Genomic DNA, 60,948 nt, shown 5'->3' on the forward strand with positions numbered 1-60,948 from the left:
ATAAATATTTCAGCCAAGCTCAGCTACATCATAAAAAAGAAAGAAAGTCCTATTTAATGACTCCTGTTCTTGTATGTTCGTCAGGTTTTAGAAGTCATTTGTAGGAACATCTGTCACAGTGTTGCGTTTTGAAAATGCTCACAAACAAAACAAAAAAGGTCCTTTAACTGTAAATGCCAAAATCTGTTCCTGTGAGGCACAATGGGAACTAAAATGGGAATTATAATAGTAGGATGGGAATATATGCAATGATTTAATATTAGTTTCTTTAATTTGGCAGTCGATCTATTTGCCTGTCTGATTGTTAATATTGTCATAACTGTTTTGTGCTGGTATGTGTTACAAAATATGGCTCATTTTCTGTGATTTGAAAATATCACTTACAAGTATTTGTGTTTTTTATATTAACATATTTCATTTTAATTGTTTATTGTTTATAGTTGTGAAATTGTTAACATGGGTTAATATCGTTCTCTCCTGGTACACAGCCCTGATTTGTCCCTGAGTTATTTATCATGTTTCCACTATTTAGTGTTTATGATAGCTTGTGTGATGACTTTGTGGTTATGTTGTGTTGTGCACTCTGTATGAGTGAGTGTGTGTGTGTGTGTGTGCGTGTGAGCAATTTGTTTTGAGTGACACTCTGTTTTTCCTCGCAGGGAAACTTGCTGATTTACAATCTTTCAAACAGATGCCACATTTGGCATCCAACATTCACATACACACAAAAATACATCACTACCAAACCCGCTCACATCTGCCCATACGTGCCTAGTTGTCAGTGAATCTTTGTCACCAAGAGTCAACATCTCCAGCATAGTTTTCAACTCCACTGCTCACAGTAGAATCTTAGATCTTAATCTTGCGATGGGATCACATCATCCGACCCATGAGTATTCAGTAGTCATTATGACATTTTTGCATGAGTACTCAGTACTGTATTCACAATGCATACAATATATAAATCTCCATGCATTGGTACATATTTGTTGTACTACCCTGAGATATTGCTACGAATGTCGCAAAGTATTTGCATATTATATTTGAGATTTTTTCACATCTTTTTTCTTGAATCCAGCATGCTGCTTAACAAGTTTAGTTGAGTTCTTGTGTTTGATAGCAAGTCATCTCATCTTCCCTCACTAAACTAGCTTTCTTCTCAGCAATACTGATTTGCTCCTGTTTAAAATCCAAGATCCCATACCAGGTCTTACAGTCTCTGTTTTGTTCCTCTACTCTGTTGTCATACCACACACACACACACACACACACACACACACACACACACACACACACACACACACACACACACAAACAGACTCACATTTTGAAATGTCTTAGAGTGGACGGGAATGAGTGAAAGTGGGATGTGATCTGGGGGCGTAAAGTGTGTGTGTATGTGAGTGTTTGCCATGATGACACATACACAGACTCACAAGGTGAAAACAATGCAGCCACACGCTGTAGCGACTGGTAATTAAAGCATCTGACAAGCTTTAAGTTGTTTGTCAGCACATATAGGTCGCTGTTTTAAATAAATGTGCTAAACTGAGATCCTATTGTTAGGCTATTACAGTAGTAAGTTATTGAATAGATGTGCAATATAATTTACTTTGTAAGGCAGTGTAAGTATGTCAGTGTGGTCCTTGGTCTTCTGCACCCTAGTGGTCGCTGCTGTAATGCCTCAAAGGGCTCTGCTGCAGAGGTACATGTATGTACAAGTATGGACAAACACACATTTATATTTATGTTGTACATTTTCTGCCACCAGAGAACAGGAAGAAATTATTGGAAGTAACAGGTCATTATTTCAATCACAAAATGGATTTTTCACGTTGAGCAACCAAGCATGTCACAGACGCTAACATATATTGTCAGAAACGATCTTATGTTTATGGTGCACTACTGACTTGAAGTGAGTATGTGTGTGTGTGTGAGTGCGTGTCATGAAGAGTTGGTTTGGCCGAGTGCCATGCAGCTGGAAGCCATCATAGAACCAATTACTTTCTGTCTTTTGCTCTCCTTCGCTTTCCTTCTTTCTTCCCTTCTCTCTCTCTCTCTCTGTCGTTCTCTTCATCTCTCTCTTCTGCTCCTTTTTTCTCTGTCTGTCTGATTTTAATTCTGCAGGCCTGTCTCTTTGTGAGCCAAGAGTTACCTTCACAGTTAACCCCTTAATTTTGCCCTCACTCACATCTTCCTTGCACCAATTGATATAACTCATCATCACCGAAAACACTTCCTCCATCTTTTCCCGATCATCTCCAATCCCTTCTTTCATCCAAACTGCTTCACCCACCTCATTATCCTCTTAAATATGTCATTTTCTTTTTTGGTCCTCTCCTCATCTTGCTTAGCAATTCGGGTTCTTGATTCAAATGTGAAATGTTTGTAAGCCTGCATGTCCTGCCAACACAGCGAACAGACCAATTTACAGTAACATGTTTGAGCTGAAACTCATGTCATGAGTGAAGGACGGCAAGAGTGTAAACACTGATTACAGATTGTGTACTGACTGAATGTGTCACCAGAGGGAGAGAGAGAGAGAGAGAGAGAGAGAGAGAGAGAGAGGGGGGCAGTGAAGGATGTAGGAAGTGGGAGAATTAACAGTGTAAACAAATGAGGAGTGTAATGAGGATAAAGCACTGCTGTGAACAAGTCAGCCTTTGTCTTCACACATACCTGCTCTCTCTTGCCTCTTTTGCTGTCACACACACACACACACACACACACACACACACACACACATACATATATATATATAAACAGCTGTATCGTGTTTGGGTTTCTGGGAAGTGCAGTTTATTGAATGTTAAGGAAGGGAAACAGAATCCAGCACTTCATTCAGAGTGAGTGAGTGAGACACTTAATGATGTTTTTCAAGTGGCAATGCCAAAGGGGGAGTGCTCTCCCAATATTCCCTACCTGTCCATCACTTCTGCAAAACGAATAGGAGAAAAAAACATACAAACACAGACTCTTTTTTAAGTTTTATCCCACCAGCTCCTCTTACTTCATGTCTAAAAAAGATTTACAAAACTGCTTAATTTGTTATCAGTACAGAAGTACACCGTATATAAAAACCCTGCTTAGTGAAACCATCAACTACAGGTAAATCTTTGTAATTTGACCAACATAAGCTTAGTTTCTTTAACAGATGTTGGCTTAAAGGACCGTACCACTGGCTTTGTATGCTTTAGCCCATTTACTACAAATCACATGTTCACAGTTATCACAGTTAACCATTTTGCAAATCATGCTGGGTTTTATATTGTTAGATGTACCTTTTCTACCATTCTAGGTAGCCTATTGGTTTCCATTCATTTCCATACTCACACTTTTGAAACTTGCTTGACTTGTGTTTGCATTATTATTTATGATAATGCTAATGCTGTAACTTTGACAAAAACGAATGCAGACTTGATGTTCACTGTGTTGGACTGAGACAACTCAGTTCAAGTTTTTTTTCAAGATTTTTAAATTTCAAGAGTCTGCACACACAAATGAATGGAAATCAATGGCTGCATCTAAGGGCAGGAGAAATATTTTCAGATTTCAAAAATTACATAGGATACATTTTGGAAATGGTCAGCAATGTAAAGCACACGTGAATTGTAGTTAAGGAGCTAAAACTTGCAGAAACACTGGTATGGTCCTTTAAATTCACACAGGTGAGAACAGGGAACAGTTGAATTCCTTGAACGAGTATCAGGCTCTACAAATGCTCAGTTATCTGTATTAGTGCATACACATCACATATCAACCTCCCTGAGACTAGCCTTTAAGTAGTGTGTCCAGGACAAATAACTATTGTTTGAATCTGTTTGAAAGAAGATATAAGACAAATGTGTCAGATGGGGCAATATTGTATAGTTTAGGATGAAAACAGGGCTGCAGATACAGACATTCTGTGACATTTATTTCGATATTTAACATTCTGTATATGTGAGTTTATTGAAAGTCCATTGTTCACTTAAACAGTTTGATGGCTAAATGTTTATTTTTTTTATTTTTTTCTGTAATTTAAAAGTGACACATAAAGCAGCTCTATAGATGGAGTCACTAACTAGTGGCATTATTTGGATGACATCTGACATACTAGATTATAATACAGAAGGATAAATAATGGTTTATATCTTCAGATGATTAGGGTTTACTTTAGACATGTTAGAACTGTCCCTGGCACATGTGTGTTGAGTTTACTTCTGAACTTAAAATATTTAACTACAGTTTTACAGAATAAAAGACTGTTTGTTATATTGTAAAAGATTTTGAATTACAAAGACAACAAGAATAAGATGTAACTGTAAGTGTGTTCATCTCCAGTGTGTTTTAAGAAATTGGCTACATGACAGATTTTATGATGAAGCTCCTGAGGAGGAAAAGAAGTCCAAATATTTGACCATGTTTGGCCATTTATGTCTACTTTTACAAAGTGCAAAAATGCAGAGAATTTGTAGAGTACTGAGAAAACGTTGATCGTGAGCACACACACACACACACATATTTCCTGGGAGATGACACCATGTTTTTTTTCTTAACCATCCTGAATTTTCAGGTTTCCACTAAAGAGGAAAAACATGGAAATCACATTAACTGCCTGTCACAGACACGCCAGGCTCCACTACACCCCACACACACCGCACTCCCTCACGCGAGTACTAATCATAGTCACCTGTCACCTATCACACACCTGCACTAAATCATCACTCCACTCCCCTATAAAGCACCATCCCTCACCTCAGTCAGTGTCCGGTCTCGTTTGGAATAAGGACAGAACTCCATATCCTACCTCCACAACGCCACGGGCTCACCCACGTGTCTACAAAACGTCTACTCGTCTCCAGATCCCGGTCCCGAACATCTCCAGTTTGTGTCGCTCCAGATCCCGGTCCCGTGCATCTCCTCTCTCCAGCGTGTGTCTACTCAACCCCAGAACTCATCTCTGACCAGTCAAAGGACGGTAGCATTATCCTCTTCACATTTCCAGTTACCTTTGTGTACAATAAACTATATCCGTCTCATCTTGGTGTCTCCGGTCTGCTCTGTCCGTAACAGAAGACCGGACCCAACAACAGGATTGCAGCATGAGTGCCACGGATCCGTTCCAGGAGTTGGTGGACATCTTGCGCCGTGGCCTCATCGCTCCACCATCAACCACATCCACCACCGCCACTTCCACTTCCGCTCCAGTCACACCAGCAGTTCCGCCTTGTACCAGTCCCATGGCCAAACCAGCGCCCTTCTCTGGCTCGGCTGAGGACTGCAATGGTTTCATCTTGCAATGTTCCCTGGTCCTGGAGATGCAATCTTCCCTGTACCCCACTGAATGCTCCAAGGTAGCCTTGGTGATCTCCCAGCTACAGGGGTGAGCCTTACAGTGGGCTGAATCCATCTGGTGACAAAACGGACCCGTCACCCAATCCCTGACTAGCTTCCTAGACCACTTCCGCGAGGTGTTCGGAAGGCCAGCCGGAGACTCCTCTGCCGGCGAGAAGCTGTACCAGCTCAAGCAGGGTCAGCGCTCCGTCCAGGACTACGCCTTGGAGGGCTGAACCCTCGCGGTGGCTAGTGGTTGGAATGAACAATCCCTAATCACCACCTTCCATCAGGGATTGGAGCCCAGGGTAAGATCGCATCTCGCTGCATACGAGGATACCATCGGCCTCGAGCGGTTTATACAACTAGCCATTCGAGTGGCCACCCGTATGCAGACGTGTTTATTGGAACACCAGGACCAGTATCCCCCTACTCCTACCATCCGTCAGCCAGAGAGGCGCCGCTCTCCAGAACCAGAACACGAACCCATGCAGCTAGACTCCAACCGACTACCCCCGGCTGAGCGGCAGAGACGGCTGACCCAGGGGTTGTGCTTGTACTGTGGAACCTCCGGACATAATAGAGCTACCTGCCCAGTAAGACCACCACGTCCAATGGTGAGTGCTATCCTTCCCAGGATTCCTTGTAGTAAACCGCTTGCAACTGAAATAATCTTGGTCACCTCCAACCTGTTCCTCCCAGTACAAGCCCTTATCGACTCCGGGTCAGCTGGCAACTTCATCTCCGGCTCTCTCTGCCGCCAGCTCCGTATCAAGACCTCATTTACACCAACCAGCTACCAAATTCACGCCGTAACAGGAAAATCTATCAACCGCAGCGGCGTCCAGAGAGCTGCTGGCCCTGTTACCATCCGAGTTGGGCTGCTGCATGAGGAGCAACAGTACTTGCTGGTTCTGGAGGGCTCGACTGCAGAGGTGATCTTGGGGCATCCCTGGTTAGAGCAACATAACCCCATCATATCCTGGTCTACCGGTGAGGTGTTGAAATGGGGTAATTCTTGTTTTCCCGGTTGTTTCCCTCGTCGGCCAAAACCATCTTCGTCTGGTCTCAAGAGACTCCCTGTTTGCACAACGTCCATAGAAAGCCGAGAGAGAAGCAGTCCGTGGAGATTCCGCCTTGCTATGCCGCCTGCCAGGATGTATTCTGCCCTAAGAGAGCCTCCCAGTTACCACCGCACCGGCCATGGGACTGCACAATAGACCTCATATCGGGTGAACCTGTGCCCCGTGGAAAGATATACCCGCTATCCATTCCCAAACAGAAAGCCATGGGGGAGTACATTGAGGAGGCCCTAGCCCAGGGGTACATCAGACCTTCCACTTCACCAGCAGCCTCCAGCTTCTTTTTCGTGGCCAAAAAGGACGGAGGCTTGCGGCCCTGTGTGGACTACAGAGGACTCAACCGTATCACATTCAAGTTCCGGTATCCACTTCCCCTCGTCCCTGCTGTGCTGCAACAACTTCGCGGTGCTACTGTCTACTCACACAAGTTGGACCTCCGCAGCTCGTACAATCTCATCGTGAGGGGGGATGAATGGAAGACAGCCTTCGTTACACCCACCGGTCACTATGAATATCTTGTGATGCCCTATGGTCTGGCCAACGCCCCCTCCGTCTTCCAGGACTTCATTCATGAGGTGCTCCGGGAGTTCCTTCACAAGTTATCGTGTACATAGATGACATCCTAATTTACTCCCGGAACATGGCAGACCATCGCCAACACGTTGCGGAGGTTCTGGAACGCCTGAGAGACTATCAACTCTTTCTCAAAGCCGAAAAATGTGAATTCCATCAGTTGTCAGTGCAGTTCCTTGGCTACATCATCAGTGGCAGGGGCATCCAGATGGATGAGGGGAAAGTGGCAGCCATCCAGAGCTGGCCAACACCCACAACAATCAAGGAACTGCAACGATTCCTGGAGTTTGCTAATTTCTACCGTCACTTCATTCAGAACTATAGCATGATAGTCCATCCCCTGACCAGCCTACTCCACAATAAGCCCAAGTCTCTGTCCTGGCCACCCTCCGCGCGAAGCTTTCGACCTCCTCAAAAGGACCTTCACCAGTGCACCGCTCCTAACCCATCCAGACCCAGAGAGACCGTTCACTGTAGCAGTAGACGCCTCTACTACTGGGGTAGGAGCGGTGCCATCACAACTGCAGGGAACCCCGGCCAAACTCCACCCATGTGCTTTCTTTTCCCGGAAGCTTAGCCCAGCGGAGAGAAACTACGACATTGGCGACCGAGAATTGCTGGCTGTTAAGTTGGCATTGGAGGAATGGAGGCATTGGCTGGAGGGCGCCCAGCACCCCTTCACTGTATTGACAGATCATAAAAACTTAGAATATCTCAAAGGCCAAACGACTCAATCCTCACCAGGCGCGCTGGGCCCTGTTTTTCACAAGATTCCAATTCAATATCTCATATCGCCCCGGCACCAAGAACTCCAAGGCAGATGCATTATCCTGTTTAGACGCTCCCGAACACTCCACTGACAAGCCAGAACCCATTCTTCCCCAACATATCTTCGTAAATCCTATCCAATGGTCGGAGACATTTGTTCCCTCCTCCAATGCCTCCACCGACGCTCCACTGGGCTGTCCCCCTGATCATCAGTATGTTCCAAGAACCCAGCGCAACCAACTCATCCACACTTCCCACACATCTCTGGGCACTGGTCACCCCGGGGCCATTGAAACCCTCGCGCTGCTACGAGAACGCTTCTGGTGGCCCAATATGGCTAGGGATGTGAGGAGGTACGTACAAGCTTGTCAAGAATGTGCCATGTCTAAATCTCCACGTCATCTTCCCACAGGCAAACTGTGTCCCCTTCCGATGCCCAACAGACCCTATTCACACCTAGGAGTAGACTTCATCACGGATCTCCCTCCATCCGACAACAACACATGCATCTTCGTGATAGTGGACAGATTCTCAAAATCATGCCGTCTTATTCCACTCCGAGGACTACCCACGGCTATGGAGACCCCTGAATGCCTCTTTAACCACGTCTTCAGGTATTATGGGATCCCGGAGGACATTGTTTCCGACAGAGGACCACGATTCATTTCCCGGGTATGGAAAGCTTTCTTTCAGAAGACCCTTATGGATTATTTAAAATCAAGGCCAGTTACGTCGCCCGGATTGGCGCTACCGGGGCCCCACCCTGGAGCCAGGCCTGGGGTGGGTGCCCGACGGCGAGCGCCTGGTGGCCGGGCCTTTCCCCACGGGGCCCGGCCGGGCACAGCCCGAAGGAGCGACGTGGGGCTGTCCTCCCGTGGACCCACCACCCGCAGGAGGATCCGTAAGGGGCCGGTGCAGAGAGATCTGGGCGGCAGTCGAAGGCAGGGGCTTCGGCGACCAGATCTCCGGACACAGAAACTGGCTCTAGGGACATGGAATGTCACTTCGCTGGGGGAAGGAGCCTGAGCTTGTGCGGGAGGTTGAGCGTTACCGGCTAGATATAGTCGGCCTCGCCTCCACGCACAGCCTGGGCTCTGGAACCCGTCTCCTCGAGAGGGGCTGGACGCTCCATTTCTCTGGCGTTGCCGGGCGGGGAGAGGCGGCGGGCTGGTGTGGGCCTGCTCATAGCCCCACAGCTCAGCCGCCACGTGTTGGAGTTTACCCCAGTGAACGAGAGGGTCGCGTCCCTCCGCCTCCGGGTGGGGACAGGTCTCTCACTGTTGTGGCGGCCTACGGGCCGAACAGCAGTGCAGAGTACCAGACCTTCTTGGAGTCCCTGGGAGGGGTACTAGACAGTGCACCACCCGGGACTCCGTTGTTCTACTGGGGACTTCAACGCCCACGTGGGCAACGACAGTGACACCTGGAGAGGGGTAATCGGAAGGAACGGCCCCTGATCTGAACCCGAGCGGTGTTCAGTTGTTGGACTTCTGTGCTAGTTACAGTTTGTCCATAACTAACACCATGTTCAAGCACAAGGGTGTCCATCAGTGCACGTGGCACCAGGACACCCTAGGCCGGAGGTCGATGATCGACTTTGTTGTCGTATCATCTGACCTCGGCCGCGTGTCTTGGACACTCGGGTGAAGAGAGGGGCGGAGCTGTCAACCGATCACCACCTGGTGGTGAGTTGGATCCGCTGGCGGGGGAGGAAGCCGGACAGACTTGGCAGGCCCAAGCGTATCGTGAGGGTCTGCTGGGAACGTCTGGCGGAGCCCTCTGTCAGCAGGGTCTACAACTCACACCTCCGGAGAGCTTCTCCCAGATCCCGGGAGGTTGGGGACATTGAGTCCGAGTGGACCATGTTTTCCACCTCCATTGTCGATGCGGCGGCTCGTAGCTGTGGTCGCAAGGTTTCTGGTGCCTGTCGCGCGGCAATCCCCGAACACGGTGGTGGACGCCGGAAGTAAGGGATGCCGTCAGGCTGAAGAAGGAGTCCTATCGGGCCTTGTTGGCTCGTGGGACTCCCGAGGCAGCTGACAGGTACCGGCAGGCTAAGCGTGCTGCAGCCCGTGCGGTCACAGAGGCAAAAACTCAGGACTGGGAGAGGTTCGAGAGGCCATGGAGGAGGACTATCGGTCGGCCTCAAAGAAATTCTGGCAAACCGTCCGACGGCTCAGGAGGGGGAAGCAGTGCTTCACCAACACCTTGTACGGTGCGGGTGGAGAGCTGTTGACCTCGACTGGGGATGTTGTCGGACGGTGGAAGGAATACTTTGAGGATCTCCTCAATCCCGCTGTCACGTCTTCCGAAGAGGAAGCGGAGGCTGGGGACCCGGAGGCGGACTCATCCATCACCCTGGCGAAGTCACTGAGGTTGTTGGCAAGCTCCTTGGTGGCAAGGCTTCGGGGGTGGATGAGATCCGTCCTGAGTATCTTAAGTCTCTGGATGTTGTGGGACTGTCTTGGCTGACACGTCTCTGCAACATCGCGTGGCGGTCTGGGACAGTGCCTCTGGACTGGCAGACCGGGGTGGTGGTCCCTCTGTATAAGAAAGGGGACCGGAGGGTGTGTTCCAATCACAGAGGGATCACACTTCTCAGCCTCCCGGTAAGGTCTATTCCAGGGTACTGGAGAGGAGAATTCGTCCGATAGTCGAACCTCGGATTCAGGAGGAGCAGAGTGGTTTTCGCCCCGGTCGTGGAACACTGGACCAGCTCTATACTCTCCATTGGGTGCTCGAGGGTTCATGGGAGTTTGCCCAACCAGTCCACATGTGCTTTGTGGATCTGGAGAAGGCATTCGACCGTGTGCCCCGGGCGCTTTGTGGGGAGTGCTCTGGGAGTATGGGGTCCGGGGCCCTTTGCTAAGGGCTGTCCGGTCCCTGTATAACCGGAGCAGGAGCTGTGTTCGCATTGCCGGCAGTAAGTCAGACCTGTTCCCGGTGCATGTTGGACTCCGCCAGGGCTGCCCTTTGTCACCGGTTCTGTTCATAATTTATATGGACAGAATTTCTAGGCGCAGTCAGGGGCCGGAGGGTGTCCGGTTTGGGAACCACAGGATCTCATCTCTGCTGTTTGCAGATGATGTCGTTCTGATGGCTTCTTCAAACCAGGACCTGCAGCATGCACTGGGACGGTTTGCAGCCGAGTGTGAAGCAGCTGGGATGAGAATCAGCTCTTCCAAATCTGAGGCCATGGTTCTTGACCGGAAAAAGGTGGTTTGCTCTCTTCGCGTGGGTGGGGAGTCCTTGCCCCAAGTGGAGGAGTTTAAGTATCTCGGGTCTTGTTCACGAGTGAGGGACGGATGGAGCGTGAGATTGACAGGCGGATCGGTGCAGCGTCTGCAGTGATGCGGGCGCTGTATCGGACCGTTGTGGTGAAGAAGGAGCTGAGTCGAAAGACAAAGCTCTCGATTTATCGGTCAATCTACGCTCCTGCCCTCACCTATGGTCATGAGCTTTGGGTAGTGACCGAAAGGACAAGATCGCGGATACAAGCGGCCGAAATGGGCTTCCTCCGCCGAGTGGCTGGGCGCTCCCTTAGAGATAGGGTGAGGAGCTCAGTCACACGGGGAGCTCGAGTAGAGCCGCTGCTCCTCCACGCCGAGAGAGGAGCCAGCTGAGGTGGCTAGGGCATCTGATCCGGATGCCTCCTGGACGCCTCCCTCGGGAGGTGTTCTGGGCATGTCCCACCGAGGCGGCCCCGGGAAGACCCAGGACACGCTGGAGGGACTATGTCTCTCGGCTGGCCTGGGAACGCCTCGGGATCCCCCCGGAGGAGCTGGAGGAAGTGTCTGGGGCGAAGGAAGTCTGGGAGTCCCTGCTTAGACTGCTGCCCCCGCGACCCGGCCCCGGATAAGCGGAAGAAGATGGATGGATGGATGGATGGATGGATGGATGGATGGATGGATGGATGGAAAGCTTTCTTCTCACTCCTAAGTGTGACCGTTAGCCTCTCCTCTGGTTACCATCTCCAAACTAACGGCCAGACGGAGAGGAAGATTCAGGAGATTGGGCGCTTTCTACGTACCTTCTGCCATGGCCACCAGGACTCTTGGAACCAGTTCCTGGGTTGGGCCGAGTACGCCCAGAACTCTCTACGTCAATCTATTACTGGACTCACTCCCTTCCAGTGCGTACTCGGTTACCAACCCCCTCTCTTCCCATGGTCTGGAGAGCCCTTGGAGGTTCCCGCCATAGACTACTGGTTCCGAGAGAGTGAGGGTCTGGGACGTAGCTCACCGTCAACTCCGAAGAGCACTCTGCAGGCGCAGGTTGACAGCCGACCGTAGGAGATCCACCACTCCAGAATACCTACCCGGCCAAAAGGTCTGGCTGTCCACCTGCGACATCAGGATGCACCTGCCCTGCAGAAAGCTAAGTCCCAGATTCATTGGTCCCTTTACCATACTAGAACAAATAAATCCAGTCACTTACAAGCTTCAATTGCTTGCACAGTATAGGATACATCTTACCTTTCATGTCTCCCTACTCAAACCATTTCATCCTTCTGTTCCCATCTCCACAGAGCCTGGCGACACGACAGATGCCCCCTTACCATTGATCCTGGAGGACGGAGCCGCCTATCAGGTCCGTGAGATCTTGGACTCCCGACGCCGTGGTGGCAACCTGGAATACCTGGTGGACTGGGAGGGGTACGGTCCTGAGGAGAGGTCGTGGGTCCCCCGACATGACATCCGCGATCCCTCTCTTCAAACAGAATTCTACGCTGCCCATCCAGATTGACCTGCCCCCCGAGGAAGAGGACGGCCACCACGACGTCGGGGTCCTCGGTCCTCATGAGCGGACTGTGAGGGGGGGGGGGGTACTGTCAGACACGCCAGGCTCCACTACACCACACACACCGCACTCCCTCACGCGAGTACTAATCATAGTCACCTATCACACACCTGCACTAAATCATCACTCCACTCCCCTATAAAGCACCATCCCTCACCTCAGTCAGTGTCCAGTCTCGTTTGGAATAAGGACAGAACTCCGTATCCTACCTCCACAACGCCACGGGCTCACCCACGTGTCTACAAAACGTCTACTCGTCTCCAGATCCCGGTCCCGAACATCTCCAGTTTGTGTCGCTCCAGATCCCGGTCCCGTGCATCTCCTCTCTCCAGCGTGTGTCTACTCAACCCCACAACTCATCTCTGACCAGTCAAAGGAAGGTAGCATTATCCTCTTCACATTTCCAGTTACCTTTGTGTACAATAAACTATATCCGTCTCATATTGGTGTCTCCGGTCTGCTCTGTCCGTTACACTGCCCCTGTGTTACCTAATTATTTCAAGCAAATTGTGTTTTTAAACTGAACAATTCTTAATGGCATTGATTTTAGACTGGAAAAAATGCAATATCAGCTACTTTATTTAGAGCAAAAGCAAATATATACAATTATGGATTGCACACAGTTTGTTTATTAAAAAACTGTACCTTCAGCTAAAGTATTTTCCTTTCACACAAGCATTTTAATCTTGATTTAACAACCAGGAAGCATAACCAGTAGTTAGCAGTGTCCCTGCAGTATTGTGGTGTAATCCTGTGTCTGTGTAGGTTTCCTCACACGCTCCCAGGACATGAAGTTAAAGAGTAACCTAACAGGTTGAAAAGCAGTGCTTCACTTCCCTCTCTGGTCAAAGTTTCAAGCCTGTTGCATCTCTGACTTGACCACACCCAGCAGTTGTTAGGTGTGGTCAGAAGTGTGCTCTATTTCACATGCAACCACACCTCACAGTGATGTCACAGTGTACTGAGACATCCTGAAGCACAATTCCACGTCACTGGAGCAAGGTTAAAACCACTGGAGGTCAGCAGAAACAGTATTTTCTTGTTTGTTTGCTTCTATCCCCTGTATTTAAACCCTTGTAGCTCAGAGCCTGGAAGTGCTGCTTTTTCACACACAAAGTTGCAATGAAAGTGACAGCACATTAGCAGAAGACTAAGAAAACAAATCAGACAACTATCATACAAAGAATGTCTCATTGTGCTGAAAGAGGCCGCTCATTCTCAAAAAGGGGCAAACAGTAACAAGTAACACATACACATACACACACACAGATGGAGATGTGGCCGGGCGTCAGGCCAGATGCTCCAAGAGAAGGAAACTCACATTCTTGTGATGGGGAGTCATCAAGTATCAGGTTCCACAGACTCTGGCAGAGGCTGGAGAACCCCCTCACCACCCACCACCCCATCACACACACACACACACACACACACACACACACAGAAACAAACACATGCATAGGGAAATGCTTTGTAGCCCCATCCTTTTTGTGTGTGCATGAGAGTGGGTTGGTTACATGAAAACACTGCATTGCTGCCTTTTCTAATCTTGTCAGATCTGGTTCTGTGGAAGTAAGGTCAGAAGTGTCTGACTCTGCATCCAGCTTGGTCTGATTAGTTTTATCTTGTGAGAGTTTGTGTATCATCTATGAGAAAACCTCCTCAGTCTGTAGTGAAGAAGCTGCTTAAAGACGAATGGATCCAAGTGGAATTTGTTGGTTTGATCCAGTGTGAGGTCTACAGGTCAATTGATCATGGAGGAGAGGAGTGAAATAAAGACACAGTTGACGTGTAATTTCTTATGTTTTCACTAGAGGTCCCTGTCAACCTACTCTTCTCGAGCCCTTTGACGCTCAAGTGGCTGTTACCCAGATCAATGCTCTGATTTTCCAAAATATCTTTGTATCTTTTGAATTTCGCATTAATTAAAACACACAGATTTTGAAAGAAAATAATAACAGGTTTAATTTGTAATAAAGTATCTGTTATCACAACGTTTTTCACATGACTCCCATGTAAAGCGACTTGAACAATACCACTTCATCATAGTAGCTTGACACGCTGTAAATCAGTGAATATTATCTAATCTGTTAGGCAAAGCAGGTACAGGAAGACAGGTGCAATGAAGCAGTAAAACTTTAAGGTTTAATGTTCTTTGAAAACCAGGTCCATTCAATGACTTGCATCAGGACAGCTTGTACCTGCAGGCTAACTGGACTGACAGGTTGATCTCTGCTGGTGGAAAACATGATGAACATTCACTCAACTTGCCATAGATGACCTAAGCTGTTACATGAACACTTATTTAACTTCACATGACATTGACATTTTTAAGATGCTAAAATATCACTTTGTTTAGTCTCCATCCAAGAGATGTCCTACGTATATCCAAGTGGACCAATATGTGAAACCACAATATCTGATAAGTGAAAAATAGCCTTCTGTTTTACTCTGACACATTTACAGTAGTGTTTATTTAGTGCACTGCCTGTATTAAATAAACCAATACATAAATAAAAATCAATAATCAATAATGCTACTACTTAAACAAAACTCCATTATTTGAACAAAACAATTACCTAACCCAAAGAGGGCAGAAAGGGTGTAATGACGCAGTAAATCAGAGCTTTACTTTCTTTTCTAGTCTGACCATATCAACCATGTGAAGTCTAACCATCATCTGACAACATAACTAGCTGCTTACCAGGAACAACTCTGGAAATATCTGGTGTGACCTGTTTGGACACACATACTTCACCATACCTGTTTGTTCATCATTCCACTGAGTCTAAAATAATTGTTGGAAATCTCTTTCTGGCCCTCGCCCTCATTTTCAGGCTCCTGCAGCTATCAGATGTCTGCAGCAGCTATCAATGCTGCTCATCAGTTCTGTAACTACACTGTTATTGTGTTTAACAACTAAATAAGTTATAAAGGAACAACAACACCCCCCTGCGCTCGAATTATCCATCTGTAAGTGTACGTCTGCGCATGTGTGTGTCTGCTGTTTATGATAATGTGACTTGGATATCATGTGATGATGATAATTTAGTGCAACAGAATAACAATATATATAAACAATATTCACAAATCCACCCAGAGAAACTGAAATACAGTGGAGAAAATAACTAACTACATTGATACAAGTAGCAACTGTACTTAAGTACAATTTTGAGGTACTTTATTTGAGTATTTCCATTTTTTTGTTACTTTATATTTCAAGTCCTGTACATTTTAGAAAGGAATTATTATGCTTTTTACTCCATTTTACATGAAAAACCATATGATAAGCTTATAAAATACAATGCATTGTTAAAGATTAAATCAGTGATTCCCAACATATGTAGCTTATGACCCCTTACAAAAAACTGTGTCTAGTTGTGTCTCCTTGGCATGTTTCAGATGTCTGAGTTGTTGGCAGTCCCACCAAAGACACATTTCCCCTCTAAACTTCTCACATGGTTTCATTTAAATAAATGTACGAGGCCAAAAGAGGTACAATTATCTATTATTTCACAAAAAAGTTTTTTCTTCTTCTCTTTGTTTCTCTCCCATTAAGCATCTCATGACCCTTCTGATTTATCTTGCGACCCATTGGAGGGGCCCGAACCCTAGGTTGGGAATCACTGGACTGAACTACCAAACTGTACATAAAGTAGTCAAAACTAGTAAAATGCTGCTTACACACTGATGAATTAAAATGGAATGGGGTAGAACTGTATATTGCGCAAGGGACAACCCTGGCACATACCATGTGACAAGGGAAAAGAGATGAGATATTAGTAGTTGTTCAAATCATAGCTGATGGATTGAGATAGAGTAGGCCTATCTGTATCATCGTATCAAATTTGGACCAAAATAAATTTTTTGTAAAACTGCAAAAAGAAGAGGAACATTCTAAACGATCAAATGCCTTTTCTAAATCTAAGGAAACAGCAACTACAGGGGCATTGATTTTTTTGGCACAATGAATTATGTTGAGGAACCTTCAAATACTATCAGAGGAAAAGTGATTTTGAATGAAGTTTTATTTATAAGGCTAGGTTCTGCAGTCTAGTAGCTATAACCTTGGTGAACACCTTATATTCTGATGAGAGGAGAGAAATGGGCCTATAGCATCCACAGTGTTTCGAGTCTTTGCCTGACTTTAGCAGAACTGTAATCGGAGCTTGTTCTTGGTGAGAGGCTGTGGCTTAGAGGTAGCGCAGGTCGTCCACTAATGTGTGTGAATGAGATGGTTTCTTTGGACTGATGAAAAAATATTTCAAATGATAGAAATGAAGAAGTCCAAACAGGCATTTTTCTTTATAAATATAGGGAAACAGGCCTCTTTCACAGTAGACATTTTGACTTTGTTACGGCTGTGACAGTTTGTCTGCATTCCTTAAGTGTTTCCAGTCATTATTCCCCTGCCCTGTGTCTGCTATCTTTCGTCGCTTTGTCTGTTTGCTTGCATCTGCTAACATGTGTTTCTTTGTGCCTCAGGATCACTGCTCACCTGCCTGCTCTCCGTTTGCTTCTGCCTACCAGCCACGCTTCCTTCACCCACGCCCTCTCCACTGCCATTACCTCCACTGCTATTCTACCTGGTCCGGATCCCAAACCCCAGCTAACTCCCTCACCCTTCTTCCCTTTATTCAATAAATCATTTTATTACATTCAACCTCCTTGTGTGAGTCCAGCCCTGTTTGTAATTTATCAGACTTGTCATGGGAAATGCACTGGTGTCTATTGAGCCAGTGTGCACGATGCCCTAAATCAAAATTATTCTTTACTTCTTTAAGTATTTACAAATACTTTACTGTATTTGTAAAGTTGAGGACAATTTCCCAGGGTGCATCTGAACTTCTTGAGGGTCAGGTTTCCTGGACTTGATTTTGAGATTCAGGTGTTTATAGCAGCTAATGTAGCCTTGGCTGCTAGCCTCAAGCACAGTGACATCACTTTAAGCCATTTATCAGACTTCACGCAGCTCCCTCTAAAGCCACAAAAGGCTTTATACAACTTTTTTGACATATATTAGTACTCCCCAAGACATGTAAATAGAATTTGATGTGTAAAATTGGTGGAGTTACCCCTTAAGTACTAATTCCAGTGAAGTCCAAGGCCAGACATTGGCCTGGGGTCTGTTAGTAACACAAATAAAGAGCATGGCCTCAGAGTTTGACAAGGATGCTTTAGGAGCTGCAGCGTTTCACATTGCACAACAAACATCTGCAACTGTAGAGAAAATCCAGACCTAACGTGACCTCAACTTCACATAATTTGTGGTTATCAATTTAGGAGAAAGAGAGCAATTGAGTGTGTCTAGAGAGAATTGGGTGTGGCAAAGATTATCAATGCAAAGTACCGGTGCTTCCTGTAGAGATTGAGCAGAGAAACAGAAGAGGTGGGGTTTTCTTTGTGGTCTGTTGCTATATAAGCCTTCAGTGGAAATCTGTATTGTAAAGCTTGAGAGAAGCTGGTAACTCATGCAGCCTATTCTGGGACATATGCCTGGATCACATTGCACAAAGGTAGGAGCACTTGTACCTGTTTGTTAAAGACCCTGAAGTCCAGCAGGACAGTAAAATGCGACTAAACTTGAAATGAACAAATATTTAAAGATTAGATAGGTATAAGGTTAGGCTAGGTATATTATTCCTTTATGTGAGAGCATTGGTTTTGATGGATGATTAATTAAAATTCAATTCACTCAAATCACTGACCACAGTGGTGCAATATACTGTAGTGAAGTTTTGTATGTATAATGACTAATATAATTAGTAAGTTTTGGTTTAATCTTCTCTGCTCTGTAATAGAGCCACAATTAAATAATCTTTTTTATTATTAAAAATACATTTTTCTTAAGACATAAGACTTTATCAAGGGTTCAAGCCCCTGAAACCCTATTGTGTTTGTGCTGTCTTATTATTACGGGTTCAACCCCCTGTTTGTGCTGGTTTACTATTATTATTTGTTGTCTGCCATTTTGAATACTTTGAAAAACACATTTTCCTCCTAAACTGTAGGCTATTGCTATCGGTGGATCATAATTGATTAATTTATAACGGACAGTTAACATTTCTTTAATTTTGAAATATTTAATTCAAAGCATTTTTTATTAATTATAATAAGTGTTGAAGACTTGTGCTGCTGAGTGACCTTTTCTTCTCTCCCCTCAGGACAGTCAGAAGAATATCGACTATTCCACTTCTGCTGCACTGTCCACCACCTCTCCTGCCACCACCTTCATTGTAAGTCAGTCTTCACAGTTTGACATACAGTATAAGTTAGATGCTGTGTGTTAAAGTCTCTAATTCATACTGTAATGGTGGTTGCAGGAGCTCCAGCCCCTGATGGCGCACCCGCAGTCTGAGCATAATAACTCCCAGGAGGACAGGAAGGAGAAGGATCCCATGCAGCAGCCTGGACCCACAACCCTGCACAGGGCCAGAGCCTGCTTCTTTAAAGGAGTCTCATACTTCTCTGGTGACATGGAAGTGTTTGGAAAATGGATGGAAAGTAGGTCAACACTAATTGTTTACATTGAAATAATACTATCATGACCCCTACAAAGGCAGCACAGTATATACTAGAAATTACATAACTATAAAATTGCAGGATATTATAAATAACTTGATGATGATACTCCTCACTGTACCCTTGTGTTAAAAAAGGTGCTATATAAATAAAGTTTTGCATACTTGGGCAACATATACAGAATGCCTACACCACTCTGTGGAAAACACTTTTTTTAAAAACACAGATTTTAGTATGTATAACAGTGCCAAGTGGGTCGCATGTCGACATTCTGTACTCTACCCTGAGTTCAATAACACAATTATTATTTGGAGAAAGACACGAGAAGGAATGTAAATAACAGGCAAGTACTGCATGTATTGTATGGTATCTATAAACAATTATGTGCCACTGACAAACTCATGACAGGAACTTGAAACTACGCCCTTAAGGCAACCCAGGCTATAATGAGCACGTTCCCTGTGAAGATACATACTTTACTTTGTTTCAGTAGAAGAACGTACTGTATGATACCTTGTTGTCTATATGAGATATGGCTTCTGTGACCTTGGACAATAACATTGTGACACAGATGTCATCATTCATTTCTTTTAGTCCCAGGCTTTTGACAGTCTTTAAAGAACATAAAGAAAGTTTTGCACAGCATCAAATAAATTTGACTTTGCTTGAGCAACTGTTCAGGATTGTTTCATCTTGCCCATTGCTGCACAACTGTGAGCCTGAGAAGACTACAACTTACACAACATTCACTGTGGGAAGCCTATTAAGCACCTCTGGGAAAATGTCAACGCTCTCTGTCTGTTCTCTCTTTCCAACTTTCAGAACAGTTTTTCTTGCTGCAGTTACTGGACTGGGTTTTGCGTGGAGCTGCTCAAGTGATGTTTGTCAACAACCCTCTAAGTGGCCTCATCATTTTTGCTGGCCTCATCCTGCAGAACTACTGGTGGGCTCTCAACGGCTTTGTGGGCACTCTCTTTGCCACCATTTCTGCCCTTATTCTGCAACAGAACAGGTTTGAACAAAAACTAAATGTAATTGAAAATAAAAAATGTAACCCTAATTAGATGTTACTGTATATAGAGAAAGTTGGAGTTTGGAGTTTACAGTCCAGATACCATACCTCATTGACACTGCACCTTCATTCACACTTACACAAAATCCCCAAGATTCCCAACGCATTTTAGGACTCGCTATCAATCACCGCAACAGTAGGCTAGCATCATTGCTGAGTGCGCTGACATGAAACATGATGCAACAATATAAACATAACTGGGCAATAATTTCCTTTTGGCAGTAGAAGGTGAAATGGTTATGTAGGACGATTTTACACTATAAACATTCATTAATTTAAATAACTTTTCTTCAGAGGTGCAATAGCTGCAGGGCTGTATGGTTACAATGGCATCCTGGTGGGACTGCTGATGGCTGTGTTCTCCAAAGCAGGAGACTGGTACTGGTGGCTCCTGCTACCCAACATCTTCATGTCCATGATGTGGTAAGCAGCTAGATTGGCTAATGGTTAAATGATACAGTGGATTCTTATTATAAGAAATGAGAGGTAAGATGTAAGAATGCTAATTAACCAAACCATAACATGTAAAATGTACAAAACTGATCAACTTACTGTAGTATGACCATATAAATATCATGACTTTAAAGGCTAACAGGTTTCAGCTCTGCATTTCTATTTAAAGACCCTTTGTGCTTTATTCCTTTATGCTAATTTAATTATTTTGGTTAAGTGGAGAGAACTGGCTAGTATAATAATGTTATATTGATAATAAGAGTAGGAAATGTGCAGAAGCAGCTATGAAGGTGATTGAGATATAGGCACACATTTGAATACATATACTTAAATAACTGTGTGAGTTAAATGTAGATTAAATCTAATATCAGTGATGTATCCTTGTCATTCAGCCCGATTGTGTCCAGTGCCCTGGCATCTATTAACAGTCGCTGGGATCTGCCAGTGTTCACTCTGCCGTTCAACATCCTGGTGTGTCTCCACATGGTCGCCACCGGCCACTACAACCACCACTTCCCCCAAGTCCTCATTCAGCCTCGCTCAGAGCTGCCCAACATCACCTGGGCTGAAATAGATGTAGCCAAGGTCAGTGTCTGGTGACATTTCAACTTTATGTAATTTAAATCTGACAGATTCCTCAGCTTTTTTTTTATTTCAGAAAATGTATTGACTTCTGACCCAGCAGTAACAGTCACATCCATCAACAGTAAATAAATTGTTCTCTGCAAGGTAATTTATCAAAATGTTCCTGTAGGAGCAATGTGTAATTACAATCTACATCAGATTAAAGGTCCTGCTCACTCACCTAGGTGTTCTCAGTTACTCTGGTTAATAGACCTCTGCTCACATTAGCTACGTTGTGACCTACGTACGTAAGTGTAAGTTGTTTTGTACAGCTGCATCAAAGCCTGTGGGGTATAAGTCATGCTTTGTTGTGCATCTACAATTAACCTTTCTGTCTATACCTCTTTAGCTGTTCATGTCAGTGCCTGTGGGGATAGGCCAGGTCTACGGCTGTGACAACCCTTGGACAGGAGGAATCTTCATCATCTCACTCTTCATCTCCTCCCCTATCACCTGCGCTCATGCCATCCTGGGATCTGCCGTGGGCATGGTTTCTGGTGAGAGGACCAGACAATACCTCGGCAGGCAGCTGATATAGGAAGGGTGCATCTAATGTAAAAGTCATTCTGTCTCACCTCAATAAACAGCACAATTTATGTTTGCTTCCTTACATGCTTACAGAATTCAAGCCACAATCAATATGTTCCAACTCCAAGATGACCCCAAAAATATCCCTTTAAGGTGCAAAATAACCAGGATTAAGATAATCCAAACTTAACTGAACTTGGCACTTCCTTAATCGCTTTGTTTTGACATTTTGCAGGCCTAGCTCTGGCAGCTCCTTTTGGAGACATTTACTTTGGCCTCTGGGGATACAACTGTGTGTTAGCCTGCATTGCCATCGGAGGAATGTTTTATGCTCTCACCTGGCAGGTGCACCTGCTTGCCATCACATGTGGTGAGTAGACACAACTGAAAGTTAAAAACACTATCTGGAAATGCATCTAGTCCACATAGGATGATCGCATGATCACATGTGTGTGACACTGATTGAGCAACCAGATATTTTTTCTCTATGATCACAGCATGAACATGAATCACGGTAGTCACGGTATTTTTCTTCTGCTCCTTTGCAGCTTTTTTTTGTGCATACCTCGGCTCAGCCATTGCCAATATCATGTCCAGGGTAAGTACACATTTTCTCTCACTCCTATTTATATTATTATTTATAAGTTACTGACTGCAATATGATGTATTTTTCATCATTCTACAGTTTGGTCTGCCAGCCTGCACCTGGCCTTTCTGTCTCTCTGCCCTGACTTTCCTCCTCTTAACAACGGGGACCAATAAGATTTTCAAGCTGCCACTGGCCAAAGTCACCTACCCCGAGAAAAACCTGGGCTTCTTCTGGAAGCTGAAGAAGCAGGAAAAAATGGAGAAGGCTGAGAAAGAGATGAAAGAGAGGGAGGAGCAGCAGAAAGCCATTGAAGAAGAAGTAATACTAAACGAGAAAGAGCAACTAAGGCTAGAGCTTGAAACAATGGAAGAAGGGAGAGTAGTAAATGAGGCATCAGAGGGTAAAACTGACAACACAAATGTCGAAGACCATGCACCTGGGGTTGATCAACAGGTTACTGAAGAAGAAATCAGACACAATGATCTAACCGAGGTCGCTGTTACTGATTATGTTTAATACTATATTTCTCCAGAGACAGAGAGTGAGATGATATGTTAATGGCACCTAAATGCATGAAGAATGTAAATAAGTGTATCTGTAAATATTCTTTCAGAGTATTTGTATATTTTACTATACGTTGAAAACATATGCTGGCAGTTCTTTGAGTCCAGTTGATGTTTTACTGGATGATTTGATGACATGTAGCCTTTATTTGTTTATATATTAAATGTATATATTTTTTAAATACATTATTTTGTAATAATCAGCCTTGTCCATGTTGGTTTTTTCAATATTGTCTGAAACTAAATTGAAGTCGAATATGAAATAATGACAATCTGTGAAATAATCAGCTATTCTTCTTGTCTGAGAAACACATAATATATCATTTAGTTATGAGGTACGGTCATTTGTCCAACATACAGAGGAATAAACACTAGATAAATTCTGCAGAAAATATAGATAAAACTTTTATTATATAATGCTTTTATTATAGTGCTGTGTGTGGACTTCAGGAAGAATAGCTGTTTTGCTAGTTAAGCTAATGGGGATCCTTAGAAATGAAATTAAATTGCATTGAATTTAATAGGCAGAATAATTTCTAGAGAAATATTTTTTCTTGGACATAAACCACACAAGCTTCATCACAGGAAGAAAAGAATGGTCTATTTGGAGTCCACTGCAATGAAATTTTATGTCAGGTATCTTTAAGCTCAAAAAGACTAGTATGGACTAAATCCAGTTTGGGCTCTAATATAATGATGTAGAAATGAGATTGGCACCAGGTACATATGTCTTGTGTGCCTTCACGTAAAAATGTCACACTCCAAATTTTAATTAACCCATTAACCAAGCTACTGAAAATATGATTTCATTATTGGCTTTCTTACATGAAATGACACTGCTTCTCAGAATTTTCTTGGCTGCACCTTTCCGATCGTGGCCATTTAAGATGATACAGAATGTCAATGATAATACACCAACAACCTGCATGATTGCTGGTTACGCTAACCATCGTATATCAGCTTAGGTTTGTTAATGATTATATAACTGAAGTATAATTATATTAGACAAGAACACAAAAGAATTGGAGCTGTGAGATGCCTTTTGCAGTAGTGGACTGTTACCGTTCATACTAACATTTGGATGATGGAGGCTAGGCTGTGGTGTGCACTTAGGGCGTACAGTCGAGGCTGGCTCCTGACATCTACTTTTTGTATGAAACAATTAACTGGGTGTGCTTTGATTTATGGCATAGACCATTTTAATCAAAGAGGGAACGAGCAGAGCCTGTTTTTGGCATGTACCGTACATTTTTGAAAAGAAGAAAAGAAATCAAAGCCAATATTCTAAAATCAAACCCAGTTAAAATGCAAATGTGAAAATAATTTTTAAAAATAACTTTCTAAAATACAATTATCTTAGTAGGAGCAGCGCAGTTCTCCTTTGGCTTCATTTAACTTGGTTTAAAGGAATTGTAGGACAATTTGGGAAATACACTTATTTGCTTTCTCGTCGAGAGTTAGATGATACGATACCACTCTGTAAGTCTGTAAGGTAAATATGAAACTGGAGCTAGCTGCCGGTTAGCTTAACTTAGCATAAAGACTGGAAACAGGATGAAACAGCTGGGCTGGTTCTACCCAAAGATAATGAAATCCACCTACCCGGACCTTCAAAGCTCACTAATGCATTAAAACTCATTAGTTCAATCTGTACATAAACCGAACTGTAAAACAATTTGCTGTTGTTCAGGGGGTTACGGGCCATACTATTTCTCGGCCAGGAGAAGTAACTAAAGGTAACGTAAAGGTCCAGTGTGTAACATTTAGGAGGAGCTATTGGCAGAAATGGAATACAATATTTATAAATATTTTTTCATTAGTGTATAATCACCTGAAAATAAGAATTGTTGTATTTTCATTACCTTAGAATAAGCCATTTTTATCTACATAGGGAGCAGATTCCCTTCCACGGAGGTCACCATGTTTCTACAGTAGCCCAGAACAGACAAACCAAACACTGGCTCCAAGAACACCAAGAACACCCAAGCTGTTTACAGGAAGGGCCAGAGCTGCCTCTATTTTCTGAGGAGGCTGAGGTCCTTCAACATCTGCCGGACAATGCTGAAGATGTTTTATGAGTCTGTGGTGGCCAATGCTATTCTGTATGCTGTTGCATGCTGGGGCAGCAGGCTGAGGGTAGCGGACACTAACAGGCTCAACAAACTGATCCGTAAGGCCAGTGACATTGTGGGGGTGGAGCTGGACTCTCTGGCGGTGGTGTCAGAGAGGAGGATGCTGGCCAAACTACATGAAAGTGTCTCCCACCCACTCCATGACGTGCTGGTCAAGCAAAGGAGCACCTTCAGCAGAAGACTCATCCCACCAAAAAGCACCACAGAGCGCCACAGGAAGTCATTCCTGCCTGTGGCGCTCCCTCTAAGTGTCAGTCTATATGACCCTAAGTCATTAAACTGGACATTGATCCTTACATCTCTGCCATACTTAAATAATAATGCAATTTTCTGTGTATTACTCCCGTGCAATATTTAGTTTTCCTGTTAGTTTTTCCTATTTATTGATATTGATATTATATACCTCCATTACTGCTGTGCAATATCTTAATGATCTCAATAAGCTACACTTAGCTCGACAGTACATGCACCACTACTTATTACTTATATTATTACATTGTATTATACTGTATTATCATCATCAACCGGTAAACCCACTTGGTACTTCACACTTATTTTATCTTATACTTATACCCACCTGGTACTTAATTTATTTTCTGACCTGTTTTTATAGTGTTTTTATAGTGTATTGTATTATATTTTTTGCTAGTACTTTCTCCTGTGTGCACTGACGTAAAGGCGAGCTGCTGTAACAAAGAGTTTCCCTTCGGGGATCAATAAAGTATTTCTGATTCTGATTCTGATTCTGAGATAGGGCCACTCTTGATTTTCGCAAGTTTCGTGGCCACCGTAGTTTTTCCTACATGCTTGGAAGGGGAGGGTGAGGCGAACGTTATTCAAATGGTTGCAAACTGCAATTTCACCATTAGATGCCACTAAATCCTACACACTGGACCTTTAATGTAACTTGCACCTATGGAGACTCCAGGAGCCAGGCTAGCTACCTCATTACCAGTTTTTATGCTAAGCTAAGCTATATGGCCCCTAGCTCTAACTACATATTTAACAGACAGACATGAAAATGGTACAGTATCGACCTTCTTATCTAACCCTCAAAAAATAAGCGTATTTTCCAAAATGTCAAAGTATTCCTAAGTCTTTTTGCCTTGTCTTTCACATGCTGGTAATACATCTGCTACAGTAAGTATTGACTGGATTGCAACAACTTGTTTGATGTTAAAGAACCATTTATCACCAGCTGGACTTAGATTGCTTTTAATACGGGAATAGGGGTCAAGTGACTTTGAGGCTGCAAATGTAGGGATAGCAATCATCTGAGGAGCACATCTAGGTTCCTGTTTGCATACGGGGTCCCTGTTGTTCCAGTTACTTTTCTGTCACCGTGGTTTTTAGTGCATAAAAGAACTCCCACAGGTGATGCCACAAAGACTGGGTTTGAGTTGAGTAAGATAGTTTGTTCTGTAGACTGTATTAGAGGGTACTGTAGCAAGAGAAGTTAAATTTTGGGTTAGCTGTGCCCTGCCTTATTGTTGTGAGTCCATAGTTCTTTAACCTTGTTGGAGCAGCACGGTGAGGATTAGTTATTGTATGGTGCGATAAAAGCAGTTCAATTTAGAGGTACAATATACGTATGTTGGACAATACCATCACTCAACCTTGCAGTTTGAGCTGTTCTTCACCTTGTCTAGTGGTAAGAAAACCAAACACCACTTATACTGTAGACCTTCCATTTGGTTCAGCAAAATAGCTCAGTAAATGTGAACTTCCAAAAACACACTGGCATGTTCCACTGATCCCCAGAGCGCACAGGTGATCTGCACATTGCTGGTTTGGATGCTTGTGCGGTTTACTTGCACAATGTGATCCGAGGCCCCAGCAAGTTCAGCAGATTCAAGATTGAATTGACAGATGGCATGGGTGCCACTGACAATAATAATCCGTCAGTCAAAATGTGAGTTTGCTGAAGTCATCGCTACATACCGAGGTTTGGTGGTGACAAAGCAAAAGTTAAAGGGTAAACGTCCCTATTAAGCCCACCAAATCTGCTTTTCAGATATTTTTAATATATACTGCCCCAATTTAAGTGAGAACATTTTAGTTAAAATGAAAGTCTAATCTCTCATTTGAAGTGTCAATAATTCATTTACACCAATTTATAATGTTTTACTGTTTAATTTGTCAAAATATGTTAAAAATATAGCATGGGCTTAACGGGTACCTAACAAGCCAATGGGTGTTCCAAATAAGCCCACTTTATGATTTGTTGATATATATACTGTATATATATACACGCATAAAAAATCTAAACACAAACTCTTGTATTACATCTGTAATCTCTTAGCTGTCAATAGCAATTTTCATTTTGTCTCCACTCCTATCCTATGGACTGTAAATGGCACTTGAAAAAGGCGTGACAGCCTTTTTCTGTGTTGCCAACACAGAAAAGGCTAAACTTACAACATGTCTTCTTTGGAATGTAGCCAAAAGACTATTTTTGAACAAAATCAAATCTGTAGTGGAAATCACTCTTCAATACTTGTACTAATGTCATTTCGTCTGTATCGCTATCTTATGGTGTGCTGTTGGCTTTTGAAACTGGCCAAAATTTCTGGTCCAGCCAGCTGGTTGAAAGTGCAGATGTTTTTAATGGAGATTTCTGAAGACGACTGACTGAAAGAAAAACAGTTTGCAGGGTCAATACTAATGTTCTAAGGATAGTAAATGAGTCAATTTCAAGATTTACAATAAAAAAATTAATTTAACTGATTTTCAAATGTTAATTTTTAACATTTAGGCTAGTAGTTTGAAAACATTGTAAAAACACATTTTACAGCCATTCAGTTCAGTGTGGAGTAACATTAAAGCAGTTTATTGTGAGGAGACAATCACTCACAACATCTTGAAGCTCACGTATCATTGGCCTATACCTTAAACTAAAAAATAAACAAAGACGTCAGCATTTCTGCAATTTCTACTTTCTCCTAGGCTTAACGTAGTCCTATGCTGTATATAATATATACAATCATAATATATGAATAAATACGGGTATTAATTATCTGAATTATGGAGCTGATTCATCAGGTGAGATCAAAATTAGGGAAAATGGTTCAAAGGTCAAAAGGGAGAAAATCCCCACTGAAACACAGTCAAGTGGGCTTAAAGGGAACATCAGTGAAGTTATGGTGAAAAGACAGAATATTATATTCTACGCACATGACATTAAAAAAATGAAATCTATATATGTGCATTAACATCACATGAAAAGTATAAATTGATCATGCAGAGAAGTAATTATCTATACTCATTTACATCCACCACAGATTTTTTTTGCTAGCATCCCCTTTAAGCCCACCAGGTAAAAATGTTAATTAAAAATAAATAAAAATAAACATACACATTTATTGTTTATTTAACAGTATAATAATATAAACTATACATGCTTATTATGCTGTATGTCATTACAATGAACCATACTATGCAGTTACTGTATTGATGCAGCATGTGGTCTGTTTGCTGGCATGCTAAAAGTCATATTTTCATTTCAAAAGTAACAATATTTCTAATCCAAGTAATATTCTAACATGTCTTATTCAAAACACTAATCACTTAAATTTTGATTACAAATAAGTACTTAATATCAAAATACTAATAATATCAAAAACAGGAGTAGAAATATGCACAAAAAAAGTGATCTCCTGAGGGTAGTTTTTTTTTGCAACTTCTTCTGGGATCAACAGGCACAAGTCACACATGTAACTCAATATTGATAAATGTGATTGGCTTACAATATACAAAGTGTCATATACTCCCTGAGTTTGCATTTCATATAAAGCTGCACTGACTCTGGCAACGTGCTATCAAAATTTAATAATTACATCTTTGGTCATTTTATCTTTTAACTCTACTTGAAGGGTTAAGAAATGTGAGTGGAATTTATCAAATCCTTTGCAAAGAAAAAAAAGCACATGGTCAAGCTACAAACTAGCCTGCTTTCCATAGTTCCTGAAAATATAACAGCTTGGACATACAAGGTTTTCTGCAGTGAAATTATGTAACCCTCTGCAGTGAAATTATGTAACCCTAATCTTTCTAGAAGCTTGCAGGCCCTTCTTCCTCAATCCAACGGTGAGATACAGTTAGAAGATAAGCGTTAAAGATCAGATAACCAGGTACAGCAGAACATTCCAGCAACTTGTCCTGAACTGAATTACAAAACTGCAAAAACTTCCATCTGTGACTGAGAGGAACAGAATAAAGTATCATTAATTTAATGAAAAGGCCTCATGCAGACTTACTTGATCAAGGTATTGCCTTTTGTGAACAGCATAACTAAGGGTGAGACATATTAAGCAGGAGTCAATTTTAGAATGCAATTTTCAATAGTTTTTAAATTTTTTGCCTGAAGAAGATGTGCAAATTTGATTCCCAGATACTGACAGAGAGAATTAATTTGTGATAGCAAGGCCTGTGAGTCTATAAACCAAAATTATTTTAAAACTGGATGGAGATAACAGCTCGTCCTCTGGGTGCATGTTTGGAGCTAAGACAGTCACTCACACTCGGTCATTGACATAGCTTTATCGTCATGTGGCACCTTTTCAACAAATCAAGCAAGCTTCACAAGAAAGTCCTCATCCCTGTTTTATTACCTGTACAGTATGACCTGAAGTGACTGCTGTTTAAATGGCTGTTCTGATCTATTAAATGCTTCCACAGTATTTCTGGACCTCTGCCAGTTCAAATAATGTCTGTCAGTATAATTAGAGGGCATGTCTTGAACATTGAAATCTAAATGTATGACAGTGCTAGCTGGACATATTCCCTGAAAATTACCCTGGACATTCCCATTTTCTTCTCTAAAGCTAAACATCTTTGCGGTATCACAGCTACAATAACTCATAAAAGTCCTGGAGCTATGATCATAGTGCAATGCAAACATATTTGCATACTCAGATATATAAAATAGGATTAATCTTGTTAGGTCCTAGAACCAATTTGATTTACTCAGCTTCTCTTTAGAGACAGCTCAGTTTAGCCTATGCTGAACTGCAACAATATCATTCTTATGAGTCCAGGACTCACAGCAGACGTACTGTATGTGGACCAGGGAGAGGAGCGTTAAGGGGACCTCTAATGGTGCAGCACAGCAGAGTCTTGTCAGAGGAGTGGTAATGTAATGTAGGACGCATTCCTATATCTCTGTAGCATGCAGATTATCACAAAATCTGAGACTTAGAAATGGCTGCTTTTGTAAAAGATTAAAACTTTGCCAACTCATCTCATGATGAAATGTCACACTGTCCAAGTGTAGTGACCCAAAAAGCAACTTTAAAATGGCACAAGCAATTAAATTCCATACCAATAAAAATAACTTAATCCCATCATAAAGCTTCACATCTAATGTCATTTATCAAGATCCAGTGCACTTTAAACAACACAACATCATTACTGAGCAGAATTCTCGACCATGACACTTAAAATTTTATTTTAGACAGACTGTATCACTGTGGTTTATATCACAAGTGTCAAGGCTGCACCTCCAGTCACCGGTGGTCATAAAAAAATATTCCAACATCAACAGCTGACTCTGCTGGCTTAGGTTCCCCTAAGTAGGCGCCACTGCTTCAAACATTCCTTTGCCCCCTGTCCATTAAAGCCCTCAACACTACCTAGGCTGCAATATGTATGCCATAGCTGTCCTTTTTGTTGGTGATCAAATTCCAGTATTCCTAATCAGCTAATCACACTGCTCACCTGCCGCTCACATTTCCTCATTCAAAGACTTTCCCCACAATTCTTTGCGTATCAGTGATCAAACGTTATGTAATGTTTCATCTCACTGATGCGCAAATGTCAGATATGATGTCGAAAGAGCTGCTGAGACAGGTGACTGTGACCTGCTCTGCTGATTGTGTCAACCTGACCTCTCCATTTAGCAGGGCTGCATAGTTCAAATGGTTGTTTTCAAACGGTTGGCTTCTGTGCACATCCAGACCTTGTGTCACACATAACCTGAGATCCTGCGATGTGGCCTGATGCAGTGATCTTACCTGCTTTCTTACCATTTCTGCTCTTTAATCTCCTGTCATTCAAGGATGAATTTATACTGACTTCTCAAAACCCCCTACATAGGGGCTGACTACATTCTACACATGAAGATTGTAGGAGTTTGCAGATCACCTGTTGTGAGATCGTTCTGATTTGCATTTTGCATACTGACGGCTGCATTCTCTAACAAAGAAAACCTGCTGCCGCACTTCAGCACTTCAGCACTGCAAATATGTAAAAACGCTGAGCATAAGATAGAGTTGTAAAGTAACTAAGTGCATTTACTCAAGTAATGCACTCAACTTCAGTTTCAAAGTATCGGTACAACTCTAAAGTATTATATTCTAAAGTAAGAAGCATTTATTTTTAGTGAGACTCAAAACTTATACTTTTACTTGGCAGATGGGACATTTTATGTTTTATGTGTCTAGAGGTTTGGTTTTATTAATGTGTTTTTAAAGAAATATCACAGAAATTATTATCTCAAGTGTCTCATCATGGCTCTGTACTCTGTTTAAATACTGTACCTCGGCTACAATGTGCTATGAAACCTAACAAATGAAATGAAAAATGTTGGGAACAATGACAAAAGACCACAAAAAATCCAGTTTGTAACCATCATGTTCATGCCACCTTTTTTATTACCAGCAAACAAAGACAATGTATTGGGCCCTTTGGTGTCTGTCAGGTCTCATACTGCATACAACTTTTTCACTAATCATGAGTTTGGATTACTTCTTTTATGTCAATACAAAGCCCTCAATTGTCTTTATACATTGTGCACTTTGGTTAATTGGCCAAGAAAGAAAGTATGAGGGTGAAAATACTGGCGCTATGATGTCTTCCAGCAAACAAGTCTTCAAGGCAGAAAACACACACAAAATATACAGTTTGCCACAGTGAACAGGATTAAAATGCACAAATACCTTTTATAACTAAAGGATTTATTTATTTATTTATTTATTTTCCTTTACAGACTTGACATAAAGTAATGCTTTCTTACTACGGCTTCAAGTGCTTTTAAATGATCATTCCCCACAACATCTCCAGTCTGTAAGTGAATCATTTAAAGTCATTTACATCCACATCTCAAGTAGTACAATATATCCAAACAGTCTCAAACAATCTCCCATTGAAAACATGAATGAGAGCCAGTATGCAAGTTACCAGAAGCGCTAGAAAGACCTCTGCTGGTACAACTGAGAAGCATCATGTGAAAGGCATTTCACTGTAAAACAACATTAACCATCAACACTGTATTTAGGTACTATCCTGCCAGTAGTTGTGATTTAGGATTTGAGGTTTTGCAGCTTGATTGATATTCACAATAGATTTTTTCACGATAGATTGTGTGAAACAATCAAAAGCTCCAGAACAGCTACTTAATGGCCCTTGTTTTGTCAACTACTGTTACCAAAGTCAAGAATAAACTTTGAGGCTGCTCTGGTGTTTCTTTGGGACTGGGTTCCTTGCACCCTGATCAATGTTCTTCTCATATATTTAGTCATTTTGTTAGGAGGCCAAGCTTTAATTAAGAATAGTCTGAGCAGCAACATGTATTTTCCACTTCTTAATAAGTGAGCCTACCTGCTTTACTGAACTTCCAGAAGTCTGTGAAGAGTACCCGCTCCCTCTGTAGATATAAAGGGCCTATTCTAAGTTAATGAAAACACGATTCTTATTTTACAGGTGATTATACACTAATGAAAACATACTTATAAATATTATAATCCATTTCTGCCAATAGCTCCTCTTAAATGTTACATACTGGACCTTTAAGTTTCCTTCATCTGTGAGACCTTGAGTAGAGTGTGCACTTCAGACTAAATGATCTCACTTTAATTAAAGCTAGGGCAGGTAATGTATTTCAAAGCATTTTTTGTTATATTTGTTGAAATTCTCTTTACATCCCAACAGCAATCAATAAATCAAGTGCTCTGGAAAAAAAATCCAGGCCTGTAATAAGCCCAGCCAATGAAATGACTGGATGGCCAACCTGCCTGTCTTTCTACCTGCGTGCACTGGCCGTGCACTCATTGTGCATGAAAATGTGTTTTAGAGGAGTAGCTTAGGAGGGAGGTAAAGTCTGGGAGTTGAAAACACAAAATATACTAGTGCCCTTTATATTTTAATGAAGAAGAAAAGCCAACATCTTCAGAAAACAACTTTTATTTATATTTTGTTCACATGAAGAGCAACACAGTTTCAAAAGCATCTGCAGCATTTCATCCCAGTGCAAAACTAAGACAATCTGATTGGGTTTACTGCACATGTAGTACTCTACTACAATCCTCTCATCAGACCGGCCACATCATGGATTCAACAACTTTGACTGAACCCTGTACCTGTATAACATCAGCAACTCTTGTCTCTGAAAGCTTATTGCAACTGAGTTCACATGAATCAGTTTTCCAACCAAAACATGGTAGAAAAACAAAGCCCTAGAGCCTCAATAAAGCTGATTAATTAATCTGATTGCTGGAAGCTGGAGAAAAGAGTCCTCAACTGATGACACTTTTTCACAATAAAACAATGTGATCCACAATTAGCCAGGACATAAAAGTATAAGATGTGTAATACATTATGACAATATCTGTGAAACTATGATGGACTGGATGGAATAAGTAAATGGCAATACTGTTGATAAGCTCCAGACAGATCTAAACTGCAATGAGGTCCTTAAAAGTAAAGTCTGACACACTCATTACTACTTTCTTTTCTCCCCAGTTTGGAATGCACAATCCTCTGTACTGTGCTCCATTATATTGCTAACCCTCATTGTTAACCTGGGGAGGGTGTAGACAGCCATGCCTTTGATACACATGGTGTCTCTTGGTGTTTTTTCACGCGCCGGGCTTCGCTTTGTCTGGTCCCCTCCTGGATCCAACCCCTCCTTACAGCCACTTTGACCAAACAGGAATCACTAGAGCAGCAACAAACACAGGACTCCTTAAAAAAGGTTTCCCACCCAGTGCAGGGCCAATTATGTTGGAACTGGAACGCACGACCGAGCCGGGGGTAACCCAGATCTCGCGTGTCGCCTTTGTGACACACTTTGGTATTCTTTTGAACAGAAAATCCTGTGACGAAGAGGCTTCAGAAGAACATAATATGACAACCAAAAACAGAGATGCAAGTCTCATGACGATGTTAGGGATGTCCAAAGAAAATGGCTAAATCTGCAGTATATTTACTCAGTTATCCTGAATATCATGACAGCGATGGAGTGGATAAGTAAGCAGTACTGCTTTAAATAAAGCTCAAGATGAGTGTACAACTGTATTTAAATAAAATCTTGGAACAAAAGTTGGGGAAACATGTTTAGAAATTCTCTCAATAAATAGCTAGGCTACTCTTCATTCTCAGCAAAACGGCCAGTTAACATTTGAGTAACTTTCAACCTTCTGTATTTTTATTTGGCTGATGAGCAACAGCTTACTGGACAGATCAGTCATGCCCAATATAGATGTTCTTCTATACACTTTGTATCTTCAATATGCATATTAGCCCTTAAAACACAACAACATTCATCAGCAAATGACCTCCCTGGGGTGGCCTAAATCAAGACATACAGTAAAAGTATTTGACCAAGACTCTTGATCAATTCTATGTATACACATTTCCTCTTTACACTCTATATACATAACACAAAGCCAATCTTAAAATGTTAAAAGTCAAGATGTTTAAAACAGTAAATCTAAAATTTACAAACACACAAGAGTTAAAGAATGAGATTGTACAGTGACTGCACTGCAGGCTGAAAGCTATCAAAATAAAGCTTGATCCGAGCTAAACCGGGTTTATGACTGGTAGAGAGAGAAAGAAAGAAAAAATTACATTTGGCTCCAGTGTGCACTGCCTGCTCTCACCTAAGACACATTGGTTGTTGATTTAAACCTGCACTGTTGTGCAGTACGCCATCTACTATACACAGTGGGAAGGTTTTTCAGTACATTCAATTGATGCCAACACAAGTTTGGTATTTCAAGCTATCAATCAATCAACCAATTTTCGAGCCAAACCATGACTAATATAGTAAATGTTTTAGGTTGCATGAGTAACTGGAGCTCAGAATGGCAGACAGCTATTGTTCCTACACAGAAATAGGTTAGTTTTAACCTGGGAACCAGACGAATCTGCCAAGCTCACGTTTCATCTGCTCTGGCAGATATAATACGCATTTGCGAATTAGTCTGGGTTAGTTTAATGCTAAGAATAAATCCATCTCTCTAGTACCTGTAATTTCAACGTCTCTTCGCTGAGGAATCCCTGACAGCTGCATCTACATAATTATATCCGATTGTTTAGAGAAAGTCTAGGAATGACTGACAGTACATAAATAGAATGTTATGTTGACATTCTTCATACCTGCTCTTTCGAAGTGGCCATTACACAGGTCATACAGTTAAGCGCCTGAGAGCAGGCTGAGCGAAAGGAGTGTGGGAGAAGCATGATTGTCTGCTCAGGCATGAGGTTTAGATGAGAGCTGCAGAGGAGAGGTTTGGTCGACAGCATTAAGTGTGAGGAGTGTGTGTTTGCATCTGACAACTCCCTGTCAGACACACAATCAGAGCCACCCTGAGCTAGCAAATACAACTCACAGGACCGATCTCAGAAAATCAAACACCTTGTCCACCCAGGTAGAGCACAACCTCTGGCTTTGATTATTGCTCTGGCCTGGATAAAGGGAGTTGGAGAGACACAGTCCTACAATAGTGCAAACACTGCTGTTGTCTTGACGACACGCCCCGGTTGCCTGTTAGTGGGGCGGAGACTGGATGGAGCGCCTGTATTAGAGCCATTTTCGGAGTGTAGACAGGTTCTTGTCCATCCAGCGCTGGTTCAACCTGATGGTTTCCAAAGCTTCCTGCACGCTTCTCATCTGGGAGCCGCGCTCCTTCAGACCGGAGAAGAAACCCTGCACCTGCACAACACACACAAACACACATTGTGGTGTTGGCCAGATCAGACAACACACTAAAAGCATTGTGTAAACAGTTAACATATCCACACAAACAAGTGCACAGACCCTCAAATACGCTGCAGCATAAATGTATTCTGTTAGAAATAAAAGCATTAACAACATACTTGATCAAGGTGTGCCTGTGTGGAGAACTGGGAGGTGGCAGACTTGATGATTGTCTGGATGGCAAAGGAGCCCACAGGGAACCTACAGCCAAAAACACAAAAGCACAGATATTGTTTCATCTTTTCATTTTTATGTGAAATAATCTTAATATGTATTCTCAGTGATAACATGTTTGAAGCTGACAGGTACCACTTACTTATCTATGAGGCGGTCCCAGTTCTCTTGTATAAAATCCCAGACAAACAGGTAGCCAGCGAAGCCTTTACATACAGTGCTGATGACCAAAGGCAACTCCTGTGTCTGGATGATGTCCCCCTTCAGACCTGCCTTCAGAATCCTAGACAGACCGTGATAAGTGTTCTGTTTAAATGCTGTTTAGTGCATAAACAACATAACACTCACTTTGTCACTTCCATACAGCATGAGAGTTATGGCAAGAAAACAGTGCCGATTTAGTAACTGAAGCTCTCGACTGTAATCACAGTAACCAAGATGAATAAAACAATATTAACTGAATACTAAACATGGTAATGGTAACACATTTTTTTCTATGTACAATACAGTAATATGATGAGGATGGCACCAAAGCATATGAAATCATGACGTATTGGAGTAGGAGAAAATTTCTCAATTATGGGGGAAAATGTGTCTTTGTGATCTCTATGAGTTAACATGGGCCAGTTCGGGAGCCATACATCAAAAATGTATTATTTCTTTTACATAATGACACATTTTGGTGGTCACTGAAAAACAGACAAAAACAGGTGCAACACTGTTGATTCTGCAAATTGTATCTGTTGCACAAAATGATCTGCGACTTGACTCAAACCGACGGGATCAGACCGGAGAAGAAACCCTGCACCTGCACAACACACACAAACACACATTGTGGTGTTGGCCAGATCAGACAACACACTAAAAGCATTGTGTAAACAGTTAACATATCCACACAAACAAGTGCACAGACCCTCAAATACGCTGCAGCATAAATGTATTCTGTTAGAAATAAAAGCATTAACAACATACTTGATCAAGGTGTGCCTGTGTGGAGAACTGGGAGGTGGCAGACTTGATGATTGTCTGGATGGCAAAGGAGCCATCTTTGTCACCTCAAGATGAGTCCATGTTTGGTTATTTTCAAGTGTAATGTATTAATTAATTATTAATGTATTGGTTGGATTTTGCCTCTCAGTGGACTTCACCTGAGAGCAAAATGCTTTGAACGCTTAAAACATCGCTGCTGTGTTCCGCATTGGTTTCAAGTCATGTTTCAATAAAAGTTATTTTACTTAGCACAAGTGCATTGGATTCTCCTCTCTTTCAGCTTTTAAAATGAAATTGACGTGATCAGTTGAATATATGCTTAACAAATCATCAGTGGGGAAGGAAAGACAGTGATGCTTGATCCTAGCCAGAAGCAAACACAAACACTTACCATACTATACGCCGTGCGTCCTGAGTGGATGCTAGGCCCTGTAGCATTTTTCGTTTGTCTGCATCATAGGTGGCATTTCTGTACATGTTGAGCAAAGTCAACCAGTCTTCGGTTGACTGAGCAGCCACAGTGAATACAACTTTCTGCAGATCGCCTGAGATCCTACAGAAATATATAAAGACACAAAGTCTTTATATATGCACCAAATTTCAGTTTACTTTCTACAACTCAAATGTCAGATACCAGTTCAATCAAGTCACATTCCCCCATCCCTAAATTTGCTATCTCTAAAAAGCCAAAAAAATATACGCTATACGTACCCTAAGGTCCCATTGGCATACTGTTTGAACAGGGCTTTTGCTTGCTGAGTGCAGTTTTCTTCATTCAGGCTACAGGCCGTCCCCAGCAGGGCTGAGCGCAGCTCCTGTTTCGACACACTCTCTTCCTCTTCCCATGTTTGTTTGTCCATCAGAGAACCAAATTGATGCAGAATATAATTCTGTCATATGCAAGAAAAATAATCATGATTATATTAGTACACAGAAACACTACACTCAGTTAAACAGGTCACAAGAATACTTAATCTTACAAAATGACTTGAATTTTTCACAGACTTAGGATGTTAGCTTGTATCTTAGATACCCTGATGCAACAATAACTTGTAACTAAAACGCACCAACATTTTAACTTCTTGATAAAAAATTGTAATTTCATGTGTTTTTGTTGAACATATGAAGTATTAGTGTGCATTTTGTGATTTTGTGAAATTGATGTATTTTTAATAGTGTAGTTGATTTAAAGATAGATTATACATGTAGGTAAGGTGTGAGTCTGTGATCAGTAATGGGAAAAGAATCGCTTTAGCTTTAAATTTAAGGACTTCTGAGTCAAGGTTGTGTCTGGTAAAATTCAAGAACTCAAAATTGGCATATTTGAAATGTAATTATTACTTACTGACTTTATGTTACTGTTAAATGTACCACCTTATCATAATTCCCGCATCTAAAGCATGCTGACAAATTTCAGCAATATAAATTAAGCACTTTATAGTGCACATTGATTTTTAAAAACTTATTTTTTACTTTTGCTGATTTTCAAGACTATAGATATTATGGATGTGTTTCTGTGTATGTGTATCTTTATTCACAAAATTTATCGTGACCTAAATTTCTTAACCGAAGTGAGTGAGTGTGTGTATGTTTATGTACCTTCATGCGGGCCACAAGACTGTGCTCCTGTCTTTTGTCGAGCAGTCGGTAGATATCATTGAGCTGTAACAAGGCCTCTGTCACAGGAGAAGTCTCAGTTTCACTGGACATGTACTTCAACAGGTTGAAGACTTGAAGGAAGGACACACGTCCCAGTCTGTTGACAATAGAGGACAGTGAGGGAAAGGACAGAAAGGCAGAGAATGAAAGCATTTTAAAAGTTAAATACAGGAATTGGAAAATACTCCTCTACTTCTGTTTCTCCTGTCACTGAATTAAAAAAACAACTATTTATGTTGCGCGCTATACCTGGAGAGTGCAAAGATGTTGTGTATGAGCGAGGCACGGTCCTCATGTGTAAGAACACTGACATTGCTGGACAAAGCATTTATAAGAGCAGCCCAGCCCTTGTCTCCGTAGTGGACGATGTAGAAGCCTGTGTTTCTGTAGTTCAACTTCAGCCACTTTACACTTTCTGGCAGCTTAAGAGTCTCTGAAAACACACACAAACACATGCAGACACACACAAACATTTACCGTTTGACACAGTACCAGAGACTCTTGAGACTTGATGTTTGCAGGTTAATACTTTGTATTTTACCTGACTTGGTCTTCAGAGTGAACACCTGTTTGCACTCAGGGGCCAAACTACAGCTGTCGTTCACGTACGTCACTGGAATATTCCACAAGCTAAAGAGAGCACAAAATACAGTTAGGGTTGTGGTGTATTTCTATGGTCTCTGTGTGTAGTAATGTAACCCACCTGGAAGTACGCGTGGCATTGTCAGTCGTAAGCAGGAAGTGTTCCTGTGTGAAGGTCACCTGTTCTCCATTGCGGCTTACAGTGACCAATGGGAAGCCTTTCTGTGACGTCCATGAGCTCATCATCTCTGACACATTCTGGTGCTGCATCGAGACTTCGACCTGAAGACAGGAAGAGAAATACAGAGTCTGTGCAGTCCAATGCTATGTTCATTGATTTTTTTAATATATGAAGATAATTGTGGGAGTGGTCTGAAACTTTGCAGCTATATTCTGAAGATTTGTGGTATAATCCAAACCCAAAGGGGAAATTAACAGAGGCAAAAAAACAAACACGTGGGATAAGCTCAAAAGGTTTACACAACTCACAGATTCCATCTAGACAATGTCTTTTATTGAATATGCCAAACCTCAACAGTCCCTATGAATTCTTATTAGCTTTTGATGTCCGCAAAATCCACTTTTCTTATTTTGCCATTTAATTAACTTTTTAATACTAACAGACTTTTGGGATTGGTAGCATTGTGGCAGACTTCCAGATGACCTGTGTGAGACTAAGCAGGTAAAAAATCAACAGGGGGAAGTAATGAGTTGGCAGACTGCCGTTAAACTGAGGGCACTGGATTCAAGCCCTTTTGACAGTAATAATGTACTGTCTGTCTGGAAAGCCAGATGGCTGACAGATTACAGAGGGAAGTTAAGTGTTAAATGTAGCCAAAGTGATAAACTACTGACATGTGCTGGCCATAGAACCAAAAAACAAAAAGGCACACACACACACACACACACACCTGTGTAAGGCTGTTCCAGAGGTCATCCGTGTCCGTGTTTAATCCACTGAACTGATTTAGGTATTGAATGATACCCTTTCTGAACTGTTGGTCGCCTGGCAGGGAGGCATTTAGCATCAGGAGTATGGACGCACCCTGGAAGACAGAGCACAAAGCACCTGTGATCAGACCCAAAACAGCACTAACTACAGTTATAACTGAGTGTAAGGTCCTGTGGAGATAAACAGCACTATATGGAAATTAAGTGAATCAATGAACATTGCATCTATTTGTCTACATATATGTTATATATAGAAGTGTACCTTTTCATAGGAGACAGAGTCAAACATCTCTTCCACCTGTTCCGGTGTATTAACCTCTGTCGACACAGCGTGGGAGGAGTTTAGTGCATCTTTGTCCAAGGCTCTGAACCGCACAGCCAGGAACAAATTACCCTGCAAACAAACACAGGACTTACTGCTAAGGCACATAGTGAGGCACACAACTTTATATGCCTCAAAATATGTAAGGATTAATTTATGAGCCAGATGTGTGAACTTACAATGTCCAGCTGGGGCAACACTGTCTGCAGTGACATATACTGCATGTAAGTGGCAAAGCCTTCGTTGAGCCACAGGTCATTCCACCAGCTCATAGTTACCAGGTTTCCAAACCACTGCAAACACAACATCAGAGGTAGATTAGGACCTGACTTGAGGAGCATATTTACTGTCTATGTTCCTTTCACAAACACACAGGCAAATACAACTACCTGATGAGCGAGCTCATGCGCTATGACAGAGGCAACTACTTGTTTTTCCAGAGGACAGGACTGTTTGCCCACCAGCAGGCTGGTCTCTCTGAAAGTGATGAGTCCCCAGTTCTCCATGGCTCCTGCCAGAAAGTCCGGGATAGCTACCAAGTCTGACAAAAGAGAGAGGGAGCATATCGGTATGTGTAAAAAGGGGAGAAAAGAAAGAACAATTGGAGGAGGATAAAATAAGTGCCTGTGTGTTCTCACCTAGTTTTTTGAGGGGGTAGTTAATTTCAAAGAAGTTATTGTAAAACTCCAGCAGTTTGGAGGCTGTGTCCAGAGCATAGTCAGTGTGCTCCTTCTTCTCTGGCACAGAGTACACAGAGACCTAAAACACACAGACACAGATATAGTTATACACACATCAAGACGGTTTATCAGCAACAACACAACCTCACTGAATACTACATTTAAAAAAATGCAAGTACAGCCTGCACTGAGAGCAAAAAGGAGTCATATCTGTGCCAGACCTACCAGAGTTTCTGAGACATTTTTGCTGATGGGGGTGAAGTTAGCGACGATGAAGGCCACCAGGTAGGTGCTCATGTTGACACTGGTCTTTTCAAACTCATCTTGCATGAAGCCATTGGGAAGTAGTGTGGTTTTAGCCTGAAACACAGCATAAGGACAATATGCTCCATACTCCAAACTAAATCCACTTTGGCATCTTCTCAGACTGCTATGAAATACAGCGCTGCAAGCAAAAACCAATACATGGTCTGTTAGCTTAATTGTGCCCACGCTAAGAGCTTGTGAGTCACAGTGGGAACAGGAATGACCCTCAAGTTCCTCATAATACAGAGTGAGTGACATGACAATGTCTAGGTGGCACACATGATATTATTGGTCAGCTGCAGTTGAGAGAGCAGAGGATGAGGCTGTGCACAATGACAAAGACAAAACTCTTTTTAGGTCATAAACCTGCCATTTTGCCAGTGAACATGCCAAATTATATTTATTATATTTAATTTGGTATGTACTACCAGCCTGATGCTAATAACAACTGGCATCACGTTGAGCCTGTCAATACTCAACATCTGTGCTAACCTAGTGACGCTGAGCACAGACACTGATAGATCCTGTTTCTAGCTTACTAAATGAAAATGATTCAATTATTATTTAACGTCCATTTACATTTTTGGTATGTTCAAAAAGAATATTTTAAAGTTTAACTTGCACTTAGAAAATAATCTGTGTCACAATACTAAAACCAACTGTAATTCAAAACTGGAATCACATCAGTGTTTTAGTTTTAAATCTCAAATTTACCTGTTAAACAATGCCAGCCCTTATATCAAATTCTCTGTAAATGCTAAAGTGGAAAAATTATGTCAACCAAATATACATTGATGGAGCCATTTAGCACACTAAGTGGGATGTTTCAACACTTGTTACCATACTGTAAAAATAACCCAGACTTAACTAATGTTACAGTACCTTAGGCATGTTGGAAAGAGTCATGTAGTTTGGTTTTCTGCTGATTTTAATCAGAAAGGTGGCTTTGAAAGCTGGTTCATCAAAGCAAGGAAAGGCTTTCCTAGCTGACAGTGGCTCAAACTGGGTTGCAGCTAGGACACTGGGGACAAGAGGGAGATGGGCATGATCATACTGAAATAGCAAATTAGATAAATGTTGTAAAATCAATAACAGCCTCCAATTTCAGTTTTTAATTGTTATTATTACGGCACTGCTAGTGTCTGGTCATGAGTTGAGCCAAAGGTCACAAGAATAGCTGTGAAGATACATAATCCTCTCCATACAGGCTTTTTATAAAGTCCTTACTCTGCAGCATATCTTTGAGTGCAGCCAATTAGTCAAGTGTACCTTCTCTTTCCATCTTTATCTGTGTATGAGCTGTTGTAGAAACCATCATAGGTGTGTGAGAAGTTGGCAGAGTAATCCAGAGTCAAAACACAGTACTGGCCAGCCTTCAGCTCGTCAGAGAACTTAATAGCTATCTGCTGTGTGGGTTTGTACTCCAATACAGTCACATCACTGGCCTCCCCATCACCCAACTGGAAGAGAGAAAGCATTAGTTAACAACTAGCAGACAAGATAACAAAAGCAAAAAGTTTGAATCAATTATTTTGTTCAGGCACAAATTAAATCTTTGTATACAGTTCTGTACATCAAGGCAGGCAGGCTTTGCACATCACAGAATGTCAATTAAATCATCTAAACTCTGTCATTACACCTTATCATTAGCACACAAGCCCCTTCCAATCCCACCTTGACGGTAGCTTTGGTAATGTTGAGATTAGCACTGTGCAGGACAATGCGCTTGGTGTTGTGAAGCACAGACATGCTGATAACAGTGCGGCCGGTGAAGGTCATATTGTCAAAGTCAGGGTTCAGGGTGAGGTCATAGCTGAGAGGACGTATGCTACGAGGCAGCCGGAGCTGTGCCCATGGAAACAGTTCACCATTTGTGGACACAGGGTAGACTGGCTCAAAGGGAGCGGTCTGGTTCGGCTTAGGACAACCCATCTGCAGAAGGATGGAGGATTGGGGGCAGCCAGGAAAAAGGATATGACAGAGAAAAGGTAAATAATCTGACAAAAGATATAGACATAATGTGTTGAAAGAGTCATGTTTAGCTATCTACACATGTTCACAAAACCTACCTTAACAGAAATAGTGAACATTTTTCTTACCTTGGTAAAATTGCATCCAGGTACGAAGTACAGTACCATGGTCATAGAGGCCACTATCACCAGGAACAACACACATACAACCATGGTACGCACTGAGGGTCGTGAACATGACCTGAGACCAAAAAGAGTTTAACATTAGTTATGTTGACTAATTTACAAATACAGGGTGAAAAGGGGACAGAGGCTACGAACATAAAGCTTCAACTTTGTACTCTGTTGCAGTACTTCTTTATCGGCATCATGCAGAAACTGAAGCTTGACTATATTTTCTGTGTAAGACTTGAGCAGGAAGTAAACTGCCATCTAAACAGTCAATGGGATAAACTGCAGCTAGTGTGAAAAAAGCCAGATCTTTTCGGAATTGTCATATAAACGGAGAACAAAATCAACCTGTTTTTTTTCTGAGTCTGAGAAAACACTCCCTTGCCTTGATTAATTGTGATGTTGCAGGTTCTATGCGAGAAAAGTCAAAGTACTATGAGGCAGGGGTGCACAATTATATTAAACAATTATTTTGTCTAATATTGTGACAACATTTAATGGTTGCTTTTGTTGATCTGTTAATACCACTGAAAGGTTCCCTGAACAGTATTGTCGCTACGATGACTGGTTGAGTGCTTCAAAGGATTTGTCATATTACATTGAGGTGCATTAACTCCTTTCACTCCTATTCATGCTTCATTGACATTATCTGATCAGTAACCCATGATGATTGTGCCTCTAACAATTTTTAGCATCTTACTTAACATGGATTTGCTTCTTTACTGTAGCCACAATGTTTCCGACAGGACTTCGAATGTAGCTGCAGTTTTCAGGAAATGCTTCTTTACAAATCTAAGTGCAAGCCGTTCACAAAAACCACCACAGGTTGTTTTATGATTCAATGTAAATCTTTGTCAAAGATGAGGTCATGGAAGAAATAGATTTTTACTGAGCCCACAGAGATTACCCATGGTGCTGTACTTGCTACCATGTGTTTATTACTTCCATCTATACTTACTGGCTCAGTAAAGCTTAACTATCTCAAAATGTGTTTCCCAAAAATAACAAAAGTTCTTCAGTATTTAGTTCATATGGAAGTTTTAGAAACTTAGTTAAAGTGTCAAAATACATTCACCTTGTATATCACCAGACTCCATAAAAATAATAATCACAGAAGCTATTACATATGATAATACATGATTACTTATGCAGCACTGCTTTGAGACAGAAATGCCACAAGGCATACCACACTAGAAAAAGATACATATAAGACAACATACTGCACAGCATCCCAAATGATGACCTTTTCAGTGCATTACCTGGGTGGAGCCTGTCTGGTATAAGGAGAAGAGCTGGATCTGTGAGCAGAGCTACGGTTCATGAAGGACATGCCCAGCAGACGGGCTGAAGACTCGCAGTCCTCCTCATCCTCGTCTATGTCATTCTCTCCCAGGCCTCGCACAAGCAACCGTGAGCTACGAGGCTCATACACTACCTCATCTGGGTCAAGAGCAGGAAACGTCTGGAGAGAGCATGTACAGTACACTCTGTTATTCCTCAGTTAAGCTGTGCAGTGTTTCTCATATAATGTTAATAACTGGATTGCCTTCTCAGGTAAAATAATTAGCACAGGGTAAGATGTCATATGTGGAGGCGATGAGGAGAGTGAGGACAGAGACAAGAATAATGGAAAATAATCAGGACAGAGAAGAGTCTGTCAACAAAGAACAGGGCACAGATGGCAGTGAATCATAATGATCTGAGTGTCAGAGAGTGAGGGTGAAAGGTAATGAGGACTGGGGGACAAACTTAAGGTCTATAAGACTTTGTTTACGAGGCTTTATGATACAGTATGTCTTTCTCACAGAAGCTGAATGTGGAAAAAGGGTCATTGTAGCTCTGAAGAGAAGGATTTTGATACCATTAATACACCAAAGACACATCATCATCATCATGCTAAAATTAAGTTCCTTTTTGCTAGAAGTAATTCTCACCATGTTGACTATAGATAGTTGCAGTTGGCATTTACAGATGAAAGCACTTGTGAGAAATGTGATCAGTAGTGCAAATATGCATTTTGATATATGCAAATTATTGAGCCAGGCTGGTCCTTGAAATAAAGGCATACATAGCATGCATGGCATAAGATGACATGAGCATACCGGAAATGCAGTGGAGTCTTTGGCCAAATCCACAACATCAGGCTCTTCTTCAAACATGCTGTTCTCAATCATGTTCCTCGGCAGGTTGGCACGCTCTACGACACACAGAGGAAGAGAAATCAGACAGGATTGTCAAAATGGGATATAAAAGAGGTGAGAGAGAGAACAGAATCCAAATGGTTGTATACATTGACACACACACACACACACACACAGTACAGTATGTTAACATATGCGCTTTGTTTTTGTAGTTTCAGAGCTTAGTGGAGAGTAGTGGCAACAAGCCATTTTTCAACACAAAGCCTTGTTATGCTTGTTATTGTCACCTAATGTGCAAGCAATATGAAGCCTCGTTTAATAAAGCACTGCCTGAGTTACTTCAGTTTCCTGTTACTAAACCTCCTACAGTATTTCCTAGTACTTTGACCTACATAGAACGGGTTCATCAGGCCAGTGAAACAGCTACCTTAAAGCACTGGTATTACGAAAAGATAGGAATCGCTGTATTTCCTTCACAGTTTATTCATTTAACTGCAGTGTCAAAAAACAACTGACAAAGTGCCCTCAAAACTAAGAAAAAGCAAATACAATGAATATTCATCATCTGGCCATGTCACATGCTACTGCAGTTTACAAAAGCCTGCATTTCCACAAACTAACCTGCGTCTTCAGCATCATGAGAAGAGTTATGCCTTGTCTTACAAAATCCATGTGATTTTATGGCAGCCGGATTCTCCCCTCAGTAATTCTTGAAACAATCAGAGGCATGTTCAACTTCCTAATTCAATAATAACGAAAGTAGTAAAACACAGTGCAATGCAAGTCTCCCGTTTTGCCTCACGTTCCGGTCATGCTTTTACAGGCTAAAGACAATGCCTTTTCAGTCTCAGTTGGTGATGGATTTGAGTGGAAAGCACCGAAAGACAGTAAACACCTACAGAAAACACAGAGTTCATACAGAAACAATGACACCAAACAAAGGTAAGCTTTAGCTCCCCAAAAGGAAGAAAAGAGTCCAGAAATGCACAAGGTGAATTTAGTTACTTATCTGTCCTGTACAGTGTTTTTGATATAACTGTATGGGCTGTCACTGTGTCTCTGTCTGGACCACATTGCTGTGATATGAATGTCTATTAATAGGCAAAGAGCTAAGTAGTAGGTAATGTGTAATGTGCAGAGGAGGATATGATAAAAATAAGACCCACAAAAAACACATCACACTTGACTGATAATGATTGCCTTCTAACAGCTGTGGGATATTAAGTTATTTCATCTGCGCAGGATGACAGATAAGAGAGGCAGTTGATGTGATGGTTATTATCTAGACTACAATTAGAAAACACAGCAAGCAAATGTAAATAACCAACAACTCTAGCACTTTCGTCAAGCTTGTATGTAAATACAGCAGTAAGGCATGTTATCAGCTGACTGCTCTCTTCCTGTTTACGCAAAACATTTATCAACCCTACTTTAGAGTCATAGAAATATAGTTAAGTGTATGTGTCTGACTTTAAAAGGTGTGTTCATTAATTCAACCCAGGTAAGAACAGACAACAGACCCACTATTTAGAAGAAGAACTGAGCTGCAATACTGTTATTGGTTGGTTGGTCACTAAAAACAAATGGGAAGGAACCCTCTGCTAATGTTGTCTCATCATTATCTGATCAAAATATGATTGTGAAATGTGACTTAAAAAATCACTATGTCACAACAAACAAGCGCACACACACAAAAAACAGGAAGTCTAACTGCTGTGATTTGGTGATCACTTCTTCCAGGTTGAGACCATAACATCGACCGAGGAGAGACTCAGCTTTCCTGAGAGCTGTTATAGTGTGTGAATTGGCCATTTTGTTTGTTTTAATAAAGCCCTGCACGAAATGGGATCATAGCAGAAGTTATAAAGCAGCTGGCTGCTGGTTGCCTGAGCTGAGCATGACTTATCAGCTCTCCACACCAAGATCAAACACAGATATTATCAAACAGTGCTGCTGTGTTTTAACAGACAACTTGAGTCTCAACGGTGGCATACTATGCTTCTGTCAAGAGTCTCAAAACGGCCATTGTCTAAGCTGTTAGAAATGTGTTATTGACTTTGTTCAGGTCAAATAAAATCAAAACGTTACATAATTAAACAGCTCATTCTGAGTTGTGCTTATGGGGAAGAGATAGTCATGTGCAGTAAAATGTTATCATCCCACTGCAGGACCGTCAACATACATTGCATTTAAGTTAGCTTCTTCTCTTCCCTCAACTGTAAAAAAAAAGAGACCAGTCACTCAGAAAGCGTAAAGGTAGCTTTCATTTAGCTTGTCAAAAGTGAAACCCACCCCTCTCAAAATATGCCCTCGGGTGAATGTCACTCCCAGTGAACTTGCTGCTAATATCCCGTTATTTATTAGCTGGCCTGCTGCGGTTAGCTTGCTGTTACTGTAACGTCTACTATCTTCCTTTCTTACCTGTATTGTTACTGTCAAAGGGATCCATGGTAGGATATCTCAAACAACTCCTCGCCTCCAAAACAAGGGAACCTCTACAGCAGCTCGACAGACGTGATGTTTTTCTCGCTGGCCACAGCCCACCGCAGGCTATCAGACGCTCACAATAAATAACGTTAGCAGCCTATCCCCACTGCACTAACGTTAGCTACGTAGTTGCTAGCTTGGAACTAGCCAACTTCTGACAATTGTAACTGACTGAAAGACATTCAGTTTGCTAACGTTAGCTGATTTGCATAACTTTATCGATCATAGCTGTCTTGCGGACTAAAACGTGAGTACGGTGGAATTATCTAAAAATCGGACCTTACGCTAAAAATATGTAAACAAATCTTACTCTAAATGCCCGGTGAACTAACGAACGAGCAAATGAGACTTTCCTTCCTCCCTGACCAGTTGTTGACAACCTCCCATCAATTTACAATACTGGCATCCTATTGGATGTTACCACCGGGGGGCGGGGCCAGGGCACATGATAGGCACATCAACACACACATGCATGTTTCTCACTATACATGTGAGGACATTGTATTTTTTTTACAGTCATACCATGGCGGTCAAACCTAACCGTAATATGCTTAACCTTAACCCTTACCCTAAACTCAACCTATTTACGGTTCTTACCTTAACCCTGAAATCAAGTCTGACCCCTCAAGTAAATGGTTAAAATTACGAATATCACACACACTTTTTTTTTACTATACTTGTGAGGATATTTCATAGTTTTATATTCATTCCATGGAGGCCAACCCCAACCTTAACTCCAAACGTTACATGTATAACCTTAACCTTAACCTATTCATAGCTCTTACCCGGGTCTTAACCCTAAAATAAATAGTAAATATGATGAATACCAAGCACACACACACATGCACACGCAAGCGTTGAATAGACGAAATGGTTGTACTTAACACAAGGAGTTTCAGTTAAAACAACACACACAAAGGTGCCAGGAGGTACAATGAACCCTTTAATTGCCTATTTAAGAATCAGTTTACACAGCATTTGTGTGTCACTTTGGAATGAATCTCTCTCTCACACACACACGCGCACACACATAGCGAGAGACAACACAATATTCTTGGTACACACACAGCTCCTCACACACACCCTACTACTGCTCAGCTGCCAGTTCTACCAATAACATTTTTTTTTGTCTAACAAATAAGTCCCCTGAAAATAAAATAAAAACGCTCTTTTAAATACAAAACTATCATCTTTTCAGTGATGTCATGCACATTATAATTTGCAAATAAAAACACATATTCAAAAAACCTTTCAAACATCCCCTATGTGGTGTCACCACCTCTCTTTCTGCTGCCTTTCATTTAATTTGCTTGTTCAGCCAGTTTCTCAGAGTCTCTAGATTCCTCTGAACCCAGCGAACATTTTTCTGCACGTTGTCCAGGGCAACCTGAGTAGCTCTCAGCTGAGACGCCTGTTCTTTGATAGACTCAAAGAACATCTGCACCTGGGGGTCAAACACACATATGTTTACAAAAACATCATACAACTGAAAATTTGACCCAAAAAAATGTAAATTCACAGACATTTCCTCTTTCAGTTGAAGTCACAGTTAGATTTGCAACAAGGTTAGCACACATTTGTTAATGCTTAGGGTTTTACAGATATGTCTTTTTAGGTCAGTACAACACTATTGTACAATTGAAAACAATTTTGTAAGGGTCTTACAACAAATGCAGGTGCAAAACAGGTTAGGTTTCTCAGACATGTCATTTTAAAGTGTTTTAGGACCACAGTACTCTGATTTATCACTAATTATCATCTCAATCACTAATATTGCTGATATTGCCAATACCAGCCAATGCAAATAGCATGTTGAAATACTGGTGCATCTCTAAATTGCCTTGTAGAATATAGATGAGTTCAAGATATAAGAGCACATTTACTTCAGTGAGTTCCTCTGGAGATGAAAACTGGCCTGTGGTGCCAATGATGATGTTTCTAATACAAAATGAGCCCAACTGGAACCTGCAGAGCAGAAAGACAACAGAGAGGACAGTCACAGACTAATATCTCTTCCTACATATGCACTCACTGATATTTAGGGCTTTCATAGGTGTGGCATAAACTACCTAATGTGTTGCTTGTGGTATAATCAGGTTAAAAACCTGTTCCACTTTTTATTGAATGGCACGGAAACCACTAAAAAGGCATCCAACTCACAAGACCAGCTTGATTTGAGTATATATACTTGTTAAGACATTATTATGTTTTAAAAAGGTAAGGAAAACTGCATTTCCATAGCATCACATGGTTTTACAGTATTATGTCATTCACAATGTCTCCATTATGTTGTACTAACTTTTGAACTAGTGTGTCCCAGTTCTTTTTGACAAAGTTCCAGGCAAGGTGATGTCCCCGCGGGTTCCTGGCCACCATCAGGATAAGAGAGGACAGGTCCTGGGATCGAATCATCTTCCCTTCCAGACCTAGCTCCAGCAGTCTGCAATGTAAACACACACAATATATAACTGCCATCATTTGAAGAGCCTCCAGTGAAAGTTTAGCTTATCTGTAATATAGACATAAATATTGGATATCGGTTGGCAGCAGTGCTGTGATACAATACCCCATGTTTGCCACATGGTGGCAGCATTAACTGTGTGAAAAATGTAATATGGAGAAAATGCACCTATGTAGTTTGTTTGTGTCTCTCGTGCAGGTCAAGGCAAACAGGATTTTGCTTTTTTGTGCTGCAGAGAGGGAGATGTTGTATGTGTGTAAGAGCGAGGCCCAGCCGTGGTCTTCCTGAGCTCCAACTGAATACACTGTCGTTGCCACGTCAGTGGGCAAGCTAGGGTAAACGCAAGCAGAGATGTGCATATTAGGGACGTGATGAAATATACAATTATATGGTCCAGCCTAGCACAGGGAATAGCTGCTGTTTATGTAAATCATATTGGTGGTTGTTGACTCATAACATACATCATTACCAGTCAACAACTGCCAATTTAATTTAAAATATAATTTAGACAGACATACTTGAGTGTACCGTTGGACTGAAGCCAGTCTTTGAAGCTCTGACGTGCCCGCTGCAGACAGGGAGGGTCATCCAGGTGGCAAGCCAGTGACAGGACCTCTGACCTCAGCCGTCGCTCGGACACAGAGCCACTGTCGCTCCACGTCTGCTGGTCAATGACAGCACGGAAAAATCGCAGGATGTACATCTGCACCAAAGCACACAGAGAAAAAGCATCTCACATGAACTCTCAGCATTTCATACTGACATTGGAATAAATATGATACTAAATGTGTACTCTTGTCTTCTTACGCCAAGATTGCTTGTTAGATCAAACTCATTCCTTTTCTCAATCAACTGATAAAAGCCCTCCAGATAGCCCAGGCCTTGGAGGAGAGGCACAGTGTGTGTCTCCAATCGCAGGTAACCAATCAGGTCTAAGCCTTTAGTGAGCGGCAGATGACCTGCCCTTTGGAGACATACAAGAATATTTGAAAGGTTAGGTGCTATTTCAGGTGGGAGGTTGTGTTGCTGTTATGTGTAACTACAGACATGCAGAAAAAAAACACTGTCTCTTGTTCTCTCACACAGATCCACAAACACATAAACACACATATCTGCTTACGTGACTAATTGAAAGACATTGTGTATCAAGTGAGTCCTGTCTTTGTAGCTCAGAGCAGTGTGGTTTTCCAAAAGTATTTTGGTCATCTCGTCCCAACCACCGTCCTCGTAATGAACCACATAATAGCCTGTCATGTCAGTGTTTACTTTCAGCCAGCTGACTTCCTCTCCTATATGTATACTGTCTAAATGAGACATAAATAGCAAAAGAGTGAATAGAAAACAATATTATGGCAAAGCAAAAGATATGTATGAATTATATTTGGCATATTCTCTCTTCCCTGTTACCTGTGCGTGTTGTCATCAGGTGTCTGTGGATGGTGCTGGAAGCATCTGTCTTGTATGTCAGAGGGATATGCCAAAGGAAACTATACAAGAGAAGGGTATCATTTTAAAAATGTAAAACCTACTGCTCAAACCTGAGAGTTATTTAAAATCACAATAGTCTTGGAAATAACAGATGAGTAGCTGCAAGAGTAAAAAAAAAACAGAGTAGAAGAGCAAGGCACAGTGTGAAAAAAAAAGTAAATTAAATAAAAAAAAACTGTACAAGTGCATGTACATGCTCACCCCTGTTGCAATGTGGACCAGAGAGGGTCTGAAGGCAGCATTGTCCTCAGGAACCTGTCCTGTCTAAGCAACAGACGAGGCCCCTTCCTAGTTACAGTTACCAAAGGAATACCTTTCTGCAGAGTCCAAGTGTTCATCATGGCTGTCAGGTTCAGGTGTTCCCCTGCAAACAGGTACTGTAGGAGACAATCGGAGATCAATACATGCAACCACACCATGTCACAAAGTAAAAAAATAATCCTCTAAACGGTGTGAAACATTTTAAGAGAAAACCCATGTAGAGGGGTCAGTGAGATGTTTAAATGTTACTCACTGCATTCTTGGAGGCCTGGCTGCTGCTGTAACAGTGTTTTCCTGAGATGAAGTCCTCCTCTGAGCATGTCTGAGAAACAAAATAAAATAGAACATTTCATTTTTTCCCCAAGATAAATTTCTATTAAAGGATCATAAACATTATTTGCAAATCACATCTACCTTACGTTGCTGCTGACCATAGTACAAGATAGTGTTTAAGAATTTGAATGTGATCTTTCTACCTTCATGGCAGCTGTTGGTTCCAATTCAATTCTGTACAGTAAGAAAATTAACATGCTTGAGATTGGTAATGCATCAAAATGAACACCATGTCTGCTTTTATTTTTGTCAATGTTTTGTTATTGATGCATGGCAAGGCGGTGAATTCTTTTAAAATCACTTACAATTGCATTACTGGGCAAAGATAACTTTGATGGCAATAAAAACAGACATAAAGTTCACTTTGATTCATTACCTACTTTAAGCAACTATGAAGTCTCAGCAACTTGATTTATGCACCACAATGAAATGAATGGGAAACAGTGACTGTCTGGAAGGAGGGAAAACACAAATCAAAAATCTAAAACACTACAGTGTGCAAATATACCAGATTTATAATATATGGGCTAAACCTTTTTAAAAAGACCTTTAAAGAACACCCAGACAGAAAAATATGAAATGTATGATTTCTGTAAATGGATCATTCACTCTCTGTTCTTTGATGATAATTCCAAGATTGTAAAAAGGTAAGAGGATAACATATCTCAACAGGTGCAAGCTTCTTGCTCTATTGTGATCAAGCAATGAAGTTACAGACCAAATTCAAATTCAAATACAATTCTGTCAGGTTGTCCCTTTTTGATTTACAGGAATATGACAAAGGACTACACAGTGAATTTCACAATTAACAAAATTAATTTGTGTTTGTACATTGGCAAGACTGTCCCACAGGTCCTGGTTGCGTGCATTTCTGTAGCTGTATTTGCGGAGGTATCGTACTATACCACTCTGGAACACGTCATCTGTCAGAAAATGTCGCAGCATGTGCAGGACACATGCTCCCTGGTGGGTGAGAGAGAAATGTTTATTTAACCAATGGGCCACAACAGGTTATGCTGTAGGTTGGTGTCGAAGCAGTTTGAATGTTGTTAGTCATAAATGTGAAAAAGATTAGATTTGCTGTTACAATATCAATATAGAGATCAATAGTTATACAGTCACAAGTGTGTGTTTGGAGGCTATTTTCCTACTATTTCAAACATGACCAGGCCAACTGTTTAAAAAAACAGAAATATCTTCTTTTTTTTTACATTGACAATGTCTGTTTTATTCATCCCTGATTTTGCAGATAATAAATTTGCACATATTATATACTCATAATGAATTGCCATTATCAGTTGTGTAACCCTCTTTGTCACTAGGCACAACACATGTACTGTATGAGACTGAAAGCATACTTTGTCATAGGAGACTGTGTCAAACATCTGTTTGATCTGTGTGGGGTTCTCTGCTGGGCTGGATATTGGCCGAGAAGAGTTCAACGAATCATGACCAACTGCTGCAAAACAGGTGTACAGTAGATATTCCTCCTGCAAGATTGTGCACAGAACAAGATCATCAGTACTCTCTCCCAGGCTTAATATTAATCTACCATTATTAATCCATTAAGTCGATTCTCAGACTAAACAAAGCTCATACCACTTTGAGGTCGGGGTAGGTGGCCTCGACTGAAATGTACTCCATGTATCTGGCAAATCCTTCATTCAGCCAGATATCGTTCCACCACTCCATTGTCACCAAGTTACCAAACCACTGCAGGCAAGATAGATTTAGAATTTCAAAATTCACTAACTACTACTAAAGATAAACAAACATTTAATCCTGTATGCCATTAAAGTGCAGACACAGTGTCCCACTCTCACCTGATGGGCAAGCTCATGGCCGATCACCATAGTAACCCAGAGTTTATCAGAAACGGAGGAAGTGAGGGGATCAAAGAGAAGGCTGGTCTCTCTATAGGTGGTCAGACCCCAGTTCTCCATCGCACCAGACTGGAAGTCTGGGATGGCTATCAGATCTGAGAGAGGGAAAACATAGGGCAGGGAACAGGAAGTGACGGGTAAAGAGGGGGAAATGACAGACACTCTGTGACAAAAATCTGAAAAACTGAACAAAGGATACCTTGTTTGGGTAGAGGATAGTGGATGTTGAAATACTCCTCATAGAAGTCTAGCATTTTGACAGCAACCTCCAGTGCATAGCGGGTTTGCAGCCACTTCTCTGGGGTGGCATAGATGGACACCTACAGATACACACAAGTGCATGAAACACAAAAAAATTTGTCTTTGAGAAAGTAATATTGTTGGCAAGAAATGAAAGAAATTAAAATATTGTCAGGAAACCACACCTGCACCCCAGAAGATGTTGTTGCAGTGACAGATTTGAAGTCACAGATGACAAAAGCTACGAGGTACGTGCTCATCTTTACACTTGCATCAAACTGGTCCTCAAGCAGGCCATTGTTTACTTCAACTGTCTTGACCTGAAATACACAAACAATTCAATGCAGCCATTTTTCACACACATTAGAACATGTGTGATAATTATAATAATAATAAAACTATATTTATAGAGCACTTATCAAAACAAAGTACAAAGTGCTTCACAACAAGAGAAATAAAATACCACAGTGAATGACGAAATATTAAGAAATAAAATACATAAAATACACAAAAGCAATAAAATAAACAATAAAATAAACAGCCAGTTCAGGTAAAATCAGGATATGCTTTCAGATAAAAATGTGTTTTTAGAAGAGACTTAAACAAAGACACTGACTCAGACAACCTAATTTCTTCGGGCAAGTTGTTCCAGAGCCTCGGGGCCCTGATAGCAAAAGCTCTGTCCCCCTTAGTTTTCATCCTGGACTCAGGAACAGACAGGAGACCCCTGCCCGAAGATCTCAAACTACGTGAAGGTTCATAAGGATTACAAGGTCTAAAATATAGTCTGGAGCCAGGCCATGAAGAGCCTTAAAAGTAATCAATAAGATCTTAAAATCAATCCTAAAACAAACAGGGAGCCATTGTAAAGAGGATAAAACAGGTGTGATGTGGTTGTACCTCTTGGTCCTGGCTAACAGCCTAGCAGCTGAGTTCTGTACAGTCTGCAGTCGTGTCAAAGTTTTTTGATTGAGACAAGTGAACAGGCTGTTACAATAATCAAGGCGCTAGGAGATAAAAGCATGCACAATAGTTTCTGCATCACTAAAATTTTAAATAGATCATATTTTTGCAATATTTCTGAGGTGATAAAAACATGATTGGACAAGCTTAGTAATATGTTGCTCAAAACATAAATTGCTATCAAACAGGACACCAAGATTTCTTGCAACAGGCTTGATATGTTGTGACAGGTTACCAGTAGATGGCAGTATTTGTTTAGTGATGTGTTGGGGCCCAATAACAAGGATTTCAGTTTTATTTGAGTTGAGCTGAAGAAAATTTATCGACATCCAATTTTTTATGTTAGACAGGCAGTCCTGCAGAGAACTAAGCGTACTAAGGTCAGTGGGCTTGACAGGGAGGTACAACTGTGTGTCATCCGCATAACAATGAAAAGAAATACCATGTCTGCGGATGACATCACCCAAGGAAAGCATGTATAAGGAGAACAATATTGGTCCCAGAATTGAACCTTGAGGCACACTATACTTGATATGGGAAAAGGATGACATGAAGTTATTAATGCTGACACAGAATTTCCTATTGGACAGATAAGATGAGAACCAGTCTAGTGCAGTGCCAGATATGCTCACCCAGTGCCTTAGTCTATCTAAAAGAATGCCATGTCCAACAGCACAAGAACTGATCACATATCTGTGTCTGCATTCATTAAAAGGTCATTGGTGACTTTGAGAAGGGCTGTCTCAGAGCTGTGGTGTTGACGAAAGCCAGATTGGAACTTTTCTAAGCTATTATTGTTTTCCGCAGCAGCAAGAAGCTGTTTAGATACAAGTTTTTTGAGATTCTTCAAAATAAAAGGCAATTTGGAGATTGGGCGATAGTTCTCCAGGAGGGTGGGATCAAGCCCAGGTTTTTTTAGGACTGGCTGGACACAAGCTGTTTTAAAGTAATCTGGGAAGCAGCCAGTAGGGGGTTAGGGGGGCAATAAATAATTGCAAATATGACCGGGAGGGGGCCACCAAGTTTAAACATGAGCACTTCAAAGGAGGAAAAATCATTGCAAGCTATGAGGTTACACTTTAAATGCTTCCTATAGACAGTAACAAGGCCCCCACCTCGACCACAGACCCTAGGGCGACTAAAGCAGTCAAAATCAGGATCACAATTCAGCTAGCTGACTGTGCTGCTTCAGATTTGAGGTTGAGAGTGGAGGTAAGGTTCTGCATATATGCAACACTCACCACAGGCATGTTGGACAAAGAAATGTACTCTGGACTCCTCCTGATCCGTACAGAGAAATTGGCTTTGAAGTTTGGCTCATCGAAACAAGGGAATGCCATCCGAGCACTTGTGGGCTCAAAGTGAGTTGAAGCTAAGGTTCTGAAAAGAGACATTAGCAGATACTTTTTATTGTATTGTATTGCCAATGGACTAGTTGGAACCTCCCTGTATATGTAGGATATTTTACTAAGCTTGCTGTGAAACAGTCTATCTGGTCTTACTTAGTCTCTCCTGTGCTGGTTCTGTAGGTGCTTTTATAGAACCCATAGAAGCCTTCTGCAAGTTCTGCCCCAAATTCAATATACAGAAAGTATTTGTGCCCACTGCTGAGCACTCTGGGAGAGAAAATGCCAATCTGCTCATGGGAAGGGTTATGAAGAACTGGAAGAACCTATGAAGAGAAAAGCAGGATATATTTAAATATTTCCATTTTTTATTCATTCATTATTCATTTAATGCTAAGTGAATAAGAAATGAAGAGAGCATGGGTCCAATGTAAGAAACAATGATAAATAACCTGTAGCTCAGCTACCTGGTCAGACAGATGTGCGCGATCCTGGTCCAATATGGTGGCCTTGGAGATCTGCAGACCCTTGCTGTGTAATACAACCCAGTTTGTATTGTTCTGGACATCAATCTGTATCTGTACTGAGCCAGTGAAACTGAGACTTGTGAGGTTGGGGTGCAGGAGTAGGTGGTAGTGAAGAGGAATGATGTACCTAAGATAAAGAAATACGTCTTGTTTATTAATCAGCGACTGAAAAACAGAGGTCCACCAATTTTCATGTCAATTTCCTGTATGTGGGTATAGTGTAAAACAAAACTAGTGTGAAGGGTACCTTGGCAGGCGAAGACGGCTCCAAGGGAAGGACAGATTACCAGTATCCAAAAAAGACTGTGCTCCTGCGGGGTGAGGAGGGCTTGACGCTGGTTGTGAACTCTGAGTGGGCTGAGACCCAACCAGAGACATGTGCAATAGAGACAGCACTAACAGCCTCACTAAGACCATTGTAGAGGAAATGTCCTTCAACCACTGAATTGAAAAAAAAGCAAACAAACGTGTGACAGGCTGACAGCTAGTATTGAACTTCACATCCCAAACATGAGGAGCGATGAAGGACCACCTGATGTGAGTGTTGAATGCCTGCCCGGATGATCTGTCCAGATGTCGCACATCAGAATATGGCTCATGAATCTAAAATGTCTCAGGACCTTTCTTCTTAAACCTGCAAGATATTAGAGCAGGATTAAAAACACACCACATACAGTACATCTCTTCATAATACAACATTTATACCACTGTTCTTCCTGTGTTCTAGTAGTCCAATCAAAAATGTTAAAATTTACTGTGTCTCACCTATAGAGAACTAATCCGGCCAGGTTTATGGTTGTGGTTATGGTTTCAGTTAATATTTCAACAAAATCACTCATATAGCTCATAATGTAGCAAACTCCATCTTATTTCACCTGTTTATATCTACGAGGTAAAGGTGTTTATGTTTGCAAGGTGACAGTTTTGGACTTTGCAAGCATCACACATGAATACTGTTGAGTGAGCAGTTCATTCTGGCAAACTGAGCTGTGTTTAAGGGCCTCAACCACGACACATCTCAGCCTGAAGGAGACACAAACATGTGACAAGCAACCCACATGATTTTCCATGCGGACAAAACAAGATGAGGACACAGCTATAACTGTAAGGTGACAACAGCTGCATGAGCATAACTGCAGTTCAAATCAGGCTGCATAGGCACAAGGCAGTAGTTGTACTGTGCCATGCTGATTATGTTAGTGACAACAATCCGCAAGTTCACCAGTAATGGAACTAATTGTTATAAAGATTGCAGGAGTAATACTTACTTGTCTTGTATCTGCTTTAGAGTCATGTTTTAACAGAAATAAATTAGCCGCAAATGCCAAAAAGCTTTACCTCGATCATTTAGGCTTCATCATACTTCCTTCATGTCCCTGCTGTTGAGTTTCACTTTCTCTTTTAAGCTCCCGCCCACTGCTGAGGCAAAAAACCCAATTGTCTTTGTGTGTGTGTGTGCGTGTGTGTGTGTGCGTGTGTGTGTGTGTGTGAGTGAGAGAGAGAGCGAGAGAGAGAGAGACAATGTAGCCTCACATGTTAACTATGATAAATTATGTCTTATGTAATGTCTCTTTAGTGTATATGCGTGTGTGTGTGTGTGCAGGTGTTTAATGTTGTTGGTGTCTAATGTTCTGGTTGTGTTGATATCATCAGTTTCTTACCTCAGATCTAACAGCCGTAACAGGTGTTTCTCCAGTTGTTCAAATTAGTTTTCACTGACTTTTTTTTCACGACTGTCCACATTACTGTCCAGTCCTCACTTTTCTTCCTCTTTAGAAATGCAGATAAAGCCTCATTTGTGCAAGAGCTCACACTGTCCCCCTCACACTGGTGTGTTGGGGTCGCGGTAAGGGGGCGATCCATTGTTAATATAAGGTCACAACAATGAGACATGTCAATCCCCCACAATGCAGTGCTCCTGGCATAGCCAAATGGAATGCCCCCATTTCACACACTCATATCTACACAAGGTGCACAAACTCACACACACACAAACAAGGCAGCAATCACTGAAACTACTGTTTACTACTACTGAAACTAAAGCAGACATGACGGAGCCATCCAGGGGTCTATTTTACCTTCCTATCATTTATTTATGGACAGGTAAGAGCTTTTAATTTCTAATACATGATTATGATGTAGCGTATATTGTGAATCAATAGGAAAGAAAATTCAACATCACTGTTTGGTGAAAATCATAAGTGTCTAAAATGTCAACTTTTCAGAGGGACTATTCGGTTTTGTTTAGTGCCTGACCACCATTTTTGAATTTAATCAGTGGCTGTTGAAAGTCAAGTAAAGTCAAGTTGATATTATTTTAATAGCCCAAAATCACAGATTTGCCTCAAAGAGCTTTGAAATCTGTACAACATACTAACCCTCTCTTTAGGTTTGTATATTATCAATGGTGGCAGCCTGTAAATGAGTACTGACCCCGTCTACTGGAGTTACTACATCAAAATCACAACGATTGATTAGTTTTTTAAGCACAAAAACAAATGGTTGACATATTTGGAGTTGTATCTGGCAATAATGTTAAATGCATTAAGGATTTTATAAACTGTTATATGTATTTAATTTGATGTCCCAATTCTGTCCTTACAGGCTAAACAGCAAACATGTAATTTTTTAAAACAAAATGCCTCATATTTACAACTACTATATACATTTTCTGTACTTCATTGCATTATTGTGTTTGAACCAGTGCATAGCCTCATGTTAGAGAGCCGCAGACCAAGATTTCTGCCCATCTTAAATTTACATCTTCTCTCTTTGTTAAAATGTAATCCTCCTCATGTTGTCCTCCATCATCTTTTAGGAGGGGTAGAGGGTGATGTGCTCGCATCTCTGGCCCCTCCAGTCCACCTGTCAGGGGAAAGGCTGGGCTGGACCCTGCTGGTCTGTATGGTAAGTGACTTCAGAAGAGGGCACCTAGAGGTCAGCTGGAGGTCACCATCAGAAGGCCCCATGTCCAGCTCTCCATACAGCATTGCTGTAAATAGGAAGCATCGTGGCC

At 41.7% G+C, this 60,948-nt stretch overlaps 3 protein-coding genes across 9 annotated transcripts; 1 reads left to right on the forward strand and 2 right to left on the reverse strand.

The window, feature by feature from the left end:
* The first annotated feature begins 17,909 nt into the window (after positions 1-17,909).
* Positions 17,910-23,090, forward strand: slc14a2 (solute carrier family 14 member 2). The gene is made up of 10 exons (XM_044196774.1): positions 17,910-18,052; positions 18,701-18,772; positions 18,860-19,040; positions 19,881-20,070; positions 20,425-20,553; positions 20,976-21,168; positions 21,557-21,704; positions 21,971-22,105; positions 22,284-22,333; positions 22,421-23,090. Exons 1-10 carry the CDS (start codon positions 18,008-18,010, stop codon positions 22,838-22,840), a joined length of 1,563 nt encoding a protein of 520 aa, XP_044052709.1. The 5' UTR covers positions 17,910-18,007; the 3' UTR covers positions 22,841-23,090.
* Positions 23,091-33,181: 10,091 nt separating this feature from the next.
* LOC122876429 (leucyl/cystinyl aminopeptidase) lies at positions 33,182-48,805 on the reverse strand. Of its 3 annotated transcripts, XM_044196776.1 has the most exons (23): positions 48,365-48,804; positions 46,565-46,652; positions 45,905-45,999; positions 45,062-45,264; positions 43,761-43,872; positions 43,336-43,593; positions 42,931-43,121; positions 42,544-42,682; positions 41,581-41,715; positions 41,314-41,434; positions 41,065-41,216; positions 40,855-40,968; positions 40,616-40,747; positions 40,314-40,448; positions 39,524-39,684; positions 39,362-39,450; positions 39,070-39,253; positions 38,761-38,917; positions 37,873-38,051; positions 37,553-37,714; positions 36,314-36,454; positions 36,117-36,198; positions 33,182-35,952 (listed from the first exon to the last, which is right to left on the reverse strand). In XM_044196776.1, exons 3-23 carry the CDS (start codon positions 45,974-45,976, stop codon positions 35,821-35,823), a joined length of 3,051 nt encoding a protein of 1,016 aa, XP_044052711.1. In that variant the 5' UTR covers positions 45,977-45,999; positions 46,565-46,652; positions 48,365-48,804; the 3' UTR covers positions 33,182-35,820. The 3 variants fall into 3 exon arrangements, with proteins under 3 accessions (XP_044052711.1, XP_044052710.1, XP_044052712.1); XM_044196775.1 differs by lacking the exon at positions 46,565-46,652; XM_044196777.1 differs by lacking the exons at positions 33,182-35,952; positions 36,117-36,198; positions 36,314-36,454; positions 46,565-46,652 and adding an exon at positions 36,721-36,979 and having other exon boundaries at positions 48,365-48,805.
* A 555-nt stretch (positions 48,806-49,360) lies between these two features.
* On the reverse strand, positions 49,361-59,336 carry erap2 (endoplasmic reticulum aminopeptidase 2). 5 transcript variants are annotated; one of them, XM_044196783.1, is made up of 22 exons: positions 59,271-59,334; positions 58,465-58,566; positions 58,180-58,373; positions 57,873-58,059; positions 57,562-57,731; positions 57,301-57,439; positions 55,282-55,416; positions 55,056-55,176; positions 54,797-54,951; positions 54,573-54,686; positions 54,332-54,463; positions 53,805-53,936; positions 52,894-52,962; positions 52,581-52,756; positions 52,299-52,378; positions 52,012-52,195; positions 51,699-51,855; positions 51,410-51,594; positions 51,060-51,221; positions 50,730-50,870; positions 50,314-50,395; positions 49,361-49,874 (listed from the first exon to the last, which is right to left on the reverse strand). In XM_044196783.1, the coding sequence occupies exons 3-22, from the start codon at positions 58,347-58,349 to the stop codon at positions 49,728-49,730; spliced, it is 2,838 nt and encodes a 945-aa protein (XP_044052718.1). In that variant the 5' UTR covers positions 58,350-58,373; positions 58,465-58,566; positions 59,271-59,334; the 3' UTR covers positions 49,361-49,727. The 5 variants fall into 5 exon arrangements, with proteins under 5 accessions (XP_044052718.1, XP_044052713.1, XP_044052715.1 ...); XM_044196778.1 differs by having other exon boundaries at positions 57,858-58,059; XM_044196780.1 differs by having other exon boundaries at positions 57,858-58,059; positions 59,201-59,326.
* Positions 59,337-60,948: the final 1,612 nt, after the last annotated feature.

This window comes from Siniperca chuatsi, linkage group LG5 (assembly GCF_020085105.1).
Source record: "Siniperca chuatsi isolate FFG_IHB_CAS linkage group LG5, ASM2008510v1, whole genome shotgun sequence".
Taxonomy (NCBI): Eukaryota; Metazoa; Chordata; class Actinopteri; order Centrarchiformes; family Sinipercidae; genus Siniperca; species Siniperca chuatsi.

What these genes read in the sequence shown, in the direction of transcription:
- LOC122876429 (XM_044196775.1), bottom strand. Translation starts at nt 48,392, where the DNA reads ATGGATCCCTTTGACAGTAACAATACAG. An exon ending in CTACCCCCTCAAAAAACTAG is followed by an intron (nt 41,217 to 41,313) that starts GTGAGAACACAC and finishes CTCTTTTGTCAG; the next exon opens with ACTTGGTAGCTATCCCGGAC. An exon ending in CACTCTGAAGACCAAGTCAG is followed by an intron (nt 39,254 to 39,361) that starts GTAAAATACAAA and finishes GTGTGTTTTCAG; the next exon opens with AGACTCTTAAGCTGCCAGAA.
- slc14a2 (XM_044196774.1), top strand. Translation starts at nt 18,008, where the DNA reads ATGCAGCCTATTCTGGGACATATGCCTGGATCACATTGCACAAAG. An exon ending in CTTATTCTGCAACAGAACAG is followed by an intron (nt 20,071 to 20,424) that starts GTTTGAACAAAA and finishes ACTTTTCTTCAG; the next exon opens with AGGTGCAATAGCTGCAGGGC. An exon ending in TTGCCAATATCATGTCCAGG is followed by an intron (nt 22,334 to 22,420) that starts GTAAGTACACAT and finishes ATCATTCTACAG; the next exon opens with TTTGGTCTGCCAGCCTGCAC.
- erap2 (XM_044196781.1), bottom strand. Translation starts at nt 58,349, where the DNA reads ATGGTCTTAGTGAGGCTGTTAGTGCTGTCTCTATTGCACATGTCTCTG. An exon ending in ACACAGTCTCCTATGACAAA is followed by an intron (nt 53,937 to 54,331) that starts GTATGCTTTCAG and finishes CTCACCCACCAG; the next exon opens with GGAGCATGTGTCCTGCACAT. An exon ending in TGGTCCACATTGCAACAGGG is followed by an intron (nt 52,379 to 52,580) that starts GTGAGCATGTAC and finishes TCTCTTGTATAG; the next exon opens with TTTCCTTTGGCATATCCCTC.